We start from the raw sequence: 70809 nt of genomic DNA, 5'->3' as shown, positions 1-70809 counted from the left end.
CTGCGGGGTTAGAGCTCTGTCTCATGGGGGGTCCCAGACACAGCATCGTGGCCTGGGCATCCCTAGGGGCCCGGGCTGACTGCCGGCTCTGCCTCTGCCCACTGGCCCTTGCTGGCAGCAGCCAGGAAGCCCAGCTCTGTGAGGTGATGCCGAATTTTGCCCCAAAAGGCGAGAATAACTGCTTAAGAGACTCAGCCTAAATCAGATAAGCAGGAGGTATTTTATTACGACGCGTCGGAGAAATGACAAAATGGATTTCTGAATTATGTACAGCAAAAGCGGGTTTTTATACAACTTTAAACAAGGATTACATCATTTATTACATGCATATTCATAGGCAGGCGGAGTCTTCTGGGAATTCTTGGTCTTCCTCAGTTAAATTTTAAGCTTTTCCTAATTTGGTCTTCTTCCTGTTATCCTTGGCATGTTTTTCCATGACTTAGCTGAAGTAGCTGTTGTACTTGGCTTGATCCTAACGGGTTGGCAGGTCACTTTAACTTATTGGCTTCCACTTCTTCTTCTTCAAATATTCTAATTCCAAAGTCTCTTCTGTGAGTGTATTTTAGATTACCTATCCAAATATTGTGAGTGTATTTTACATTGCCTTATCTAAGTATCTGATGAGAGTTATCCCTGTATTTTAGGTTATTTATTAACTGCTGTAATTCCCTTAATATATTTTTGAGTGTCTTTTAATTCTTTTATTTTTCAGAAGCTATTAACCATTATAATGAATGGCTTCAGAGGACAGGCCCTGAGGGGCAGCAAGGCAGCAGGGCAGCAGGCTCAGGGGCTGACATGCCAGGGCTGAGAAAGGCAGCAGCCAGAGGGTTCTGGAACTCTCTGTTGCTCAGACACCTGGGCCAGGCGGTAGAGGGTGATGGGCTTGGGAGGCCTGAGGCCTCTGGGCAGGTGGGCCCCATACCTGTCACAGGACGGGGCAACACGCAGGAGCGTCACGACTGCGTCAGCTGGGTGTGCTTTGGTGAGTTTCAGCAGGGCCTTGTCCAGCCTGTGCTCGGCAGAATCGTTGGCCAGGAGCCATCGGTGAATGTACCTCACCATGGCAGGCACCTGCAGGAGGCACGGGGAGACTTGGAACGCTGCCAGAGAGAGCAATGTCCCCAGGCTCCCCAGAGAAATGCACTGCCATGGCCTCAAAGGCTCTGAGGGACCAGCAGGCGTGGCTGGGGAAGCCACGTAACTCATGGGGGAATTGAAGCCTGGCCCCAGGCTGCTTACTTGTTCTGGCCTGGCAACACCCTTCTCCAGGAGCAAATCCAGCAGGGCGGCACTGGTCTCATGCTTGAGGAGCTCGGAGTGAGCTCTGAGCCCAGTGCCCATGGTGCGGGTCTCCTCCTGCCGAATGCTCCGGATGAAGTTGCAAACGAGCTGTAGGAGAAGAGCAAGAAGCCGGGGATGTGCATGGAGTGCTGCACACACGGTGCTGGGCTGAGCAGGGACAGCAGGCCCAGCCCAGGTGCAGGTGGCTGCAGGTACCTGCGCTGTTCTGTGGAAGCGGCCACGGCTGGATTCCTGCTCTTGTGTGCGCTCTGCAGCTTCATCTGGCAAAGAGGGAGCACAGCCAGAGATGAGGGGCTGCGGGAGAGGCCGGAGAACACAGCCCAGGCCTGCGCTCCCCAGGCAGGCAGAGCCCTGGGATGCCCCAGGGGGATGGAGTGAGGCCGCTGTGGGGTGTCTGCGCGGCCCCTCTTCCCGCCTGTCCGTGGGCATTTTCCCAGGGGATGGCATGGCATGGCATGGCATGGCATGGCATGGCATGGGGCCAAGTTGGCTGCAGGCTCCAGCCCTGCAGCCCAGCTCTGCCACTCACCCTGCTGTGGTGGATGGAAGGGCACCACCTCTTCAGTCTCCTGTGCTGGGGCTGCTCCAGGTCCTTCTTCCTCCTCCTCCTCCTCCACCCAGGCCATCTTGGGAACTCTCGGGGGTCTCTGCTCCATGTCTGTGACAGGAGCTACTTGCAGGAGAGACGCCTTGGGAAAGCTCTGGGGCACCAAGTGCCACGCTCTGCCCTTGAGGGCAGCTGCAGAATAGAAGCCTCGGAAGGCCACGGGTCACCGAGTCCTGTGCTCTGGCCTCGAGCTCAGCTGCAGGAACAAGGCTGCAGAAAAGCTCCTGGTCAGACGGCAACGAGTGCGCTGTGTGGGGGCTCCTCACAGCACTGCTCTGTCCCGTTGTGCCCCGTTGCCTGTTCCCAGCACCCGGGCAAGCTTCTATTTCCCACGTGTCACAAAGGGACCTTGGTGACCGGGTTCCGTTCCATGGCACGGTGACCGTGCTGCAGCGTGCCACCCAGGGGCCTTGCACACACTGCCTTCTGCCCTGGGGCTGGCCCCGGGCCAGCCAAAGTGGCCCAGCTTGGAAGGAATCCCTGGCCCCAGGTGTCTAAGACAGCCTGACAGGATCTTTAGGAAGGGCTCAGACCATAAGCAAAGGCCGCCCTGCTCTGCGGGCTCAGGCCTATCCCCATATCTTTCCCTGAGAGCATTTGAATTTCTAAATGAGAATCATTTGAAGGGAGGGCATTTACATTTTCCATTTCAGAGAAGACTTCTGCCTTCCTTAGCAGACACCTGTCTCTTCAAACCAAGACAATTGTTTGTCATCTTGCAGATGCGCAGTTGCTGGGCAGCCCCGTTTTACTCCAGGGACCTGGAGAACCATTCCCAACAACTGGGAAAATCCTCGGTGGTCCATCCACCCATAGATGAGGTCTCCAAATTTGCCCCAAAAGTGAGTCCAGCTTTTATAGGCCAAAAAGAGCAAGTCCAATTGACTGGATGATAGTTTTAGCCCAGATAGCCCTTCAGCTGATGACACACTTCACAATCAGCAGGGGACACAGCTAGGCCAAAGCCCAGACCTCTGCTGGGAGGCTTTCCATTCAAACACCCTTCAAACAAGCCTCCATGCAAGTCAGTTGGGAAAGTTTCTTCAAATGATCCATTTCTGGCCCCTAACTACACAGGGTTATGTGAAAGATTCTAAAGCAGCCGCTCTGGAGTCAAAGAGGCAGCCCTAAGAGTCCTTGTCATCTATTTGTAGCTAAATCACACTTTGGGGGATTGGAAGGGGTTTGGAACAAGCTGGAGAGTGGACCTCTGAGTTTTTTAGATGATGCCATTGCTTTTTTTTCTCTTCTACATAGGCAGGAAGGTTGAGTTGGGCTCACATCTCCACTGCATGGCTCACAGGGCCGCAAGACTTGTAGTTACAAGAGCTTTGAAGGATTTCTTGGCCAAGAAGACACGGCCAACAAGGATATTTATGTTTTCGACCCAATCTTCAAGATTTCATCTTACGGACTCATGCTCTCGGGCTCTCTAGCTGCTCAGAGTGACCCTGAGATAAGTTAAAAAGTCTCTTGTCCCAGCCCGGTGGTTGAAGAAGGAGTCAGAGCTCTTAATTTCTCAGTCTCAAGGTTGTTTATTGTATCTTATCTATAAAATTCTTTCTCCTGTCCTGCCGACGTCTGCTCAGCAAGACAGTCTAAGGCACTCTGCCTCCCCTGGGGTGGTGTTATCTTTTTATACTAAAAACTACCTGTACAATATTTACAATCACTTTCCAATCTCTACCATCTATGTTAGACAGTGAGCTTCTACTCTAGACAATTCTCAAAGTGCCAACATCAACCAGAAGATGGAGGCCAAGAAGAAGAAGGAGAAAGGCTGGACATGCCCAGATTCCTCCATCTTGCCCCCTGAAGCCCCATTCTAAAAACCCTCAAAATCTATGTTTCCACTCTGGGATAAATTCACTATCATTCTACTTCATTTTTTGTGGCTGGTCATTCTTCATACAAGGTTGGTGATTGTTTTTTCCAAGTGCTAAATCAAAGGCACGGGGGTCTTGGGCTCTGTGCCAAGGTCTCTGAGCCCTCTGACAGGCTCTCGAGTCCTGCAGGGCAGCCAGAGGAATTTCCTGGGTCCCCACATCATGCTAACAGTGTAAGCTTCCTTAGCCAATCATGCTATGACACACAAACCTACAGCACTGCATCCTAATCTTCTTGTTTAGCATTGTAACTACTTTGATTTCTTCCTAGATCTTGAACTCGAAAACTCTAAACTTTCCTCCACTTCAACTTTTCTCCCCGTGTCGCTGCTATAAACTAGAAGTCCGCATTCTCGCTTCTAGCACCTAAGTTTGGGAGCCCCTTCCTAGGTCTCAGATCAAATCCTGTGTTTAATTCTAAGCTTTGCTGACAAGACCAAAGGTCTGAGATTTCTCTGCATTTGGGTTTCCAACAACACTGATGCTGTTAGTTGCAGAGTGCCCAGGATGCGTCTTGCAAGTCAACTGTGGCAGGAACAAGGCGGCTGCTTGTGGCCTCTGACAGCCCATTGCCCGGGGCTTGCCAGCGCCCCAGCCCCTCAGGGGCTGCCCCAGCCCGGCCAAGCCGCCCGGCAGCAGTGCCGCAGCCCCACAGCAGCTCCAGAGCAGCCCCATCCAGAGGCACCTGGGAGCCCTGAGCAAGGCAGCCAGCAGCACATGGGCAGGAGGACACGGCTGGCGCTTCCTGCCTGGCACAGGGCTTGTTACCACAGGGCATGCGCAATTCGCCCACGTTTGTTAGCTTTATGTTGATGCTACTTTACAGCCACTACATCGCAAATGGCCAGCAACTATAATATATCATTATATGGACGATATTTTTTTTGCACAGCAACAACCATTTTCCTCTTTGCAGATTGACAGCATTAGAGATACTCATGCAGCATATTCGCTTGTTTTTGCTACAGAGAAAATTCAGACCACAAAGCCATGGAAATATTTGGGGTGGACTTTAACTGATCAGATAGTAATACCTCAAAAACTGGAATTACAATTAGATATTAAGACTCTGCATGATGCGCAGAAGTTGCTGGGAGACTTACAGTGGTTGAAGCCCATTGTGGGAATACCAAATCATTTTTTAGAATCCTTACGGCCTTTGTTAAAGGGCGTTGACCCCACTACTCCTGTATACCTGACAAAGGAGCACCATCTTGCCTTGCAGCAAATTAGTAACTGTGTACAACAAGGGTATTTGTCTCGTCGACAACTCGATCACCCCATTGACCTTACCATCTGGAATAGCCCTTGCCATTTGCTTGGTGCTCTCTCTCAACAACAAAAGAAAACGGGGGAGATGCGGGTGTTGGAATGGTTGTCACCACCACTACAGCATAAGGAAACAATATTTTCAAAAATCGAACAATTGGCTGCGTTAATCAAAAAGGGGTGTCTCAGAATTACTGAAGTGGATGGTCGAGAACCCGCTACCATTAGATTGCCTATGGAAAAAGAAACCCTGGACTGGTACTTGATTAATTCAAAGGATCTACAGGAAGCATTATTGACATCATCTGCTAAAGTAGAGACCAGGAAATTAGTGCCCAGAGTTTTGCAATGGATGACAGAGTGGAACTGGATTACCCGACCGTTGAGAGAAGAACACCCCATAGAAGGAGCTATTACAGCTTTTACAGATGCAGGAAAGAAATCAAGGTGTGCTGCTGTCACCTGGCAAGAAAAAGGACAATGGAAGCATCAGCTCCTCACAGCAGACCCTGCAGATAGCTTACAAACTTTGGAATTGTTAGCAGTAGTATGGGCAGTATCCAACTTACAGGAGCCTTTAAATGTGGTCACAGACTCTATGTATGTCGCAGGAGTAGTCAGACGAATAGAGGAAGCAGCAATTAAGGAAGTGAATAATAAACGATTGTATGAGTTACTGGTACAATTAAGAAAAGCTTTACGGGAGAGAAATGCAGCGTATTCTGTGATTCATATTAGGACCCATAAATGGTCTGAAGGTTTAGGAGAAGGGAATGAACGTGCAGACAAATTGGTTACCTTACCCATTGATAACTCTTGTCCTGTTGATAAGCATACATTGGCAAGAGAAGCACATAGTAGATATCATCAAAATGCAAAAGGATTAATTAGCAAGGCACTTTGAGCTGAGTTTGTCAGAAGCTAAGGCCATTGTTAGAGCATGTCCAACATGTAGTTATCATAATGGTGGAATAGGTTTAGGCGTCGGAGTTAATCCTCAAGGTATAGAAATAAATGAGAAATGGCAAATGGATGTTACGCATGTAGCTAGATTTGGTAGAGACAAGTATGTGCATGTCACTATAGATATATATCGTCATTACATATGGGCTGCGGCTCAGGCAGGAGAGAAAGCTATACATGTTATCAGGCACCTGTTAAGTTGTTTCGCTGTCATGGGAGTCCCAAAGAGTATCAAAACGGTTAATGGTCCAGCTTATGTAAGTGCTAGGGTCCAGAAATTTTTGAATCAGTGGTCCGTTAAGCATGTGACAGGTATTCCATACTCCCCTACTGGACAGGCAATAGTGGAAAGAGCAAACGGCACCCTTAAGCAGTATATTGAAAAGCATCAAGATTTAAGAGACCCACAAGCATGTTTGGCTAAGGTTCTGTATGTGATCAACCATTTATGTATTTTTGGGGAAGACGATACCCCCCCTGCAATTAAACATCACCCGAGGTCAAGTCAGGAAACTACTAAGGAAACGGAGGTCTGGGTTAAGTATAAGAACCCGAGTACAGGATTATGGGAAAAACCTGCAAAAGTGTTATACTGGGGTCGGTGGTATCTTTGTGTTTCCTCACCTACAGGGCCTTTGTGGGTGCCTGCTAAGTGGACTAAACCTGTTTTTGATGCAGCATCTGGTGATCAACCTCACAGAGGAGGACAAGGAGCGACTGGGGAAAAAACTGCCTCTAGTCCTACGACCGCTACTGCTACAGCTGAAGGGATACTCGAAAGCGGTGGACAGAGCACTGACACATCACTACCGGACAGCTCAGGAGCTGATTGGTTTTATTGACTCATTATCAACCTTTCGTTTAACAGGTCCAGCAAATGAAAATTGCTTTGACTGTCACAATCCACATTGTGCTGCTTGGATAGCCCTACGTTGTGGGGGTTGTGGTAGAACTTTTTGGATAGAACAATCGTTATTATTGGGTTTGTGGTGTAATACTTGCCGGCACGAGTACACGTGGGGTGAAAACTGGCAGGATGAATTAAGGAGACAAACGGGGCAAAATGCATATGCAGCTTTAAATCTTTATGAGTCTCCTGAACAGAAAATTCTTGCTTATTACCGATGGGACTTACAATGTATTGTGAATAGAATCAAGGTTCAAAGTAAATCACGCTTAGTCTCTGCAAGGTGTAGAAAATTAGTACCCCTAACGCAGCGTTCAATTATAGGACCCATCAGGGGGGATCCCAAAAGAGCATTAGACTGCTGCATTAAAAAGTTGCAAAAATTGAGTTTGCAAGTGACAGGACCAGTGAAATTAGGAGCAGCAAAACTGAAGACAGATAAGAAAAAGAAGGCAAGAAAGGGAGCGACCTCATCTGAGTAATGCTATTAGTGATTGCTAATTAGTTTTCTATGATTAGGGCAATTGCACATATATGGGACCCTGCCTGGTGGGAGGGTGTAGTTGATGAAGAAGACAAAGAACAGCGATTAGGAAATAAGATACGCCTTGCGTTAAAGAAAGAGCTTGAATTGTTAGCCTAATATAGTAAGAAAGGTGAAGAGGCTTTGCAATCACCACCATTGAACTGGTTGGATTGGGTTATAGAGATGAGATTTAATACTGATCCTTTCTTATGTTCACTTCCTTGCTATGTTTGTAAAAAGGATAATGACAAGTGCTATGCATGGGTAGCTTTGCATTGTGCAGATTGCAATAAGGTTTATTGGTACTCACAAAGGGCAATAGGATATTTATGGTGTAGACCTTGTTTTGGGAAGTGGATTCGAGACTCTTCCTGGTATAGAGCTCTTGAGCAAAGTACTGGCCTACCAGGAAGGTCAGGATTACAACTTTATGAGAGTGCAGAACAAGTAGCTATAGCATATATTAGGTGGAAGTTGCAGCAAGTACTTAGAGAATTTGAAATTACTACAGCCTCAGGCATCATAGCAGCTTGCTGTAAAGCTAATTTGCCTTTAAACCTACCTGACGCTATACCTGTGAGCAAGGATGCTGATTTGGAATTAGATCAGTGTATTCAAAGACTGACTCAGGACCCCATTAGCCGTTCTAGCAAACCAGGGAAAAGACAGCGAAGAAAGGAAAAACAGGGAAAGAAGAGAGAAAAATGAGGTTTGTTTATATTATTCTGCTCAATGCGGTAACATGTGAAGCAGTAGGAATAACACATTTTAGTCAGCCAAGAGAAAATCTATGGGTAACACTTGCTAATCAAATTAACCAATCATCGCTTTGTCTTAGTCTTGGAGGGGTTAATAACCCATTTCGAACATGCCTGGTGGGACTTCCGGTGTGGTCTCCTGGAGAATTTTGCAGTTTAATAAATAATTGAACCTTATGCATGCATAACATGTCAAACATTAAATTGCCAGCACAACAAGGGTATACTGCAAGTCAGAGTGATGGCTATCGTGAATGCTTACTAATCCAATCACTTAACACTTCTTTGCATTCTCCTCCTGAGGAATTGGATCTTTTTGGAAGTACAAACGCCAGTATGTCTAACACTACAGCTGGCGGATGGTTTAGCTCCAAACCCTTGGGTGCCTAGAATTTAAATCAACCTAAAGAAACATGGGCCACCCTAGATTCATCCCTGAATTTGAGTAAATTCTCTCCACAGCATTACAGTCAATGTAACGACACAAATATCACGGCACCAATGAAATTACCCACAGGAATATTTTTGATTTGTGGAGACAGGGCGTGGAATGGTATACCAGCAAAACCACAGGGTGGACCCTCTTATTTGGGAAAATTGTCATTGTTTCACCCTAATGTGTCCTTGCTAATGCAGCTGAGTCAAAATTCAAACAGGAAGAGACGTAGCATACATGACTTAGACTGCAGCCAGATAGGAGATCCACAGTTTTGGGGTACATTCAAAGAAGTGGTAGTTTCAACTATCTTGCCAGGAGGATCTGCCAATAAAGCTATGAATTTAGCAAAGCAATTAGGGTGCTGGGCAAAGGATGAGCTAAACAAGACATCACAAATTCTAGACATGCTAACCGCAGATGTGCAGAGTGTTAACCATGCTGTTTTGCAGAATAAAGTTGCTGTAGATTTTTTGCTCTTAGCACAAGGGCATGGATGTGAAGAGTTTGAGGGAATGTGTTGCATGAATTTGTCTGATCATTCGGTGTCCATTCCCACTAAGATAAAAGAACTGCAACAGGGACTTCACAATCTCAAGGAAGAAGAAGGTTTAGGAATTGACGAATGGCTTAAAAGCTTAGGACTTGGGCCATGGCTGAGGAACCTTGTGACATATGCTATAGGACTACTGGGTGTAATTTTACTGTTTTTGCTTATTTTGCCTTGTGTCTTTAATTGTATTCAAAACATGGTCAGCCGTATGATAGCAAAAACCTGGCACACTAGTCTTCTTGCTCAAGAAGAAAACGGGGGAAATGTGGAGAGTTTTGTTAACAGTTGGTTAGCTGAGAAAGGCCATGCTGACATAATGTCGGTGGTTAAGCTTGAAGTCAGCAGTCAGTGACCAATGACAGGCAAGGACATGATGCCCTTGCCGCAACATGAGGATGGGGAAGAGAGATTCTTGCTGAAAATATGCAGAAAGTATCAAAAGAATAACCACAAAGATGCAGAAGTAGGCATAGTTGATGATATGTAACTAACCAATCCTGAGCTCAGCTTTTGCAATATGTATGAAGCTTATTATGAACTGTATTTAACCCACTGTATCGATCAATAAATCGGACCTGTGATGAACCAATTGGTGTCCGGGTCTCCTTCCATCAACAACTACCAATCTAAATAACTGTACAACTGCATCAATAGAAATATACAGCTATACATCTGGATATATATGTAAATATAGCAGATATAGAAATAGATCAATATACATCTAAAACTACAAAACCAGACATATATGCCGATACAAATACCAGTATACCTATTTAAAAAAAGATATACCAAAAACTACATCAATACAAATAGATACCTCTACAACTGTATACTTATGGAAATCTAAACACAGATATTAAAACATACATAAAGAACTAGATACATATACACACAAATATGTAACTGCAAACCTCTATGTATGTATATGCGTCCATATATATATACATATAACATTCATAAATATATATTAATAACTATATTATAATATAATATGTATGGAAATAGGCTTGTACAAATAGCAGGCTACATATGCACAATTCCGTATAATTATGCCTGTTCACATGCAAGTCCGTGTATCTTTAAACAGAGCTCCAAGCAGAGGGATCCCAGCTGCCCCATCTTCAAAGCCTCTCCCTCGGGCTCCTCCTCCCGTACAGAGCAGCTCTCCTGGACAGCGACAGCAGATGGGGCATCCGGCAAACAAAGGGAACACTGAGTGAGTATGGGGACGTTTCTCTTGGCAGCAGCTGCACTTCCATCAGGGAAGAGGAAATGTCAGAGCCTCCCCAAGAGGGTCGGAAAGAGAAAGCAGCCGAGCGGCCCAGACTGTGGTGAGCGCAGCCGCGGCGGGACTGTCCCGCAGCCCCGGCAGCCCGGCAGAGCCGGCACAGCTCCCGATCCCTGCTGGCACAGCTGCCTTGCCCAAGGACAGCCCCTGTGCCAGCCGGGGCAGTTGCGCTGAGGAGTCCCAGAACGGGCAGGGCCCGCTGCTGCCCCGCCGGGCAGTGCCCACGGCCACAGCCCACGGCAGCCTCAGCCCCAGCCTGCCTCCCCGGGCCTGTGGCCTCAGCCGGGCTCTCTGCAGGCTGGCAGCAGCAGGTCCCCGTTCACTGCTCTTGCTGCTGGCCTTCAGCTCCTCCCTGCTGCCTCCCGTCAGTCTCTGGCTGTCCTCTGCAGCTGTGGCAAAAGTGGAGGCTCTGGAATTGCTTCCGAGGCTTGGCAGAGCTGCAGTCCCAGAGCCCTCTGCGCTCCCTGCTGGCCCCGTCCACCCGCTCAGCCCCGCCGTGCTCTGGGTGAAGCCCCAGCCCCTCTCAGTTTCTTCAGCCCCTCACAGTCCTCTCACCCCCCTCAGTCCCTTCTGAGCCATCCCGTCACCTGAGACCCGCCACCCCATCAGCCTGTGCCACTTCCGTGTAACCTCAGTGCCACCATGGCCCTCGGCTGCCCCACAGCCCTCAGCCCCAGCAGCAGCTCAGGGTCACCGTCCCTTCGACGCCACCGCCCCCTCAGCCTCCTCAGCCCCCTCAGTCTCACCGTCCTTCAGCAGTTCCTCAGGGGACAGTGCCTGTGGCCAGCTGCAGCTCCCACCGCTCCAGGGACAGCCGGGGCTGGAAGTGCTGCTCCACCCGGCCCGGCCACCAGCTCAGACCCAGCACAGGGACAGGGGACACAGGGGGCACCGGGGGAAAAGCAAGAGGTGAAATGGCAGCCGAGGAGGGAAAGAGGTAAAAATGCAGCCTAGGCTTATACAGCTCGATCTATGCATCTAAACTTCCACATACCTCTAACTAAATAACTATGCATATTTCTAGATCTATATCTAAGCATCTAAATTTAGGTATCTAAATGTAGGCATCTAAATGTAGACCTCTAAATGTAACTCCATTAATGTATAAATGTAAATCTCAAAATCTAGAAATGTAACTAATTCTATCCCATCTATAACAACATAGATCAATTTTACTATATAGATGTATATATATGCACATATAAACACACCTCTGTAAATCTATAAATACAACTATATGGATATAGAATTAGAATTGTGGAAATCTATAAATCTATGTGTACACGAAGGGATTCCAGTTGTCTCATGCTCACAGGGCTCTCCCTCTGATCCTTCTTCCCATGCAGGGCAGCCCTCCTGGCAAGGCAGATCAGCTGGAAGTCTGCGAAGCAAAGGGAACACTGGGTCAATATTGGCCTTTGTGCATCATTTGTCCTTTTGGAAGTAACTGTCCTTCTATCAAAGTCTGTAAAAGATGGGCCGAAAGGCAAAATCTCACTTGGCAATTTGAAGCCTGCTTTTCAAAGAGCCAGACTCCTTCCAAGAGTTTATAACTTCTGAAGTTTTGAAGTATCCCAATACACTGAAAGCCCTCGCAGTGCAGAGGGCCCCCATGAGAGCTTGAAACACAGACAGTGCCAGCTGCCACAAAGAAGCCCAGCCTGGTTCTTTCTCTGTGCTGACAGAGAGATCTCAGTCATCCCTGAAATGGCTGAAGCTGAAGGTGCTGGGAGCTGAGTTATGAACTAGCACTGTTCCCTGCCATCTGCAACCTGCCCTCTGCAGTGAGCCACAGCTCCTCCAAAACAACCACTAGCTCTGGGATGAACAGCTCTGTGACAAATGACCAGGTAATATTGATTTGGAATTTAGGTATTAGCTTATGGACGTTGTTAGTGATTATAAGTATTTAGAAATAACATCAGTTAGAACTCTTTTAGCTGCTTGTAATAGAACAGAATCCATCAGTTTAAGCTTGCACTGTGTTGCTCATAGAAACATTAGTGTAATGAATATATCATCTATGGATCACTTATGGAAACAATTGTGTGATGAATGGATTGTGTTACAGAGTGTAGCAAAACATAAGGGGAAAAAAGGCTTGTGTGTAACTAAAAACAGTGTAAGGCTGTCCACTGACCAACCTGTCCAAGTGATAAAATAACCCTGACACAAACCAGAGCACCAGAGGACAATTAGAGAATACCATGTGAAATTTAGGGAGAACATATTAATGCCTTATCAGAGGATGTGAAACAGCAGGAAAGAGAATCAAGAAGAAGTAAAATATGTTGACCTGACAAACAGGATGTCATGCAGTAAACCTGAGTGTGCAGAAGTCAAACAAAGGAGTTGCCAAAACATCGGAAGATTCCCAAGAATGCTTGAATACTTCATGAAACACATGAATATGCTTGCATCTCAGCAACGTAACACCATAAAGATAACACTGTGGCTACACACCAGGTGTTGTTTGGGTGTTAGCCCCGAGCACCACAGTGCTGCAAATATTGTCTTTTTTTATCCTATTAGTATTAAACTTTTAAAAATTCTAAGAAGTGAGTTCTGTTTTTCACAGCTGCGAAGGAAAGAGCTCCCTAACAGGACTGCAGGCAGCACCAGCTTTGCTCAAGGATGCAGACCCAAAGTGCTCTCTCTCTACTTTAGTTCTCACTAATTTAAAGGGGTAATTTCAGTTTTTCCTTGAGCTCCTGGATTTGTGACTAATGATTTCCTTGGCCTCAGAGCTTCTCCTGCTTGTATTTTTAATGTATCTCACTACAGCTATCAGCAGAGTGGCATTACATTGATTTAATGCTTGGAGACAAAAAGCTCAGATTTCTACACTGATCTTTTTCTGGGCTTTTCCTCTCTTGCTTCAAGAGTCACTCAGCGTTGCCTCCAGAGCACTGACATCCTGCAGCAAACTTATCCACGGACATCAGCACAAAACTGGGACACCTGGCTTGGTGACACAACTGCCACAAGGTCAGGTTTATTCCCTGCTCTCTTGCCCCAGCACAGGACTCAGTGTCAGAGCCTCTGGAGAAGCGTGGAGGGCAGGGCTCAGGCAGGTTGTGCCCATGCAGGATTTGAACTCAAGGCAGCAGGAAGCACCAAGCCTGCAGACAGGAACTCAACCCTTCTCATCTCCCTTCCTGCCAGAGGCAGGCTCAGAGCAGCCATCTCACCCCTCTCTAAACCAGTGGAGCCTCTGTCCTTACCAAGCTCCTTGGGCTCCTGGAAATTGTTCCTGCAGCTCTCCGTGCTAGGCAAAGCTCCCTCTGCTGCAGCTCTGTCCACAGGCTCCCCTCCTAAAGACTCAGGGGCAACATTAATATTCCCCTTGAAAGAGAAACAGAAATGAAGAAACCCTTCTCACCACCTACAAAAAACACCTGGTCCACCAACTCCATGGCTCAGACACTTAATCCCTTCTTCCTAACAACAACTCGGGGCCCCAAAGCCATTCAACAGTCAGAAAAATTGACTTCTCAAACACAGTCCAAAAGCTGTCAGAGCTGACAGTGTTGAACATGGGGCTGACACTGAACACGTGGAATGGCTGCTAAGGAGGAGTCCTGCCAGCTCCTGGCACAGGGATGTGCTCCTTCCTCCACAGCCCTGAGCACAGCAGTCTCGTCCAGGCTGCAGCTTGGGAGGGACAGCATGGGAACACACATCTCTTCCCACAGAGATGCCCAAGAGCAACAGGAATGAGCTCTGCAACATGGACAGCAAGACTGGCCAGTTTGCCCAGCTGAGGATTTCCCAGATGGAAACTGGACTGCAGGCAGTAGCTTACTGAGAGGACAAGAAAGCTGCAGCTGCAGCCCAGCCCCAGCCAGGGCTCTGGGAGCGCCTACACACACGGCAGGGCTCACACAGCAGCAGCAGCTGCAGCCCAGCCCTTGCTTTGCCTTGGCCTTCCCACCCAAAAGAGGCACAGCCCACATCTGCTGCAGCTGCAACAGATGCACCTCTGGCATGCCCCTCCCCGCATGGGACATTTGGCCTTCAGTGCCACTTCTCCAAACACTCTTCTCTTCTTTGCCATCAAACAAAGCCTCTTAGAACCTACAAAGCTTCCAATTCCTCACCACAAATGCTCCTGCATCAGGGGTTCTTCCCATGAAAAGGAGCACCCAAACCTGGCCAACACAAGCTCACACCTTTTCATCCTTAGTCCAGGATGACATTTTCATTCCCTCTTCTTTAGGAAGTCATGCTTTACCAGGCAAAACCTGCCTCGTCCATTCACAGCTGAACTCCAGAAGCCTTTCCTTCTCAGCCATGCAACAGCATTCACAAGTTCTCAGTCCAGCCCCTTTCTTCCCAGTCCAATGCAGTTGCCCAAGCAGAGGGAGAAAACATCTCCAGTGTCTCAAGCACCATGTCCAGATCCGGCGGTGGCAATTCCTCTTTCCCAGGAGTATTCCACAGCCAGCTGTGGCTGTCCATGCTGCAGAACCTGCACTGGCAGCTGGAGTGCTGGGGGCTGAAGTGTCTGGCCTGGCTGCAAGAATCCAAACACATTGGTCAGGCTCCACAATGTGTCTTTGGGACGCAGAGCTCTAGTGCTGCCTTGGATCAAACATCACAGGAAGCTCACAGCAACCTCCATTCCAGAAATGTGTTCAGACTTCCAAGGGGATTGAAGGAGTGAGTTCTTCCTCTTAAAAATATTTATTCAAATTGACATGTACATAGATTAAAGCATGGACTGGAAATCTGATATAGACACACACAGAGACACAGACACACACAAACACCCTATAATCACAGTTTTTTGCATCTTCCCAGCAGCTTTGGGATTTGGCTACATTTGGTTTCTCATCACAAAAGACCACAGAAAATGGATTCACCCAGGAAGAGCCCAGATCTGTAGACATGCATGCTAAACTTGTACTTTGAGTTTATTCTAGAAACAGCCTTGAGGGTGAGGCCATATTCTTCAGCTGCAGCTGTTGTGGGGCACACGGAGCTCATTTCAATGGCATGGCTTGATTTGCAGGGCAGGCAGTCTTAAACATCTGCAATGTCCCATCAGAGTCCCAGTTTGGCTTCATTCAAAGAAAGAGGAGAGTGCACCTAACACTGGCCACTTGTTAGGCAATATCTTTCACAGTGCCCTTGTACCCTTACAGAGAGTCAGTCTACAAAATGCCCAGAACACCCTCCAAATCTGTAGCGAGGACAGGAAAATGAGGCAGAGAATCTTTCTGTTTTCAAGGTCCCCCTTCCTAGATGACTTGACACTTTCTACCTGCTTCTCACTTTAGATCTACCCATGATAGAGCACTGCAGGAAAACTCTTGAAAAGGGTCATTAACCAGGAGCTGCTTGGAAAGCAAGGGTAGAAGCTCTTTCCCTCCCTAATGGGCTGCGGGCTGGCAACTGCTGCTCTGAAGATGTGCAGCTGCTCCTCTCTCTCGAGGCCATGGAAGGGTTGTGATGGTCTATGGGTACCGGAGGAACGATGAGCTCAGGTTGGCATTTAAGCTCCATGGGAACAAGCAGAATGAAGAGCTCACAGTGGAGATGAAATTTGCCTGTTCTTGGCTCCTCTGGTGAAATGCCAAGAAGTCCAGATGAAGCAAACACCTTCTCCCAAGAAGCTAGGAAAACCTCAGAATCCTGAGCACCTGCACTTAGCCTGGAATGGCGTGGAGGCAGCTCTAAATGCTCAGGTGAGGCAGCACTGAGGTCCTAGTATGAGAGCTGTGTAGCAGTGAGGGAAGGAAAAGGGAAGCAAAGGGAAGGCTGGGTCACTATTGGTCTTTGGGTGTGCTTCCCTTGACGGCAACTGTACTTCTGTCAGGGAAAACAAAAGCTCCCTGAATTGTTAAAACTGAAAATCACGGACAAAGACTCTCTAACTAGTCAAAGTTAGAAAGTGGTATGTTCATTACGCTGACGGCTGGCACAGGGGAGGGTCATTCCTGAAATGTGTGACCGCTGGCCGGGCTCGGCTCGGCACGGCACAGCCCAGCAGGTTCCAGCAGGACAGGGAAGGGCAAGGCCAGCAGGGAAGGGCAGGGCAGGGCACTGGGAGCAGTGACAGGCTCTGTCCCCACGCTGCATCCCATGCCTGGGTAACCATCGGGGACAGAGAGGAAGGACATTGCTCTGGCTTGGCTGGGGAAAGGATGAAAAGCGGGACTTGGAAAACATTAATGTGGACTCCTTTTTAGCGGACTAGCTGGTTTTATCTCAGCATGTCCTCCTGGCAGAGTTGGCGCATTTCTCGTGATTTGGAGTCAGCTACAGCAGCAGGAAGGGGCAGCAATTTTGTCAGCATGGATATCAAAGTCAAAGTGCTGCCCTGTGGATGGATGTTGCTTTCTTCAAAGCATTTCTGGCCTAGAGTTGTAGTGAACTCACACTGGTGTCTTCCCAAACAGCGTTGCTATTTTCTTTCCTCAGGAATCACCTTTTCCTTTTCTTCCCCCCATCTGGGGAGATCTCCAATGCAAATGCCTCCTGCAGCCAACTCCTGTCACTGTAGACTGACAAAGGAGATCTTGCAATGGAGAGAGACTCCCTAGAGCTGCTGTGGAAAGCTGAAGGGGGAAACTTTGTCCGTTAGTCTTGAAGTCGTGTTGGGGAGCTGCTTGTGCTCTGGGGGACGGACACCAATGATGTTTATCCAAGCCTTGCCGTTCATTCCAGAGTTTCTTGACACACCACAGAGACTTTGGGGTTGTCATATTGGCAAACCAATTTCAGTCTGGGCACTTCTTGAAATGCTTCAATTATCCTTTTTTTCACTTTTCTGCAGAAATATTGTCATCATCTATTCCTTCCAGAGAATCTCTTCCTACTTTTTGGAGAATTCCTTTTTCTGCCCTCCCAGATCAGCCCAATTCCCAGGGCTCCTTCCCAAAGTGAGGTGTAGCCCGTGGCCTCCACTCTCCAGCCGGAACAGAAAGAAAGCACAGAGTTTGCTGTTGTGGAAGAGGAGCTTCTCGTTCCTGCCTGCTTTCCCTTTGGGACAGGTTGGTGTGTGCTCATTTGATAAAGGCAGGTTTAAACTCTGAAGCAGTTGTGTTTCGAACTGCTCCCTTCTCGAGCTCTTCTGTGGGTATCATTGGACAAAAGGCCTCTTGGTGGGAGCTCCCTGTGGCAGCTTAAGGAAGGAGGTTGATATTTCAGGGTTGTGACTGCTGAAAGCAGCTGGTTTTTAGAGGTGTCCAGAATTAGGAGTGGCTCCTTTTCTCACCTGCCTGCAGAAAAGGAAGTTGCAAAGTGGGAATTTCATTTGTGGAGATGGCCACCAGGGGTGTTTACCAAGAGATGGGCTGGCAGAGAGGCAGGTCTCCTGCTAAACTGGCTGTGTGTTTGTTTTGATGGTGGGGAGGGTCAGAGATGCAGACATAGACACCAGCTGAAGGAACAGTGTAATTTACTGTAATGCAAAAGTGCAAAAAAGATTCAGAAAAGGATAAGCTAAGCAATGAACCTCAGCATTATTACAAAAGGGTGTCTCTGGTTATTAAGGAAGATACATCGCCAGGTACCCCAATGCTTTTCCCTTCATCCAGTGCTGCACATCAGCTGGGGGAAGCTGTCCCAGCCAAGCCCTGCAGAGCCACGGCCGGGAACCGGGAAATCCTGTGGTGCCTCCACCTTTGCTGGCCATGAGGCTCCCAAGTGCACTGTGAGAGTAGCCCGGCTCTGATAGTGCTGGACGAGCAATGTGCCAGAGCTTCTGCTGGGGGCACAGCTGGTTTCATTCTCCTCTTGGTTTTCTCCTCGAGCCTGCCCAGGGCTCAAGAAGCAACCAAGGCCAGGTGTGGCCGTGTCCGTTTTCCTCATGCAGAAAGATGCAGACGTATTTCACCAGTGAATGGCTGCAACAATATTTTTGACAGTAATACTTGGTTAAGGAGCAGATACATAGAACATTGGGTTGGAAAGATCATCTAGAGGGCAGCTTTGGCTCAGGTCCTGTTGTTGAGGCTTCAGTCAGGGTCTGTTGTTCAGGCCTTAGTCCTTTGGTATTTTGTGGTGCAAATCAAAGCTGTGCAGAGCTGGAAACAAACAAGTCTGTCTTTAGCACATTTGAGACAGGGAACAGGATTAGCCCTTCAAGGCCAGGCTAGGGCCAAGAGCAGAAGGCCAGAACCCTGCTTTTGCCCAGAGGCAGCCCTGCAGAGCAAGCAGCCACTCCTGCCCAGGGGCTGAGGTGCCCGAAGCTGCCTCCCCGCTGTGCAGCTCTGCAGAGCCCGTGGGGCGCAGGGTCCTGGGCAGCCAGGGCAGCCTGGCTGCCTTGGAGCACAAGGAGTGGCCCAGAGAGAAGCTGCTGCCCTTTGCTTTGGAACTGTTCCTCAGAGTCTTGTCAATAATCCACAGTGTCTGATGTGTTTTCTTTTCCTCTCCCAACTTTACCAGAGCTTTTTGAGAAAATTGACTGAAGTAGCTTCTGCTGCTGCTGGTGGTGCTTTTGCCTGCAGGTGAGGGCAGGAGATTTGAACCAAGGATGGAGCCCATTGTTAACACCCCAGCTTTGCCAAGTCAAGAAAACCATTCACAATTGGGCAGCCAGTGCTGGGCAATTTTCCTAGATTTTGGAAAGCTCCCACCTTAAGAAATCCAAGAGATTTTCCTCCATGAGGATACCAGCAGTACCATGATGCCAATGTTTTCCACCCCGTTGTCTGTGTCTTTGGTTCTTTTGAGACTTCCTCAGTTCCCAGCAGGAATGAAATTACCTGTGATCATGTGATTTGAGAGCTCTGTGTTGTTTGTTGCCCCATGAGTGTTCATGACAAGCTGGACACCCCAGTCGTGCCTCTGTTGAGTTAAATTCATCCCAATTCTGTGCAAACAGCAGCCCCGAGATGCTGAGAAGAGCAAGCACAGTGGGTGGGTGTGCATGCACATGCCTGGGGGCTGACTGCTGTGCGGGCAGAAGGTTTTGCACTGTTGTAATTCTTCACTCTCCCAAGCTGGAGGAAGAAACCAAATCTATATGAAATGAAAATATATAAATCTATATGAAATGAAAAAATATCAAAATGAATGAAATAATACCTATTAATTTCTCATAGATGTAATTTAACATCTATATACTATTGCCGGCTGGGGGTCTCTGTACGAATCACGAACGGGACGGGACTGCTGAGGAGCGCGCCTTGAGCTGTTTGTTTTCCAGCATCAGTCTCATGACTTGGGTATGACTATGGGAAGATACCAGCAGCTCACATCTGTGGCAGCAGGCAAAGAACTTAATGGTACAGCTTCCTTGAAAAGTTTTTTGACCAATCACACAAAGCAGAAGCATATTGACAGTAGTTCTATCCAACCACTATACGCACACGTACCTTTTGTTAAAACAGTGCTTGCTTCTTTTGAATAAAATACCTGCTTGTAAGCCTTAAAACACAATGCACTGAGCTCCATTATTAAGCTGAGAAGTTCCTAATATCTTGCTAGAGATACTTTTTTGAAGGTTAGGGAGTTGTCCTAACCAAGCATTAATACACAGACCATTGTTCTTTTTGTCCTTACTTTTCTACTTCTTCTATAACTTTTCTGCTGACAAATCTTATGGCTGCTGCTCAGCTCTAATTGCAGGTCTGCTGTTTCTGAGGTCTGCCTTTTGCAGCTTTCCCAAAACTCTCTGATTTGAAGGATTCCCACAATTCCCCCTCACGGTACAACTAAAAAGAAACCTTTGTATCCGTGTAGTTTACTTACTAGCTTGCATTTCATAGCTTTACTATAGTATACCTGCTTATTACTTGCTTAAAGCATCCTTTTTGCTCACATTAAGCCTTGCTATATTCCAACACAGCAATTTTAATGCTGTAAAAGTCCAGTCAGTTCAAAGGGCAAAAGTCATGTCTGATAACAATTACAAGTCATTGTTCCAAAAAAGTCTCGTCTGTTCCAAGGTCTTATTCAAAACCTTCCTCCATGTCTATACCTTCCTTCACCATCTGTGTGAGATTTCAAGAACTCCCTGTGAAACCATTTCCTACCTCTCTCTCTTGTGTGAGAGGAACTTCTTTGATAGTTTTGCCCATCATTTGTCACACACACACCAATGTATGCAAGGTATTACTACTAGTACCACTACCAAAACACCCAATCCATAGAGACCTATGCTACAAGGTCCCCTTAGCCAAGATGCAAAGCTCCATCCTTGGAACAAATCATCTAACCATGACCCACCATCTTCTTTAATTGGAGCTGTCAAATCTTTCAGCTTTTGTATGCTTTTGAGGATGGATTCAGAGTGATCAGACAGGTTCATGCAACGCAGTCCTTCAAATTCCTCACAACCATGTCCTTGTGCCAGTAAAAGAAAATCAAGTGCTGCTCTGTTCCGTAAGGTTGCATGTCTGACAACACTAACATCAGTCATCATGTCACTAATTGCAATGCAAGTAGCACTGTCTTCTTTCTTCAGCCAACACCCCAATCGCTATAATGGTTTCAGTGCCTCACCCGAGGCAAGTGGATGCAGAAATAAATTTGATGTAACTCATTTTGCAGGGCCCTAGGGTCTGAAATTGCTATAACACTTTTCTTTGTAATGATGGACAAATCTTTTTTCTCTGTGTTTTCTCTTGATGGCTTTTTTAACGATAGGTGCTTTCACAGTGAGTTGTCTGATGCTACATGGGCCACCTTTAATTTTTGAGGAATTCAGGCTCTACCTCCACAAATGAGCCAATATTCTGTTACTAATTGTTGTGGGGACTCATCTAGGTCATCTGCTTGTCAGCAGTTTCACCCTTAGGGGACACTGGGGTAGTACAATTGCACCACAAACTTGAGTATCTGTCCACAGGATGATGGGGAGTAACATTTAACTGTGGATCTCCCTGGTACTGAAAGGCAGCACAGAATTCCATTAGAAATGAACCAAGAATTCCAATTCTTGAGGTTCAGAAGGTGCTTTAAAGAGATCAGGGGCTCAATGATGCCAGCTGCTTATGGGATTGGTCTCGTTGGCAGCCTCACACCAATATTTGTCACGATTGGGTATTGGCCATTCCTTGGCTGGCACTGGCACACCGACCAAACAGGTCACAAAGGGTTTGTCTGGGCTCAAATTGGTCAAACATATGGTGTCTGAGCCTGGTGACTTGGCTAAAGCAAGGTAAACGTTCATTTTTGGTTGATCTACAGGCATATATGCACTGCAAAAGCAAGCAAGCAAAACCAACAAATGCCAGTATATCATTTGATCAAGCTCCATGTTCCTGTGCAGCTGCTTTTTGGCAAAAGCTTCCCCATCTCTTTCAGTTCTCAAGCAATCTTTTAGCACTTGTTCAGGGACTGGCCAACTATAGGGCACTAAACTGTCCCTCTGAACTCCAATTTTTACAAATGTGGATATCTTAGAATTCTTTTGAACAAAATGGGCACCATGCTTTTGCTGAAAGAGCTCTATGATACAAACAATTTTCACAGTCCAAGAATCAACAATCAAACTCAAGATTTGTAGCTTTCACAGGTTGAACAGGGAACGTCTGGCATGAACCATAGTTTCTCGGTGCGGCTCACGTCTGCGTGCTCAGTTCCCTGCTGGTGGAATTGTCGGTGCGCTCTTGTGTATGAGACGGTTTCATGTCCTTCGCAGGGACCCACTTAGGTCTGGCACCTGTGCAAATAAATACAAGCATACCCTTTGCCCCAAGTGATTAGTGCAAATGGTCCTTCAATTTGTCCTAACTCAAGGTTTCTGATCAAAATTTTCTTACAATTTTGCCTGTGCGCTGTTTGAAAAGTGCCTAAAAATTGGAGGATTATGTCCTGCAAATGAGCTATTCAAAGCATAAAGACATCTAAAGCTATGCTCAACACCTTATCAGAGGTGTTGCTTGGATCCCCCTTTTGTTGACCTAGAAAGGGTTTTAGAGTGTGGTGCGTCCTTTCAACAATTGCCTGACCTGTGTGGGAATAGGGAATTCCAAAAGTGTGGCAAACACTCCAGTCCATCAGAAATGTTGCCAATTTTTGAGCTCTGCATGTGGGGCCATTTGTCAGTTTTTGCCTCGTGGGGGATCAGTTTGGCGAGCTCTGGACTCCAGTGACACTGACAAGGACAAAAGCAAAAGACGAGAGGCGGTCTTTCTTCTCGGGACCAAAGTCCCACTGCTTTAATGGAGAACAACTCCAGGAGAGAAAGGGGAGAAAGGGAGCATCTAGGAGAGGAAAAAGGATGTCCAGGAGAGGAAAGAGAGCGTCCACCTGGTGGCAGGAGATTTTTAACCCTGGAGGAGGGGGGGTGGTAGAAAGGAACTACCATAGGTCAACATACGTAAATCATCACACTGTAGTTTTCTGCATAAATTGCTGCACTTGTTGCAAACAAAATCCTAAAATCTCCCCAAATACAACCATTCAGTCCCAAATGCTCACAATGAGGGAGAAAAACCACTCAACCCCCCTGTATACCCAGGCACCCGGTGTCACAGGGAGTACCAACCCCTGCAACTACAAAGTCCATACACACAAGCTCACCGGGAAAGGAGTATCTCTTTATGAGGGGACAGAGTGCTCGCTTTTCTCAACACAACACACACCATAAATCACAACAGCATCCACCCACATCATCTTCCTCAAACATTCACACACTGAAAACACAACCACAATTACAACACACAGGAAAAATTGCAGCAATAAAACAGGATTTGCTCAATTCACCCCCAGAATTGCTAGCAGGTCCTTATTGACACAGCAAATCCTTTCTGCTGGTGGCCAGACCCAAACCCAAACTGTACAGGCGTACGTTGTGCACAGGACATCTCTGTGTGACTTAGGAACAGCCCTTCCCCTGCGTTCGCCGTACGGGTTACTTTATACAGAGTTAAACATTCCCTTTCTCCACAGTCCCAGCAGTCTTGTCTGTCCTCCATGAGGGACAGCCAAGAGCGGAGGTGCCTCCAGGAAAGGAATGTCCTGGCAGTGCCCAGAGACGTCCACAGCGCGGCTGTTCTCGCTGGAGCAGAGAAGCGTTCCTGGCGCGGTCACCAAATGAGGTGTGGAATAGAACTCACCACAGCTGAAGTTAGAAGGTGGTGTGTTTATTACAGCACCAGGCACAGGAGGAGTTGTCTCCTAAAGACATGTGTGAAGAATCACTGCCTCTCTACTTATCTAAAATATCTTACACATTCATATAATTCCCAAAAAACCCAACACATATTCATTAGGTAACACTGCCTACCCTCCTTTGTATTAAAATGTATTATAATTGAGTCCAAAGTTCCTTCACATTTCTGCAGTCTTTCACTTCAAATGGGTTGGTGGGTTTTAAGGTTGGGAATGGTGTCCTTCTGATGAAGGCCAAGACGTCTTCCTCAATTTGACCTCTTTCCTTATGACCTGTTGGCAGGCTTTTGCACTTCTTGGCTATAGCTGAAGTTTCGGGGCCCAGGTGCAGGCTCTGGTCCTCTTCTTTGTCACAAAGAAATCCGCATCCCATCCTGCTTCTTTAAACATAGTAAAGACAGGCAAGGGATATATTACCCTAGCCTTAACTACCTTACCTGCAAAACATTAACTATCCCTTATTATTTCTACTCTTCTTGCTATACTCCTTCCCCCTAACTAAATCTTGCTGAAATTTTAACTCTTCCAGTTCTTTTAAATCCTTGATTCATTGGCCTCATCTCGCCAGCCATGTGTGAGCCAATGACGTAACTGGGAAATTCCACTCCTGAGCAGGAGATATAGGGCCTGGTTCTGAGCTGGAAGGGTGAGAAGGATGAGATGCACACCATTTTCATCCGGGGGATGTCCTGAAAGTGCACTGCCTACCTTCCCCTGCAGCCGAGCACCATGCTCCGCCTCCTTCTCCTGCTTCGCAGATTTTTAGGAATCCAGGGGTTGCTGTGTATTATTTGCTATTGCAACTAATAGAATGAATTTGCTTTGCAAGCCCTGTTTTGTCCTGGGCTCTTTTGTGCATGGGGCTCCTCCTGAACCTGTGACAAAGGCCAGCAGGGACCTACAGGACACTCCTATACTCATGTCAGGAAATTCTGAGAAGTGCTTTAAGTATCAATAAGTCAAAAGGTATCAATCAGTAAATCAAATAATTTGGCGGAATATTTAGCCTGTGAGTTTTAGCAAAGTATTGAAAATGTCTTAGATCCATGGGTACAAACAAGTAAGTGAGATTGCTGGATGTGCACGTATCAGGGAAGTGATTCCCCACACACCCAGTGCTGAGATCAAGTATTGCCTCTCTTCTAACCCTGAGCTGGCAGCAGGGATCAAGCCCTGCTTGGTAACATTCATTTTGAAGACTTCTGTTGAGCAGGTAAGAATGGCCCAAATTAAATCTTTTCCAGCTGTTTCCCTTTGGTTCACCTGTTTGAGGGTTAAAATTCTGTGCTGCAGGTGTCCTGGGTGTGTGCAGAGCAGAGCAGCCCCAGAAACCCCTTGGCTTGCCCACCAGTTGTCATGCCTTGCTGCCAGGTGTGCCCAGCTGTGGCAGGAGAAGGAGCCCGCAGCACAGTGGGCACCGTGCCCTGCCCAGCCGGGGCTCTCTGGCACAGAGCAGCAGCAGCGCCAGCACCGTTCAACCCGCTCCTGCCTTGGCTTCCCCTGGCACACAGAAGCCTCTGGAAATCAGCACCGCCAGCAGCGTTCCCAGCTTGGAGCAGCTGCTGCTGGCGGGCAGATGCTGCCGGTTCGACTGCTGCCAAAGGGCAAGAAAGGCAGAGATGTACATGCACCAGAGCTCTGGGCATGTCCAAGAAAGGTGCAAATATTTGGAGAGATTTGTTAGGAAGGATTTCAGTTGTGATGCCAACAGTGCCTTCTCTCCTGGTTCTGTGTGTTCTAGACAAGTAATGCAATGGTTGGCTCTGACAATTAAGAAGCAACTGTTATGTGGATGTTCAAATGTGTAGTGATGATATTGTTATATATCCTCCCATAGTCCTCTTTCTCCTCCCCTTTGTAATAGCCTTGGTAGTCAGGGCATTTGGGGAGGGCTGGCTTGTGACCAGCAGGCAGGGGGAAACAACATCTGTCCTGCAGTCAAGGTGCAAGAAAGTAATCTCCACCAATGGACAGCAGAGAAAAAGTTGACTGACAAAACTTTTGGAGGGGCTAAGGGTATAAAAGGCAGAGCATCCTCTTTGTAGATGAGCACATGTCTGCTAGTCATGGAGGCTCTCAATGCTGCAATCATTCCTTATTCATTCCTTTGTTAATGTTTAATATACCTTTAAAATGTTAAAAGTGAGAGTCATTTCTCACACTTGCAATGCTGTGGGCCATTGTCTTGGTCTGATTTCCTTTGCTTGGGTGCCATCTGAGTGCTCAGTTGGGGTACAGACTGTACGTGCTTGGGGCACTCCTGGAGTTCCTCTTGGATCCCTTGAAAGACAGGGTTTGGCCCATGAGGGGAATTTGTGCTGCTTTGTGACAGAGGAGAACTTCCCAGGCTCTTTTGTGTTTGCTGTAGGGAAGGTTGGGTATTGCTTTGCATAAACTCACAGGCCAACACAGAGCTGTTCCTTTGTGATGTCAGGGCATGGTTGCCACGTCGTCATAGTGACATCAGAAGGTTGCCTTGGTGCACAGAAGGCCTGAGTGTCAGAGCAGCCCTAGGCCTGCTCAGATCAGGAGAACCTTCCTGGTCAAAGCATGTGTCAGTAGGCAGCTGCCTACTGACAAGAGGCTTGTTTATTTAGCTTTTAGAAAAGTTGCAGAAATACCAATAATGAACCATCTCGCCACTGCAGCTTTTGCTGCATATGGCATTGCTTATTCCATTTATTATTTTACGAATTTCGCACGTAAGTAGGTGTTTCCCTTCCGTTTAGGTTATGGTGTAACCTGACCTGGGTTTTCTATGTCTTCCTTCTCTTACTTAGTGACTGAGTGTCTGATTTTGAAACAGAAAGAGCATTAGGGTGCCACTGCTTTGGTAAAGCTCCTGTCAAGGCATTCATCTAAAAAGGGAGTGTCTGTAGCCACAGGGGCAGCATTTGCAAGGGAACCTGCAGGGCTTCCATTCCCTCCACAGGAGAGTCTGTGGCAGCAGAGTCTGTCATTTCCTCAGTTTGCTGGGACAAGCAAGACACCTTGGAAAATGTAGACTGGCAGACCTTCTTGGAATGCCTTTTAAAATCTCTGCAGTTGTTCCCAGAATTCAGAGAAAGCTTCTTTCTTTTTAAATTTTGTCATGAAAGGATTTGACTAACTTGACCTTTTACTGAGTGCTAAAATAGTTGTTCCCTTGGAAAGCAAGTGCAAACTCTAAAGCAGTGAGTGTCTGCTCCTGAACCTCAGAGGTGCTGCTGTGCTCTTCCACAATAGAACTGACATAGCTCAGGGGGATTTTGGGGAACCTTTTCTGGGACACTGTTTCCTGAAAGTTAATCAGAATTAGTGCATGACACTGATTGAAAAAAGAAGGAGTACCTGAAAGAGAGGATTTCAGAAGCTGTCTTATGTGTTTGGTAGAACAGGAGCATTGAGTGTTAAAGATCAATTTGCATTTTCTAGATCAAATTTGTATTCATTTACTGGCTAAACTGGCTGCAGTGTAGGCACAAGCAAGAAGATTGTCCTGATCTCTTGCTAGCTGTGTGAATGAAATGTGTCTCCTGGAGGGATGTTGTGAAACGGGAAATCATCTCGGTTTGGGTTGACTTGCTCTGTGGGATTCAGCAGCCCAGGCAGTTTTATGAGAGCATCTGGTTAATTTTCCCTTCCAAATACAGGACACCTGAAGCGTGTATTCAGCAGTGCTGAAGATCCTGAGGTGAGTGAGAAAGGAACATTTCATGTTGCTGGTGTTTAAGAATTGTAGAGGAAGATGTGAGCTTGGCCAGTAGAAGTAGAGTGTAGAGGGCCAGCTAGGAAGGCCGAAAGAAAATACATATTAATACCTACAACAAAAATAACAAAGGCATGAGAGGATACTTTAAAATTTCCATCTCAGAGGATGGAAGAACGACAAATCCAGTTTTGCAGAGAGAACCTTGCTTGCTGACAGCAGATAGGGTGGAATATTTACTTAAGAGCAAATTCCTGTACAGTTGAATTAGACAATTTTAATTTAGACACAGTGCCTTACAATTCTATTCTTATCAAACTTTATGACACCTACTTAGAAGATGTCGTTGTAGAAAAGGAAGGACACCTTGCAATGGTGCCTGCTGTATCTGAAGTGAAATGGGCACCATTGTGTCTGGGGAGCTGCGTGGCCCAAAAGGACGCAGGGCTGGTGGTCTTGAGTAGCTGAAGATGAGGCAGCGTGTGGCCAGGTGGCCAAGAAGGCCAAGGGCATGGTGGCCTGTGTCAGCAGCAGTGGGGCAGCAGGAGCAGGCCAGTGAGCGTGGCCCTGTGCTGGGCAGCGCCGCGGCCACAGCTGGAGTGCTGTGTGCACTGTGGGCCCGTGGGAAGCAGAGAGTCATTGAGGGGCTGCAGCGTGTGCATAGAAGGACAGGGGAGCTAGGCAAGGGAGTGGAGCACAAGGCCAATGAGGAGGTGCTGAGGGAGCTTCAGCCTGGACAATGGGAGGCTCTTGAGGCACCTCCAGGCAGACTTCCATCAATCCCTGCATGACAGTGCTCAGCACAAGGGCTGTTTCAGTGCCAAACATGCCATCACTGCATCCAAGGGCTTTAGACACTGGAGTGGGTGACACTTCCATCTGGTGGTTTGTTGGCTCCTTGGTTTGCAAGCACGAGACAGGCTGTTCATTTTCCTGTTTATCCAGCAAGCAAAGATGCTTCTGCACAGCGTTTTCTGCTTTTTCCTGCCCTGGATGGGATTCTGATCCAGTTTTAGGTTTCCACATCTGCAGCAGCAGTAGCAAAGGCATTGCTGTTGCTTTCCTTGTTTACCATTTCAGTGCTTTCAAGAACTAAAAGCTCTGTTTTTCTGAGATAACCTTGCTTGCTGATAGCAGCCAGGCAGGAGAATCAACTTCATATCCATCTAGAGTGCTGTTGAATTGTCTCTTTTTAATTTGGTGGCTGTGACTTAGAACCCCTCTGTCGCTATGAAATGTTACGACTTTTTCCTTAGAAGATGTGGTGGTAGCTGTTAAAAGAAATGAGGTTCTACATGATAGGTACCGGGCTGTCCCTCATGCTTCTCTCTTGCCACAGATGACAGAAGCAAGAGCCGTCTCTCCCCTGGCTCCCGCTGCTCCTGAAGAAGAAGCCAAAGAGGAGCAAAATGAGGTGGATGACAACAACCCTCCAACGTTGTTCTCACCGCCCTATTCCAGACCTGTAAGTGCCAGTTGTGTGTGGTGCTGTCTTTAGTGCAAGGCAGAGCTGACAGTTTTGGAGCAGCCAGCACTTTGCTGTTGCAGGCTGAGGATGCTGGGCGCTGGAGTCCTGCCAGGAGCTAGGGATTTCCTCCAGGCAGCCACCGCACAACTTGGCCTTTGACCTGTCATGTTGAGGCCGCAAAGGGCTGGTGCCTCTGGGAGAGCATCTGGCTGCTTGGCTCAGGGAAGCTCTATGTCTTGGCTTCTGCAGTGCTATGGCCAAGAGCAAAGGAGGAGGTGCTGGAGGTGCCAGGGCTTGGTTTGTTTGTTTTCCCTTTTTGGCAAGGTGTGTTTGGCTTGTGAAAGTGGTCTGCACTTTCCTTGAGCAGTTCTTCACTGGTAGAGTCTAATTTGGGCACACTGTCTTTTGGCTTTTGATAAGCTGCAAAGGAGGATTGTGTTGTCCATGCAGCTGTGGGGGGCCATTCTTGTCCCATGTGGAAAAGGAACAAAGTGCGGATTTGCGACGCCGCCTTGTCAGGCCAAAAGCAGAAGCGGCCAGTTTCTGTTGGGGCATATTTTGGTTTAGTCCGCAGCTTTAGCAAGTGCCTTGGAGCCATGAGTGCGGGTTAAGCTGCAAGTCCTTGCCTGCTGTCTTGTGCTCCTCGGAAGAGGTAGACCATCTTGCAATGGTGCCTGCTGTATCTGAAGTGAAATGGGCACCATTGTGTCTGGGGAGCTGCGTGGCCCAAAAGGACGCAGGGCTGGTGGTCTTGAGTAGCTGAAGATGAGGCAGCGTGTGGCCAGGTGGCCAAGAAGGCCAAGGGCATGGTGGCCTGTGTCAGCAGCAGTGGGGCAGCAGGAGCAGGCCAGTGAGCGTGGCCCTGTGCTGGGCAGCACCGCGGCCACAGCTGGAGTGCTGTGTGCACTGTGGGCCCGTGGGAAGCAGAGAGTCATTGAGGGGCTGCAGCGTGTGCACAGAGGGACAGGGGAGCTGGGCAAGGGGGTGGAGCACAAGGCCCGTGAGGAGGTGCTGACGGAGCTTCAGCCTGGACAATGGGAGGCTCTTGAGGCACCTCCAGGCAGACTTCCATCAATCCCTGCATGACAGTGCTCAGCACAAGGGCTGTTTCAGTGCCAAACATGCCATCACTGCATCCAAGGGCTTTAGACTCTGCAGTGGGTGCCACTTCCATCTTGTGGTTTGTGAGTTTCCTAGGAGGAGAAGCCCTATTCATTTTCTCTTTTTCCAGCAAGTAGGGATGCTTCCGCAAAAACTTTCCTATCCCTATAGGCACTGGATGGGATTCTGAGCCCTTTTTACTTTTCCATATCTGCTAAGCAGTTGCAAAGACCTTGCTGGCTCTTTCCTACTTTTCCATTTCAGAGCTTTCAAGAACCAAAAGCTGCCTTTTGCAGAGATAAATTTTCCTGCAAATAGCCAGGGAGGAATATCGAAGTCATAGCCATGTGCTGTTTTTTTGAATGTGCCCATTTTAATCTGGTTGGAGTGACTTAGAATGCCATTGCTAACAAAGTTGATGATTTCTCCTTAGAAGAGGTGGCGGTGGGTATGAGGAGAAACAAGGTTATAGGCATCAGGTAACGTCGTGTCCTTATGATTCTCTCTTGCCACAGGTGAGGAAAGCAAGAGCCGTCTTCCCCCTGGCTCTCTCTGCTATTGAAGAAGAAGCCAGAGAAAAGGATAATGAGAAAGACGACCACTGCCTTTGTCCAGCCATGGTCAGACCACGGCCTGCTCATCATTTCAAGAGAGTAAGTGCCCGTTGTGGGGGGCGCTGTCTTTAGTGCAAGGCAGAGATGCAAGTTTCTGAGCAGCCAGCACTTGCTGTGTCTGGCCGAGAATGCTGAGTACCGCAGTCCTGCAGGACGTAGCCATTTCCTGCAGGGAGTGACAGCGAGAAATTGGCCTTTGACCTGTCCTGTTGGGGCAGTGCAGAGTTGGGGGCTTCAGCTGAGCTTCTGTCTGCTTGGTTCAGGGAAGCTCCATCTCTGGGCTTCTGCGATGTCATGGCCAAGGGCACACATGGTAGTGCTGGAGGTCAAAAGGCTTTGTTTGCTTCTTTTCCCTTTTTGGAAAGGTGTCTTTGGCTTGTGGGAGTGTTCTGCAGTTTTCTTGAGTCATTCTTCACTTGCAGAGACACTGTTGGCCCAGCTGTGTTTTGGATTTTGGGAAGGTTCAAACACCAGATGGGGAAACTTTCGGCTGATCTGTTTAGTGGTGAAGAATGAAGCTTTGGCAAGTGCATTGGAGCCAAGAGTGGGGGTGATGCTGCAAGTCCTTGACTGCTGTCTTGTGTTGCTCAGAACAGGAAGGCCAACCTGCAGTTGTTCCTGCTGTATCTGAAGTGAAATGGGCACCTTTGTGGCTGCGGAGCTGCATGGGCCTAAAGGACGCAGGCTTGCTGCCGGCCTTGAGTAGCTGCAGATGAGTCAGCGTGTGGCCAGGGGGCCAAGAAGGCCAAGGGCATGGTGGCCTGTGTCAGCAGCAGTGGGGCAGCAGGAGCAGGGCAGTGAGCGTGGCCCTGTGCTGGGCAGCGCCGCGGCCACAGCTGGAGTGCTGTGTGCAGTTGTGGGCCCCTGGGAAGCAGAGAGTCATGGAGGGGCTGCAGCGTGTGCACAGAAGGACAGGGGAGCTGGGCAAGGGGGTGGAGCACAAGGCCAGTGAGGAGGTGCTGAGGAAGCTTCAGCCTGGACAATGGGAGGCTCTTGAGGCACCTCCAGGCAGACTTCCATCAATCCCTGCATGACAGTGCTCAGCACAAGGGCTGTTTCAGTGCCAAACTTGCCATCACTGCATCCAAGGGCTTAAGATACTGGAGTGGTTGACACTTCCATCTTGTGATTTGTGGGTTTCCTAGGAGGAAAAGCCCTGTTCATTTTCTCTTTTTCCAGCAAGCAAGGATGCTGCTGCGCTATCTTTTCTGCCCTTATCAAGCTCTGGAAGGCATTTCGCACCCTTTTTTTACCTTGATGCAGATGGAGCATTTGTGTTTCCAAGCCTTCATGCATGGCCTTAAAGATCACTTTGGGTTTAACACTGTCTCTGTTTTTCAACAGCCCTGAGAATCACTGTGTGACGTGTTTGGAAATTTAGCAGGAGGTCAATGTCCTTGCATTCCATCTGCTCCTCAGAGATCACAGAAACTGGAAGGGGCTGGGCTGCATTTCTATTCCAGCCACTTTAGCACTGTCAGTGTGGTTGAGTCCAAGAGAACTTGCCCGAGCACAGATGCGCAAAGAGTGCAGTTCCCACTGCAATGCTCTGGGTCTGACTCCTTTCCATAAGGACCTACAATCTCCACATTCCCCAAGAATGTGCTTTTTTGAGGAACAGGAGAACAATTTCAGGATTGCTGCTGATCGGCACACTGGCTACCAGGTTTGATGTGTGCAGCAACAGAGAGGGCAGTAACTGGAGATTATAGTAGTGAGATCTATCTGTCTATCTTCCTACCTATCTATCTATGTAACATTTACATAACTGAATCTTCCTGGCTCTGGCCCAAGGCAGTTGGGGATGCAAAGATCACCAAAAGCATCCCTTCTGGAGAGGATTAGAGACATGTTCCCTCGACCAATTCTGAGCAGGCACAGATGTTTCCCCCTCCAGATATGATGGTTTTTCCATTCAGAATTGTTTTCCTCCTTAGGCTTTTTGTGTCCTGATGTCTCCTATTAATTCTTTCAATTTCTGCCTGTCCTAGAGAGGTGCAACAATTCCATGTTTAGGTGGTGTTTGGTGACTCTGGTCATACATGCCATGCATTACATGACACATGGTTTCCTTCACTGGCTTCCTCAGGGCTGTGTAAGTGCATTCGTTCATGGGACCTTAGGAGAGTGTCTTTTTCTGCTGGTCAGAATTCTCAGTTGACAGAAGAGGGACTTTGGTCTTCCTCCATGTACTGAGGTGGCCATAGAGGCTCTGTGACCTCCATCAGAGATCTTTGCATGCATCCTCATCTCCTGAATGACCAGGTTTTCTAGCAAGAGAGTGGATGTCAGAAAGGCAGAAATGCTGGTGCAGGCCTGAAGAGAACATGAACTCCAGGAGTGTCTCTCACAAGGGCTGAGCTCACCCAGGATGCCACCTGCAGAGCCAGGATGGAGCTGTGGGACATGGTGGGGTGTCAGTCACTACAGAAAGACAAACAGGACATGGCAGAAGCAGAGGGAGGCCCTCACCAGACCCTTGAGAAATGCCTCACCTTCCCTGTCAGCTGCCTGAGAGGCTGTTTAAGCTTCAATCCCAGATGGCCCCTGATTATAAGGCCAGGGTCACTTTGGAATCTGTGCCTCCTCTCGGGCAGAGAATGACCCAGCAGAGCAGCAGCACAGTGCTTTTGGAACGTGTGAGCCCAGCAGTCTTTGAGTCTTGACCCACAAAGGTCATGTGGGAAGTTGAAACCCATCTTCTCTTGCTTTCTGTGCAGGTGCTTCTAGAGAAAGAGCAGGAGCAGAGTGCTTCATCAGAGATGCCATGCCAGACTCAGGGAGAGCTGTTCCCAGCCCGAGAGCAGGAAGAGCAGCTCAGGCAGCAGGTGGAAGAGCCACAGGAGAATGGCCAGGTGAGCCTGACTGGCCAGGAGACAGAGGGAAGGGCAGGAAGAGGGGCATAAACCAGAGCTCTTGGGACTGGGGAGGCCAGGAGTCCCACAGGCACTGAAAGCACAGGGCCTTGGAATTTGCAGAGATCAGCCCTGGGACAGGAGGTTTGCAATGGAAGCAGATGTGGGGAGGGAAGCAGAAAGAAGTGGCTGAATAAATGTGATTTTGAGGCTGCAAGAGGAAAAAGCTGAGCTTGATGGCAGCTCCCAGTCACTTGCTCTGCATTTGTGTGCACAGAAGATCAAGGCAGAGCCACAAGCAGAGCTGCCCGAAGCTCAGAGTGCCATCATGGATGTGAAGAGAAAGAACAGGGAAGACATGGGAAGAATTCAAGAGGAGAATCTCCATCAGCACAGGAGCCATCAACAAAACCAGGTGAGTGAAAGAGTGGCAGCCACTCCACTCATGAAGTGTCCTTTCCCTTCTCCTTTACAGTCTATCAAAGGACACGTGCAGGCAGAGCTGCAGGACTCTGAGGCTAGCAACAGGGCAAGGGAGAAGAGGCTGGAGGAAGAAATGAAAATTGTCAGAGAGAAACTTAATCGCCTCCCTCAGGCTCTAGAATGAGTGAAAGTGGGATGCAGTCACTGCAGTCACCAAACTGGTGGTTTCTGCCCTTCTTGCCTTTCCACTCAGAGCAGCAGGGAGTGGGGCCATGCCTCTGAGTGCCATCTTGCTCTAGTGTGTATCACAGTCACTCTGAAGGACATTTCCTGGTGTGCTCAATCTCCACTGCTGCTCTGTTCTTCTGGCCTATTCCTGCTGTCCTTGTTCCTTCAAGTGTTTGTACAGTGGAACGTGGTGACCCAGATGGAGGACTGAAACAAGCTGTCTGTATCCCTTGTCAATCTCTTCTTTGCCTTTCCTCACAGTCAATGACTCCTGGCTGACAGGGACAAGCTGTAGTGTCTGACTGCTTTGTTCTGTTTGACTTGAGGTGCGAGTGTTGACATCTCACCGGGCAGCCTGCAAAGAATTCCAGCCAATGTCTGGCAATGAAGGGCCCCAAGTTTGGAGTGAGGCACAGGAACAGTGCCCACCAGAAGTGCTCCAGGTCCAGCACATCATGGGCTCTGATCCTGCTGCCGCAGCAGCATCATCCCAAGGAAGCCTTTCTGTCGAAGCTCGGAGCTCAAGCTCGGGCAGTTACTTCATCTCCCTGAAAGAGGAGACTGAGAAGAAGCACCTGGAGATGCTGGGTACGTCTGGGGTGTTTCTTGTCTGAGGGACAGTGTGTTGTGGGCAGGTGTCAGCAGAGCTGTACCAAATGCTCCTCCTGAGTTTGGTGTCACAGGGCCATTTAGGACTCCCCAGAGGAAGTGCTGTGCTCCGAGGCAGCGAGAGAGAGCTCTGGGTGTTCCTGCTGCCTCTGAGGGCACCTTGGACTGGCTTGGGTTTGCCTGAGCTTCTCTCTCTGCTAAAGGTTGAAGCAGGGGATGTTCTGGGATCAACAGAAGGCTGTGACCTTGCAAATGATCTAGACAAGTCTTGTGTGCTAGTGCCAAACTGAACAGAATTTTTACTTTCCTAAATTCTCCTTAGACTCCTGACTTCGAACCAGTAATCAGAGCAAAAAACTTCACAGAAATGGACTGGTTTTGGAGTTTTGTCTTTTTGGTTGGGGACTTTTTTTTTTGGGAGTGGGGCCATGTTTTTGTGTTGTTTATTTTTTGTGGAGGCCTTTTTTTTTTTTCTGTGGCGGGTTTTTTTTGTGTTTTGGGTTTTTTCGGTTTATGGTTTGTGGGGCTTTTTTAGTGGAGTTGGTTTTTCTCCATCCTGAAAACACCCTTCTGCCCCATGTCTTACTGATGGCATTTTTATGACTGCTACTGTTACCACTACTACATCTGCAGTTTATTTTGACAAGAATGCTATCTTTTTGTCAATAAGAACTATTTTGGAAGGACAACAGGTTACAGGACAAATAGAGAGCAAGAGATGTTTTCCATGTGCCCCCAAAGAAAAAAGCGATACTTTTGTAGCAACCTTTATTTAATCTTCTAGTTTTATGCTTATCAAGATGAGTCCAAGAGACGCATCCAAGTGGCATGATCAGATAAAACTGTACTACAGGCATTTCTCAGGAGAGAGCCTCCAGCCCAGCCATGGTATATTCCTCAGATCCATGGCACTTTTCCATACCCGATTCCCACTCTTTCCCATGACTGTTAGAATCCTACCCATTGGCCCAAGCCCTGCTCAGATCAGTCTCCAGGAAAACACATCAAGTCCTTTGTGATTCTGCAGCACACCCCAATGAATCTGCTTCTTGCCTGTAACAGCTGCCAGTGCTGTGCTCTCAGATAAGACCTGGTGGGGCTGAGACCAGAGCCCAGTGGATTCTGTGTCTGCCATCACCTGTTGGGACAAAAAGGGCACTTTTTGCCCACACACACCCTCGGTGTGGCTGATCTCAAAGCCCATCCTGTCGTGTCCTCAATGGGGGCAACAGCTTGTAAGAGGCTCAGGCTTGCTGTGGCTTCTTCCCACTGCTTGCCAGTGCTCGTGCTTGGGCTTTGCCAGCCTTGATGTGCTAGCTGCCCTGCCCCTGAGGGCTGGAGGGACTGCAGAGGCTGCAGCCTTCCTTAGCTGGGAGAGGGGCATCTTTGAGCTCAGCCTGCTCATAAACAGGTCAGGCTCCTGATGCTGAAAGCCCCTTTGGGATCAGTTACAGCATGAGCTGCTCTGGTTTACAAATGGAAATAAATTCCTTTGGCCAACTGCTGAAAGGGTGGGGAAGATATCCTTCTCTCCTGGGAATGCATCTCCCCATGCTTTGTTTCCTGTCAAGAGAACTCTTCAAAGGACTGTACAAAATCAGTCTCTGTGCCAGCCATCTGCACTGCAGGGCTGCCTGTCCTGTTGCTGTTGTGGTTGTGGTTGTTGTTACCCAGCTGACCACAAAGGGCTCAGAGCCCCAGACAGTGGGGCTGCCTTTTGTATCTCCTGGAAGCTGGGATCTCTGCTTTAAAGTCACCATCCCGCATTTTGTTTCCCTCAGAGAGAATGGTGAACCAGGAAAATCCCTTTAGGATATACACCGAAATGGAACACATTGGCAGCGGGTGAGTCCAACCACAGTTACTCCTGCACAGCCATGGCCCAGGTGTTTTTCTGGTGGAATGTCTATCCAGTGTGAAGTCAGGCCAGCTGCAAACATGTTCACACACTGGGGATAAGATGACCCCATCTCTCAGTGCTGCTCAGAATTTGTGAGTGTGCTCAGAAGGCATTGTCAGTGACATCTCCGTGCTGCCAAGGTCTTGCCTGCATCAAGGAACAGGACGTGGAAGATCTCCTTGTGTCTCAAGTGTGGGACAGCTCTGTGTTAATTTCCTTAGCATTTTTGTATGTCTCCAAATCATACTGCCCCATTAATGAGAGAAGAAGAAACTTGCTTGCCTGAAAGAGCAACCTAGCCTCTATCAAAGCTGTGTGAGATAACAGTTCCCAAGAACATTTCTTTCCCCTGCTTTGCAGAAGGAAATACTCTGTGGTCAGGATAGGAACCACACAGTTTAGAAAGTGAAACCCAAGAGGAATGACTAAACTCCCTTTAGAAGTTGAATCCCAGTGCTTCAGAAACAGGCCCAGTGCCCATGCACTTGAGAGGAAAATGCATCATCTGCCTTCCGGCAGAGCCCTCCTGCCTCCCGCAGGTTTTTGACACTTCCAGCAGACATCTCCTGTGTGGGCTGGCTTTCACTCTAGGAGCTAAACAGCTTCTCCGTTCTCTGCTTCTGTTTTGTTTCTAGGGGTTTTGGACAAGTGGTCAGAGCACTCAACAATGCCACAGGAGGAGAGGTAAATGTCAACAAGCCCCACAGACTCTGCTGCACATGAGGGCTTTCCCCTCTGGTGTGAGCTGTGGCTGGAGCTCTGGGCAGAGCTGTGCTGAAAAGGCTCAAGAAGCACAGACTGGTGCCAGCCTGCACAATACATTTGGGACTTTGTCCTCCTCAGCTGCCAGAAGGAAGGCACGGAGGCAGCGGTTCCTTTCACAGAAGGACGTGCTCACTCACTCTCCATTGCTAAAACAAAGGTGGTGCCTTAGAGCACCTCACTGCTCTTTGGGGCTACAGCTTCAGAGTCCTGAATTCTTATTTCTGACTGTCAGCAAATCCATCTGAAAGCTACTGGTAGTTCCTTAGCCACCTGCAGTGCTTCACTTGGGAACTGCACGTAGGGAGAGATCTGCAAGGTGTCCCTAAAAGCCCTAAGCCCTGCCCATAGCCCAAGATGTATGCACAGAGTATTAGGGCATGGATTACTTCTTCTGAATCCCAAACAAAGCAGCAGAGAGTGTGGTCAGAGGTTTGTGGGTGATAGCTGAGACACCACTGTTACCAAGTGGACAAGGCAAAACGTCAGTGGCCCCACATGTCCTGTAACTGTCCCCCAAGGGAGCAGAGAAATGGGCTGTTGGAATGTCAGTTCCTAATTACTACAGTGCCTAATCACAAGGCAGTTTGGCACAGCTCAGCTGTGTCATTGCAAAATCACTTGCTCCATGTGCGTTGTCGTCTCGTGCCACCAACTTCTCGAGTTACTGATTTTTAATGTCATTTTAGGTGGCCATAAAGAAAATACATCTTCAAGGACTGAGAACGAAGGAACTAACTGTTAATGAAATCATGATCATGAAGAAGTGTAGGAGTCCCAGTGTTGTGAATTATTTAGACAGGTGAGAGGTCATGGTCTTATCCCATCAATGGGCATTTACATACAGCAAACATGAGAGGTTAAAAATCCACTTTGGTCAGTGGCAGAAAGTAGAGCTGTTAATTTTTATTTATTCATATTTCTTTACTCATCTCCAATGGATGTGAGGAGAGTGCATCTTGTCTGCATGAGTTTTCCCTGCCACTTGTCATTTGAAAATTATTCCAAAATTATTGAAACCTGGGTCAGCTGTATCTTACTAAGTCAACACCCTCAGACTACATTGCCTCCACATTTTTTCGGGATTGATTTTTTAAAGTTTCTTAAATGCTGATGAACCATCCTAAAGTGGATTTCTCTTAGATCGTTGCCCTCTTTGTCATTGCTGGGCATGCCAGGAAGACTTGGTGCTTATTTCCAGAAACACCATGCCTGACAGGTTTTTACCTGGGCTGTTACTAAACTGCATTTTTCACCTGCTGGCCATCTAAGACATCTCTAAGACATCTCCTTTTTCACTGCTGTGCCTTTCTCCTCCAGACTTCACAGACTGCAGATTGTCTATTCCTTTGATTCTGTCCTAGTCACAAAGGCACCTGGAAACAAGAAACTCGGAAGCAAAACATCAAGGTAGCCATGCATGTTTATTTCCCCGGCCTTGTTTCCTTCTTTCAGCTACCTTCTGGGTGAGGAACTCTGGCTGGTAATGGAGTACATGGATGGAGGCACCCTGAGTGATGTCATCCGCAAGACCTTCCTGTCTGAAGACCACATTGCAGCCATCAGTCGGGAGGTCAGCAATCCCATCTGTGCTTCTGAGGCCTTGGGCAGGATTGTCTGGGAACAGGGGCTCAGAACAGGAGTGATTTCATGTGCCAAGCTTTGTTTCTGTCTGGCTGGTATGCTATGGGCAAGTAAAAGCATCTCAAGTGAAAGGCCTGCCAGTGGCCCTGCACTCACTGTACTCAGTAGCCAGTACTCTTATCTCCTACTGTTGTACTCTCGCTCCGCCTCTTGTATTTGCTGTTCCCCATCTTGCCTCGCTAAACTTTTTTCTGTCCTCACTGCATTCCTTGCCTGTTAAAGCAAAGGTGCTGGTGGCAGGATTTGAAACAAACAGCAAAGAAAAAAGTTAGACTCGATTCTCTCAGTCCTTAGCTAAGAAGGATAGAAGTGCAGCCAAAATGCTCTTTGCTTCTGAGCACATCCACTGCAGCAGGAGTCATCCTGGCTGGTTTGCAGGGGAAAGTCTAAAAGAGCAGGTGCTGTTGCTCTTTCCAAAGCTGACATGCCTTTCCTCAGAAAGGTCCTGCTCGGCAAGTGTTGGAGCAGCAAGCTCTTCCTCTCAGTGGCACTGTGTTCTGCCATTACTCCCCATTCCCCTGGAGCGGGAATCTTTTAGATTCTTTGTTTCTTTCTCGTGTGATGAAATCACATCACTCATTTTTGCCCTCCTCTTTCTCTTTCCTCTCTCAGTGCCTGCAAGGACTGGATTTTCTTCATTCAAACAATGTGATCCATCGAGATGTGAAGAGTGACAACATCCTTCTCAGAACCGATGGCTCTGTCAAGCTGAGTCAGTAGATTCTTGGTCAGGTGCAGCGTTCCAGGGATGTGGGTGTGGGGCTGCTTGGAGTGACAGCCAGCTCCCCAAAAATGGTGCTGGTGGCAGCGCAGGGACACCCACTGTGAGCTGAGGGCGCAGTTGCCACGTGCACAGAGATAGGACAAGGAACAAGAAGTCAAGAGTAGTGTTATCCTGTGTGTGTCCAGGAAGAGGGAGGGAGCTACAAGTCTAAAGTTTCCAAAGAACAAAAGCCACTGCTGGAGGCAGTGTAAAAAATCAGGGGATTTTTTAAGTTGCCATTTCCAGGAGATTCAACAGCACATTTTCAAACCTCTACTGGGGAATTCTTTTGCTTGCTTTTCCTAATTGCACAGAATTAAAATAAAACCAGTATTTTTCTTTCTCCTCAGCTGATTTTGGCCTCTCTACTCAGCTCAACTCTGAGCAGAGCAGACCGTGCTTGGTAGCCGGGACTCCTTGGTGGATGGCACCTGAAGTGGCGACAGGTCAACCATATGGCCCCAAAGTGGACATATGGTCTTTTGGAATTGTGGGGATTGAAATGTTAGAAAAAGAACCTCCTTACTGGGACCAAAGTCATGCCTCGGTAAGCAGCAAATACTCACTGATCCCACTGTCTTTCTCACCTGTCCCATGCCCTGCATGCCATTGGGCAAAATCCCATTGCCATCTGCTGGAACTACTTCCACCAAGGTCTCCTCTAAAAATGTTCCTGCAACACATCAGCATCTGCTGTAGATTTGGATACATCAGTGGTCGAACTCAAGCCTTACCACATGCAAACAAACTCCATTCTCAGGAAACACTTTCCTTTGGCTTATAAGTGGTTCCAGTTCTTTTGTCTGTGGAGATGGCCCCAGAAAAAGGAAACAAGCATCTTAGAACTTCTGTTATCTTTCCATAAATGAAGGAAGGAAACCCAAACCCAACAAAGTTTCTAAAACTGTAGTCTTTAGAGAGGAACCTAACCCAGTGTGCAGTTTCTTCTCACTGGGAAACATGCCTGCAACCTGGGCATGAGTGTGTAAAGGCCACTGAGTCTCTTCTGCTTCTTGTGCAGTGCTGCTGTACTGCATTTAGTGACCATGTTTTTTCACAGCCCAAGGCACGTTCTCTGTGTCACCAAGCCAGAGCCTGGTGATGTGGAGAGCCTGCCAAAACCTCCCGTTTGTTTCCTGGCACTTTCTGAGATGGGCCTACCACTAATGCATTGACTTGAGTAGCCAAATGAGCAGAGGGTGACCATAGGGATGGCACCTCTCCTTCTTCTGACCATGACAATTTTGTCTTTTGCTGCAAAATGGGAAGCTGCAATTTTCAGACTGCTGAGAGACAGAGCTGCAGGTGGCACCTGTGTGCCCAAGCAAGCATTTCCATCCCAATACACCGCAGCAGGCATCTTAATGTGGCTGTGTTGAAGATGAGTTTGTAAATCTTTATTTCCTTACCTGGGGATTACCTGATGGATTTTCTTTCTTTTCTTCCAATTCCCATTGTTTTCAAGAACAGCACAAAAAGCTTGATGAGTTTTGTTCTAAGGCACGTGTGCTTAAAGGACCAACAAGCAGTGCAGAGATGCCTTTCATGAACTAACCCTTGAAATTAGTTAGTATAGCACAGTCCCTCTTCCATAAAGCCTCTAAAACTGGTATGAATCCTCAGAGAAGTAAACATGCTTTTGCTGATGTAGTTCCCACTAACTAGGTCAGTCAATGAAATCAGCTGCCAAGGCAAGATCTGTGGGATGGTGGAAAAGCTGTGGCCGCATCAGGGTTTGGATTTTTGGTTGGGAAAGGAAAGTCATCTCTGGGTCTCTGTCAGGGCAGTAACTGCCACTGAGGAACAGAGGCTAAACAAAGGGATCTGGGAGAGCCTTAGAGATGTGAAAGCAGCAGGTGGAGCCTCATGGGTTTTTTTCTCCAGGCTCGACGCCTGATAGCCAAAGTAGGGACCCCAAAACTGCAGCATCCCAAGCTCCTCTCAGCTTTGCTGCGTGACTTCCTGAGCTGCTGCCTGCAGAGAGATGAGGAGCAGCGCTGGTCTGCCAAGGAGCTCCTGCAGGTAAAATGTGAAGGGGCTGCAGGTGAAACAGGCTCTGAGGGATGGGCTCCTCCTCCACTCAAGTCCAAGACATCAGATGAGCCCTCTTCTTCCTCACTTCCACTCTTGGGGCTCTTCAAATGAAAATGGTGAGGAATCCTAGACTGGGCTGGGCTGGCAGGGCCCTGTAAAGGTCCTCTGGTCCAAGTGTCCTGCAATGAGCAGGGACATCTTGAAAGAGATCAGGTAGCTCAGAGCCCTTTCCCACCTGACTTGAAATGGTTGCAGGGACGGAACACCTACAAGCTCTTGGGGCAACCTGTGCCAGGGTGGCACCATGCTCCGAGTAAACAAGTTCTTCCTTAGACCTACTCTGACTTGATCCCCATTTTGTTTAAAAATATTCACCCACATCCTATTGTAATTGGCCTAGTTAAAAAAGATGTCCCCCACGTTCTTCAAAGCCACTCTGAAGTCTTGGAAAGTGGCAATAAAGTCTCCCTGGGGCCTGTTCTTCACAAAGCTGAATAACTCCACCTCTCTCTACATTTCCTGAGAGGAGAGGTGCTCTGTTTTCTGTTTCTGTCACGCTCTTAGTTTTTTAATTTGGTGCTGTGTTCAGTTTTACCTAATGTCAAAAGAATTGAAGTAGAGCAATGCAGGGTACAGAGACATGAAATGGAGGTGCAGGAACCCAAGGAAGCCAGTCCCAGCTGAGCAGAGATTTGGCTGTGGGCAGGAGGGGCTGTGGGGGTTCACTCTGAGCCTCTGAGGGGCCCTGGTTTGTGCCCCCCAGCCCACCCTTAGAGGTTTCTGCAACAAACAGAGACAGCCAGGAGGGACTTGTCCCAGCCCCATCTGCTGCCTGGCACCCTCAAGCAGACGGGAACTGTGCCAGGGTTGCTGCCAGGTTGTGTGGCAGAGTGGGAACTGCAGGGCCCAGTGCCCCTGGGCTGGCCCTGCTGGGAAGGAAGGTGCCGACCAGCACACAAGGGGCAGGGCATGGAAAGGTAGACACTGCTCTGTCTCCCTGCGGAAATCAGCACAGTGCCTGTCTTACAAAGAGAGGGACCAATGAGAGGCTTTGGAGTTTCCTGAAAAGAAGAAACTCCAAGGACAGAAAGCACCATTTCTAGAGCACTGGCAGGGCTAAAATCTCAGCAAGATGAAGACACCTGTATAAATGGGTGAGTGAGATTCTGGGCCAGGTTTGCCTGTGATGGCAAAATCCTGCACATCAAGATGGAGGTGTAGACGGTCCCATTGTTCCTCTTCCTGCATCCTTCTAGGGGCAGGAGCAATCCTGTGAAGCACTGAGCTTGGAAAGTCATGGTTCATTGTATTTTGTTGATTTGGTTTTTTTCCCTTTGGGCAGCATCCATTTGTAAGATATGCTGAGCCTGCGTCCAGCCTGGTGCCACTGATTGTTGCAGTGAAGAAGAAGGAGACAAAAATGTGACAATCACATCAGGACCATTTATTTATTCCTTAACAGGTTTAGAGTAGGATTGTAGGTTAGGACTAGGATTAGGATTAGATTAAGGATTAGGATAAGGATAAGGATAAGGATAAGGATAAGGATAAGGATAAGGATAAGCATAAGGATAAGGATAAGCATAAGGATAAGGATAAGCATAGGCATAACGATAAACATAAGGATAAACATATGGATAAGGATAAGGATAAGGACAAGGATAAGGATAAGGATAAAGATAAGGATAAGGATAAGGATAAGGATAAGGATAAGGATAAGGATAAGGACAAGGACAAAGATAAGGATAAGGATAAGGATAAGGATAAGGATAAGGATAAGGATAAGGATAAGGATAAGGATAAGGATAAGGATAAGGATTAGGGTTAAGGTAAGGGTTAGGGTTAGAGTAGGATTGTCTAATAGGACTGCAGAATAGGATTGAAAATCAATAAAGTTTCTGAAACCACAACTCACCTTGAAGATCCCCTTCCTTCTCACTCTGCGAATGAACTCCAGAATTCCATCTGAATTGTCTGTTGTTTCTTAAAGGAGGAAAGTGAAACGGTGTCTTTGGTATGGTGTCAAAGTGGGGAAGGATCTTCTTCAGTCATCCTCTCCAGACCAGACTGCCTTTGGAATATGGCCCACTGGTCAGTTTTTGGCCATCTTTGGTACTTCTATTTGAGGCAGAAAGGACAATGGCATTTGCAGGCAAAAGCAAAGGAAGAATGGGGCAGCCCAAACATCTTATGCAGATGCAGGCCTTCAGCTGTGACTGGAGAGCATTGGGGCTCCTGCCACTTAGACTTGGATCCCTAAATGCAATAATCTCTTTGGCTGGAGGAAAGCCTTGCTCAAGTGAGAAAGCAGAAAGATCAGAGAGGGTGCTCGGGAAGGTCTCCTGTGGTGCAGAGCTGTCAGCGCCTGTGAGGTGAGAGCGGGCCCGGCCTTGCCCGGGCTGGAGCCCCAGCTGAGCCGCGGCCGAGACAGGGTGGAAAGAGGCCCTTGGAGCTGCAAGAGGCAGCAGCCGGGCCCTGGGTGCCTCTTCCTGGGAGCAGGCGAATCCTCTGCCCTCAGAGCCCAGGTGGCAGCTGGCTGCTGCCAAGGGGAAGCGCAGCCGTGCTGGGCACAGCCCAGCCTGGAGGCATTGGCCATCTGCAGTGTGCCCAGGAGCAGAGAAAGGCCAAGGGCAGCCGCGGGCCGCTGGGCTGGCGGAGGATTCCTCCTCTTCTGCTGGCTGCCCTGCAACTGCTGGCAAAGGCCAGCAGTGTGTGCAGCACTCTGGGCACCAGGGCAGGGAGCCGGGCTGCTCGGCAGGCTGGAGCACAGGGCAGCTCCTTCAGGCCCGGCACTTGTGCCAGGGGAAGCGAGACCAGCGTGAGGCAGGGACAGCTTGGCAGGGCCCATCTGCAGGAGCCAGCGCCTCACGCAGCTCTGGGAGGAAGCGCCTGCAACCCTGCAGTTCTGCACTGAGCCAGAGCAAAGGTGTGACATGCAGAGTGTTTGGCAGAAATATGCAGGCCCACCAGGCCAGCCTGCTTTGTGCTCTCTGGCGCACAGCAAGGGCTGTGCAATGCAGCTCTGAGCTCCTGGGAGAGAGGCACATCAGGGATTTGCCTGAGGCTTGTGCTTGAGGAGTGAACTGATTTGGCAGGGGGCAGAAGGGTTTCAGTAGGCAATTTGTGTTTTCTTCATTAATTTCTGAAAGAAAGTCATAATGTGCTGCACACAGGTAGGGTTATTAGAAAAGAAAGACCTTATAAAATCAGGCCTTCCTATTGCTATGTTTGCTCAGTTATCCCATCATAAAAAAACCCCAAACAATATTAAAAGTAGTAGCAATTTTAATTTATTATTTAAAATTAAAAAAATTAAAAATTGGTTATATTATATTTGATTAAAATAAGGGAGAATTTGGTTCCAATAATAGCACATAAGCAAAAGATAACCACGGGGTGTGGAGTGCAGGGCTCTGGGACCCTTGCCAAATCACGTACGAGCTTGCCAAGTGAAGATTCTTCCTTATATGCCATCTGTCAATGCCATCTCCTCCCATTTTCGATTCAGCACACTTCTACCTCCGCCCTCATTATCATCTTTACCACGCATGTGCCACCACTCAGTTTGGTGGTCGCACAAGTCTTTGGGGGTCATCTGAGGAAGATTTTGTAGTCTTCCTCTTTGTCCTTTAATTCAGCTTTGCGTTACACATGCCCACCAAGCCAATACAATGTAAGCCAAAACTAACAAAATTACTGCATTTAGGCATCAAGGCAATAAATCCCTTATAATTAGCATTTTCTTGGGACACAACCAGAGTGTCCCTTCTTTGTTAGTTTTTAGCAACCATTATCTCTTGCTTTCCTCCTGTTCCTGAACATCTGCGGGGAGGGGGGGGAAGGTAGAGCCCCGCCTCTCCCTTTTTCTTTGGCATTACAACTTTTTACTGTTTTAATATTTCTAAATATTAATTACTGTATCAATATTGATTCTTGTTTCAATTTTTATCAGCATGAATCATACCTATTTACCACACTGTGGTAAATTCCTAACTGTCCTGTTGCATCTTCTACATGCAGCCAGCTAACTTCCCATGGGAATAGTCATGAGTGCAGTTAGCACAACAAGCTATTGTGCTGAGAAAACTGTTTGCATCTGTAATAAACAAGAAACCTGTCCATGAGCGTGCACGAAAAAAAGTGTAATCACCTGAGTAAGAGTGAGTCTTAGAAAGTGTGAGTCTTAGCATGTACACACTAATACACCTTCTAAGCAATAAATTGTGTGGCAAGGAAACTACCAGCCAGTTGGAGTTGAACACGAGGTCTGTGAAAACAGTATAAAAATGAGTTATTTGACTAAAGAATTGGCTTTCCCTGCATGAAGAAACTGAGTCCTGGCTGCTTTATTGACACAGCAATGTGGCTTCACTCAGCAAGAGCACTTGCAGGGTGTATTGCTGAAACACTTGTGTTTGATTCCCAGAATAGGATGGAGAGGCATTAAGTCCAACAAACAGGGCATAGTCTTTTCAATTCCTTTAGCTTTAACAGGAGTGCTGAACCACGTATTCCCCCACTGCAGTGCTTACTGTGTGCAAGTGGCTATCTTGGCCTTGAGAATAAGGAGAGTGGTCCTGCTAAGAAGGTAGCTGGAATGCATTCAGGGGGAAGAAAATGTTTTTAGGAGGCTCTTGACCACCAAAGGAGAATTTGAGGAATGGGAATATTTCCCAAAGGACTGTGTCAGGAACTGGAGTTGTGTCCCAGGCCCTGCCATATTTGATCCATGTTTGAGCAGGTTGACAAGACAATGAAGAAAAGTGTCTTGTTTAAGAGCTGGGACCTTGAGCCTTGAAAGAGAAACAATGGATTGGTCAATGGGTGGGCAGTCAAGCTTTGAAAGGAGAGCAATGCACAATAGAGCCCTTGGTGGCAGGGAGTCATGGAGTCATCCTGAGCCATCATCTCACACGCCAGGCATGTGTGAGCTGATGCTGTAACTGGGGAAATTCCGCTCCTGAGCAGGAGATACAAGACCTAATTCTGGGCTGGAGATTTGAGAAGGACGAGATGCATAGCGTTTTGATCAAGGGGATGTCCTGCAAGTGCACTGCCTACCTGCCCCTGCTGCTGAGCACCAAGCTCCAACTCCTTCTCCAGTTGATTTTTGGGAATCCAGAGGTCAGTATGTATTATATGCTATTGCAAGTAATGGAATGAATTTGCTTTGCAAGCCCAGTTTTGTCCTGGGTTATTTTGTGCATGGGTCACCTGAACCTGTGACAATGACCAGCAGGGATCTACAGGGCACTCCTACTCTGATGTCAATAAATTCTGAGAAGTGACTGAAATATGTCAATAAATTGGAGGTAATGTTTAGCCTGTGAGTTTCAGCAAAGTATTGAATATGTCTTAGTTCCATGGATACAAACTACTAGGTGAGATTGCTGGGTGTGCTTGACTTAGGGAAGTTACTCCCTGTGCACCCAGCAATGAAATCAAGTAATGCCTCCTTTCTAACCCTGAGCTGGCAGCAGGGATCAGGCCCTGCTTGGTCACTTTCATTTTGACAACTTCTGTTAGCAGGGAAGAAAGGTCCAAATGAAACCTTCTCCAGCTGTTTTCCTCTGGTTGATCTTTTTAGGCACCAAAGCTCTGTGCCACGGGGGGCCTGGGTGTGTGCAGAGCAATGCAGCCCCCACAAAGCCCTTGGTTTCCCCACAAGTTGCCAGGTTGACTGCTTCCAAAGGGCAAGAAAGGCAGAGATGTACATCCACAGGAGTCCTGGCCATGTCCAATAAAGGTGCAAATATGTGGGGAGATTTGTTAGCAATGATTTCAGCTGTTATGCCAACCCAGTGCCTTCTTTCTTGCTTCTGTGCATTATAGGTGAGTAATGTAATAGTTGGCTCTCACAATTAAGAGATAGATATTATGTGGATAGATATTCTGTTCAAATGTAAAGTGCTGCTATTGTAATATGTCCTCTCATAGTCCTCTTTCTTTTCCCCCTTGTAATAGCCTTGGTAGTCAGGGCAGTTGGGGAGGGCTGGTTTGTGACCAGCAGGCGGGGTGTAACAACACCTGACCTCCAATCAAGATGCAAGAAAGTAATCTCCACCACTGAACGGCAGAGAAAGAGTTGACTGAAAAAACATTGGGAGGGGTTAAGGGTATGAAAAGCAGAGCATCCCTTTTGTAGATGAGCATGTGGCTGCTAATCATGGAGACTTTCCAGTGCTCCAATCTTTCCTTATACAGCCTTTTCTTAAGGTTTAATAAACCTTTAAAAAGTTAAAAGGAGGGTAATTTCTCAGATGGGCAATGCTTTGGGCCATTTTCTTGGTCTCGTTTCCTTTGCTTGGGTGCCATCTGAGTGCTCAGTTGGGGTACAGGCTGTAGGTGCTTTGTGCACTCCTGGAGTTCCTGTTGGATCCCTTGAAAGACAGGGTTTGGCCCGCAAGGGGAATTTCTGCTGCTTTGTGACAGAGGAGAAGTTCCCAGGCTATTTTGTGTTTCCTGTAGGGAAGGTTGGTTATTGCTTGGCATAAATTTACAGACCAACATGGAGCGTTTGCTTTGTGATGTCAGGGCATGTTTGCCACCTTGTCGTAGCAACATCAGAAGGTTACCCTGGTGCATGGAAGGCCTGAGTGTCAGAGCAGTCCTAGCACTTGCTCAGTTCAGGAGAATCCTCCTGATTGAGGAAATTGTCAGTGGGCTGTTGCACACTGACAGGAGCCTTGCTTTTTCCAGTGTGTGAGCACAGCCTGCAAACTTGCAGGACAGTGTTAAAATGATTGAGGGAATTGCTCCTTTGCTTTTCACTGCCTATGGAATTACCTATGGTGCCTATTTTGTAGCATATTTCACACGTAAGTAGATGTTTCCCCTCTGCTTAGGTTAGGGTGTATCCTAACCCGGCTTTTGTATGTCTTCCTTCTCTTTCTTAGTGACTGAGTTTCTGGTTTTGAAACAGAAAGAGCATTAGGATACCACTGTTTTGGTAAAGCTCCTGTCAAGGCGTTCATCTTAAAAATGGATGTCTGCAGCCACAGGGGCAGCATTTGCAGGGGAACCTGCAGGGCTTCCGATGGCTCCATGGGAGAGTCTGTGGCAGCAGAGTCTGTCATTTCCTCAGTTTGCTGGGACAAGCAAGACATCTTTGAAAATGCAGACTGGCAGACCTTCAGGAAAGGCTGAATAGTTGGACTAGGACTACTGTTGTAATGTAGCTTAGGATTTTGCGCTCTGCTAGTGTAAGGAAGGCTACTGCGATTAAGTTTGGGAGGGCATAGGAGCGAGCTATGATGAGGTTAATAATGAGGGTGGTTTGGGTTAAGCTAGGAAGAGGATCGGAACCTCTGAGTTAAAGGACTGAAGTCTTTTGCATTTTCCGAGCTCTGCCACGCTAGCTGGTCCTTTTCTTGGACGTGGTGGGGTGTAATAGCCTTTTGTAATTTAGTTGTTTTCATTACTTAAGGCGAAGGCTTGCTTGTGGTATTGGCCTCACTTTTCCTATCCTTTCGTACTGGGAAGAGTTCATCATAGATAGAAACCGACCTGGATTGCGCCAGAACTCAGATCACGTAGGACTGTTAATCGTTGAACAAACAAACCCTTAGTAGCAGCTGCACCACTACGATGTCCTGATCAAGGTCGTAAACCTCCTCGTCAATACAGACTCTCGGAGGACATTGCGCTGTTATCCCCGGGGTAGCTTGGTCCATCGATCAATTGTATTGGGTCTGGATGCTATTAGCATGTTGAGGGGTTGCTCTTAGTCTAGAGGTGTGGTCTAATTTTTGGAGGTTTTGTTTTGCTCCAAGGTCGCCCCAACCGAAAAACGCAGACCAGAAGCCAGTAGGTGAGTATGTGTTTTAAGGTGGTTGCTGGTTTTGAAGTTCCACAGGGTCTTCTTGTCTTACAGGTTTATCCCTGCTTTTGTACAGGGAGATCAATTTCACTGATTGCTGGTAAGAGACAGTTAAGACCTCGTTTAGCCATTCATACTAGTCTCGATTTGTGGGACAATTGATTCCACTACCTTTGCACGGTAAGGATACCGCGGCCGTTGAACGTGAGTCACCGGGCAGGCATCACCTTCAAAACTTGTTTTGCATTTGCTGAAGGCTATGCTTTTGGTAAACAGTTGGGCCTTGACGGGTTTGCCTAGTTCCTTTTACAGGTTTTAATCTTTCTTAATGGACACTCCTCTGTCAGGTTAACAAGATACTTAATACTGTGCTTGTTTGATTTGACGTATATTGGTGGTTTGTTCATAATGTACAGATGTAAGCTTGCGTCATAGAGGGAGGACCCTGGTTACTCATTCTAGCATTATTTCTCCTATTTGAATATAGGTTAGCCTGTTAATGGGGAGGGAGTCATAAGGTTCTTATATTTTTGTAATGTAGAGCTTTAACGCACTCTTTGTTGATGGCTGCTTGAGGGCCCACAATGCAGTTGGAAAACCCAATATTTATCTGCTCAGAGAGATTGTATTCTTTTTTAAAGGAGCTGTACCTCCTTTAAATGGCCCTTAATTCGCTTCATTAGGGTTTGTAGGTTTTCCTTGGAGAAGAATTAAGAGTGAACTTAGATTCGTTTCACAGGCAACTAGCTATCACCCAGCTCAACTGGCTTTTCACCTCTACTGACAAGTCATCCCACTCTTTTGCCACAGAGACGGGTTCGCTCAATAATAGCTGCTCGTAAGTAGCTCGCTTGGGTTTCGGGGTAGCAAACTTAAATTCATTTTGCATTATTTTTCTTGCTAGACCATGATGCAAAAGGTACAAGGGTTGATCTTTGCTCTTTATAGCTTAGTTTTTATTATTATTTCATCTTTCCCTTACGGTACGTGGTCTCTATCGCGCCAATGGTGTCTTTTCTATCACCTATACTGGGAATAGTGAATGCTTTAGTTGGGTGCGGGGGAGTAGCTTTGTTATTCCAGATCATGTCGATTGGGCTAGAGTTTGGCATCAAGACAATCTGGTGTTAGCAGACATTTTTCAGGTTTAAGTTCAATGCTTTTGCTGAAGCTACGTCTTGGTAGCCTAAGTGCACCTTCTGGTACACTGACCTTGTTACAACTTACATCATCTTTGGCTAAATAGCTTATTAGTTCATTGGGGGGGGGGGGGGGGGGCGCCTGCGAGGAGGGTGACGGGCGGTATGTAGGTGCCCCAGGGCCAGCTTAAAGAGGGCTCCATTGTCCCACTCTACTGCTAAATCCACCTTCCAGGGGTTATTTCATACCCCTTTGCCGCTATGTTCTAACTTAGAAAATGTAGCCCATTGCTACCATTCCATAGGCTATACCTTGACCTGTCTTGTTAGCGTGGTGGGGCTATTGAACTCACTGTTGAGCTTTCAGGGGAGGTGGGCTGGTGACAGCAGTATATAGGCTGTTTTGGCAAGGAATGGTCAGACATATCGTGGATCATTGATTACAGAACAGGCTCCTCTAGGTGGCTTTGGGGCACCGCCAAGTCCTTAGAGTTTTACGCCTTGGTGCTTAAAGCATCAGGCGGATGCTTTAGTAGGTGTAAGCATCAAGATTTAGGGCCAGGCATAGTGGGGTATCTAATCCCAGTTTGGGCCCTGGCTTTCGTGGAGTTCAATTAATCTTTGTTCTAAGATCTTCTTTGATGGGGAGGCCTTTTTGGCATCTTGGGCTTGTGACAACTCAGTTGCTTTTTAACCTTTGCTACTTGGATAGCATGTGACCACTCTTTATGCCGTTATAAAGTTAATTTGGGTCTCCTGTATGACTGCAGTGGCTGGCACAGGATTTACCAACCCTGGATATGCTATGGCTAAGTCAAGTTTACACTCATTGCATAATATTAACTACTGCTGATTACCCGTGGGGGTGAGGCAATTGCAAGGTATCTTGGGCTACGGTTGTGGTGAGCCTGATGCCCGCTCCTATCTCCCTGATTGAGGTGTTCAGGGCATCTACACTGGAGCACGGATACTTGCATGTATATACCTAGCAAAAACTAACAGTAAGGTTAGGACTAAGTCTTTTGTCCTTGGGTGCGTGTGGCAGCCATCTTGACATCTTCAGTGTCATGCTTTCTATAAGCTACAAGGACGTGAAATTTGGTGGGTAGCTGGTTGATGGTTTGTCATCATGGCTTGTGGTTTGTTTTGGTTTTTGGAGAGGGGCTAGCTTTGGGATTAATATTATGTTTGTTTGGGGGTGGTTAGGGGAGTGATGATGGTGGCTGGTTATTATTTTTGACAGTAGGGAATATAGAGGAAAGTTAATTGAAAGTGTATTGATGGTAAGTAGTTTGGACAATGTAGGGATATGTGGCTTAGTTATTTGAAAAAAAAAAGTCTAGATAAAAAAACAGATGCATAAAACGGAATTTAAATGTTAATTCCTAGTGAATGATAAAATAATTACTATGTCTGGCAACCATTACACTATCTGTTGTCTAGAGGTAGGTAGCGCGCCCTCCATGAATGGGGTCAAAGTGCATCAGTGCCAAGTTTGCGACAACCTTATCCATTAGATCATGACATTCTGGGTGTTAGGGGATTCATATGCTCGGCGGTCATGTCATGGACATGTCAAGAGGAAGATAACACCTGCTCTGCACTTGAGGGGCTTATTGAAGAGACGCTAAAAGAAAACAAGTGCAAGAGGTCGGGATGCCGAGGTAATGAAGTTAGGGAGGAGTATTCAACCGACCACTTATATCTGTGAAGGGCAAGGAGGAAGGAATGAAGCAAGTTATGATCCTGAAGTTACAACCAATAGCGCAAAAGAGCAAGTATAGGAGAGGTATGTGCTTGAGGGCAATAAACTAAAGCACATATGATGTTGATAGCTCAGTTCTCGTGAGAAACGCGATCAAAAGATAACCATGTCTGGCTTGGGAGTGCTTGAAGGCTTTTGGCTGAGAATATTACCTAGGAGGTGGGCGAATCCTGTAGACTAGGGGAATTCAAAGGTGTACTGGGACATTCCTCGTTCTCTAGGTTGGGTGTTGCGTACATTAGGTAAGATCCTGGGTCTTTGGGTGACACTTGCGGCTTGGACTTGGGTAGAAATACTTGGGTTGTATGGTACCTGAAGCAAGAATGTGCCTGGTAGGTAGGCTGGACGAATACCATCCGTTTGGGTTTTTGGTGGAAGAGCTTGACGTGTAATGTGGATTATCCTACATTTCATGAGCTGTCTGATGGGGCAGAGAGTGTGATGCATTATTATACATACCCTGAAAGCAAGAAGAAAACGTGCTGGGTAGGGGGGGAAGGGGGGGGGGTAAGGGGATGGGGGAGGGAATGAAGGATGTATTTAGGTGTTCTTATAGTTAAATTTTGTAACGACTGCTTTTCAGGCCGTAAATCTCAGAGAGAGGCCAAGTGGGAATTTATGATAGAATCTGTTTTGTTTTTCGGGCTGAGTTTTGTTCTAGGGGGGTTGGCGGTTGCATTAACCTGTCTCCTTACTATGGGGTGTTGGGGCTGGTCGTAGCAGCGGTTGCAGGGTGCAGCTGACTAGTGAGTTTGGGGGTCCCTTTTGTTTCTTTGGTACTTGTTATGGTTTATTTAGGGGGAATGTTGGTAGTGTTTGTGTATTCAGTGTCGCTGGCAGCGGATCCTTATCCGGAGGCTTGGGGTAGCTGGGGTGTTGTTGGTTATAGTTTTGGGATGGGGTTGGTTGTCATGGTGGAGCTTGTTATAGGGGGTGTGTTGGGGTTGTTGATGGACGAGGGGATGGTGAATAGTGGGGATTTGTTGTCGGTCCGGTTGGATTGCAGTGGGGTAGCTGTGTTGTATTCAGAGGGGGTGGGATTGCTTTTGATTGGGGGGTGAAGGTTGTTGTTGACTTTGTTTAGGATGTTGGAGCTTGTGCAGGGGTTGTCTCGGGGGGCGATTCGAGCTCTTTAGCAGTAGGGTCAGGAAGTAGTTTAGTGAAAAATGCCAGGTTTGGGAATTGGAGCAGAGGGTTTGAGTCCTTTCTTCCTGAGGTGTGTGGTGGGGTAACTCTAAAGAAGGGGTTTAGTCTTCAATCTTTGGCTTACAAGACCAATGTTTTTATAAACTATTAGAGTTAATTAAAGTTTAAGTAGCTTGTTTTCTAGGGCGGCCGCAAGGGGGAACAGAACTAGAATGATTGTGAAGTATGTGAATGAGGCTAGTTGGCCGTTGATGATGAAGGGGTGATGAGTTCTTTCGATGGGCAAAGCTTTTTGGGTTGTTTACTGATGTCCTATACGCTTTGGATGTTTTCGTGTGGGAGTGCATGAATTCCATTTTTCATTTCGTCTACAGTCAGGGATGTGTTTTGCCTCCTGTATACCAAGCATTTAGAAAGCTCTTCCCAGTTTTGAAATGGAGAGCAGCTGTTTTTCCATGGATTTCTAACTGCTATGGGCAGGCCCCATTTCCACCATCCCCAGCAGGAGAAGACCCGGTGGGAGATGAGATTCTGCTTCCCAGCCCCCCCCGCTTCGCGGCGGGGCGGGGTGAAACTTCACCACGCAAAGAAGTTTTTTTTACTCTTTCTGCCTGTGCAGATGAAACCTTCTCTTCCCCTGCCTTCTCTCTCTCCGGGGGGATGGGAGTGGGTGGTCCCACTAAAGGCGGCACCATTGGTGCCACCCCTGGAAGCCCAGCAGGCCCTTCCCCAGCCGGCCTCTCGGATCCCGCCCCGCTCAGAGATGGGGGCAGCACCAGTCCCAAAGGCTTCCCCACCCCTGCCAGAGTCTGTGTCTAAGAATGCAGAAGCAGCACTTCCTATGCCTGCGCTGTTGCTAGGCGACGACAATGCGTCTCCAGCTTCTGGCTCAGCGGAGGAGTTCTCTTCAGCCCCTTCAGCCCCTCCGCCGTTTCCATCGGCCTCCTCACCGCCTCAAGCCGAGACAGTCCCTGTTCAGGATGGTGTTGAAGACGGCGCCGAACCCGCAGAAACCTCGGAGCAGCCCGCGGCTGCTCTTACATCCAGCGTGATTCCCTCCCCGGTTCCGGCTTCCCCGCCGCCTGCACAGGCTGCCCCAGCAGTTCTGCCTCTGTCGGAGACACTGTCCTCCGTGTCGGTGTCAGAGACTGCCCTGGAACCAGCGGCTTGTTTGAGCTCGGACCATCCCGGTCCAGCTGCCTCTGTAGCAGCGGCCCCGGTGGCTGGTCTCTCCTTCCGTGGAGCGGGGAGTGCTCGCCAGCTGACTGTGGGGACAGTCCAGCTGCCTGCTTTTAAGATCAGCATTCTTGGAGGGTTGGGGGGTGGTTTTTCGGGGATTGTCCCATGGAGGCTGCCATCTCTGCTGCCTCTCTTGCGCCCTAGTGGCGGGGGGCAGGTGCATCCTGAGAGCTCTGCCTCTGGTCCCCAGCCCGGAGGGGGTGGGGATGAAGCCATGGGGCGGATGAGAGACAAACCCAATGTATTTGCATTGTTTGCATTGCAGGGGAAGAGGACACAGATGGAGGAGACCATAGCTGGTTTGCTGTGGGGAACAAACATCTCCAGACCCCAGATGGGATTTCTGGGGAAGGCTTCTATTTCCCTGCTGCTGGCATGCCTCAGTGGTGTTGGGGAAAGGAAGCGTGTCACCACCCGTGCTGCCATTGTACTGGCAGCAGGGTGCAGGCCTGAGGGAATGCAGAGCCTGCTTCATGGGTTTGGCCTGAGCCGTTTGGCTCAGGAAGTTTTTTGGCCAGGGCCATCACTTGGCCTCTTGGTGTTTCTGGGAGTTGTGGTTTCTCCTACTGGTCCTGGCCCCCCCTTTGTGGGCCAGTTTTGGGGTTCCTGGTCCATCATGGGCCAGGGCCCCCAGGGCTTTTCCTTCTCTGGCACTGCTCTTCTGCTGTTCTTTTCCTTTTTGATAAAAAAAAAAAAATTAAAATTAAATAAAAAAGATTGAAAATAGCAGGCAGCAGCTCTGAAGCACTGAAGCATTGAAGGGCCAGAAAAGGACATTCTAAAAGTTGTTCAAATTGTTTGAAATTGTTGTAAGACTGTCAATGGTTTGTGATAACTGTTGATGGGACTTTTGCAGAAGTCTGTTTCAGGACCAAAAAGGACTCTCAGATATTCCAAGAGAGGCAACTTCAGCTCATAGACTGTTCCTGAAACTCAGGTGCTTGGACTTGAATTCTCTTTGCATTGTTTTTTGCATTTTCTTAGATTGCAGGATTGTTTTAGTGATTTGTTAGTATTGTATATTTTACAGGTGAAGAAATTTCCTGTACATTTCACATCAGCATTTTTCTTTTTAATTTATACAATTTAGAAAGGTGAGATGTTGCAGACATTTTTTCATAGAAATCCTCTCTTTGGGATTTTTCCTCTTCTGGGAAGCTGAGGCCCCAGAAAGAGAATGCAAACAATGATTATCAGCTGCTGTGAAATGCAATAGGATGCACCTGTGATTGGTTCATGTTCCATGTGTACAATTGGGGGCCAATCACGGGAACAGGCTCGGGGAGAGATTCCCTGGACACAGAACTTTGTGGTTCATTCTTTCTATTCTATTCTTAGCTTAGCAGCTCTGCAACTTCTCTCCTTATTCTTTTTAGTATAGTTATAATGTATTATATATCATATATCAATAAATCCAGCCTTCTGATCATCAAACAAGATTCTCATCCTTCTCTCACCCTGGAGACTTTTGTCAGGTGGCTGTAATAGTTGTGTTTGGGAATTAAACAAGAGGTCAATGCCCTTGCATTCCAGCTGTTCCTCAGAGATCACAGGAGCTGGAAGGGGCTGGGCTGCATTTCCGTTTCCAGCCACTTTAGTTCCACCAGTGTGGTCGAGTCCAAGAGAAGAACTTGCCCGAGAACAGATGCACAAAGAGTGCAGTTCCCAGTGCAATGCTCTGGGTCTGATCCCTTTCCGTAAGGACCTACACGCTCCAGATTCCCCAAGCGTGTGCTTTTTTGAAGCAACAGGAGAGCAATCTCAGGATTGTAGTTTAGCATGGCACTGGCTACCAAGTTCTGATATCTGTAGCAACAGAGAGGACAGTAAAGAGAGATTTAAGTAATGAAATCTGTCTGTCTATCTATCTATCTATCTGTCTGTCTGTCTGTCTGTCATCTGTCTGTCTATGTAACATTTATGTAATTGAATCTTCCTGGCTCTGGTCCAAGGCAGTTGGAAGTTGCAAAGCTCACCTAAAGCATCCCTTTCTGGAGAGGATTAGAGACACGTTCCCTCCACCAATTATGAGCAGGCAGAGATCTTTTCCCCTCCAGATATGATGATTTTTCCCTCAGAGTTGTTTTACTTTTCTGGCCTCTTGTGCCCTGAAGTCTCCAATTAATTCTCTAAATTTCTGCCTGTCTTAGAGAGGTGCAACAATTCCATGTTTAGGTGGTGTTTATTGTTGACTCTGGTCATACATGCATTATGTGACACATGGTTTCCTTCACTGGCATCCCCAGGGCTGTGTAAGTGCATTCGTTCATGGGGCCTTAGGAGAGTCTCTTTCCCTCAGCAGCAGCAGCAGCAGCAGCAAGGAGCGGGTGGCAGGGTCAGGACGAGGAGGAGGTGCCTGCCCTGGCCCTTTGCTCCTGGGCCCCAGGCCAGGAGGGCTCTGGCTGCAGCAGGGTGCTCTTCAGGCAGCCCCTGGCAGCCTCTGCACGGAACACGGCACGCTGGCCTATCCTGCTTGTGCCACTTTTCTTCAGCAGTACCCTAGCTCCTCTTCACAAGGAAAAAACCCCAACAATGTAAAAAGAGCTAATTCAAGTACACTTCTATCTGCCTTTGTATTGTAGTTCAGGGCATGTATTTTTTTTGTCTAGAATTTAATGATTTTTATGAAAACATGCATTCATATCTGCACAATTTTGTTAGTTTTTATTATTCATATACCAAAACACACCTTCTTAAACTCTTGATTTATTGCAGTTGGTAATTTTGAGGTAGTATATTTTAAAATGTCACAAAACAACACCCTTTGGGTAGTTTTTCTCACTCTTAAAAAAAACCTCATACGCCATTTTAGTCTCTGTCTCTCCAAGTTGGTTCATACTGGCCTATTTTAAATCAGGGCTACAATACTTTTGTAGGATTGAGAGAGGTCCAATGAAATGCACACCAGTGATTCCTCTTGTGCAATGTCATGGCCCTGCCATAAAGCCTCTTTTCACTTTTTTTTTCTCTCATTAGCTCAACTGCAAACACACGTTTAGTTGCAAACTTGCACAATGTGAGCAAAATCAAAATGATGTGAGGGGCCTTTGGGAGGTCCTTGCTGATCTTTCTGCTTCTTCAGCTGTGCAAGGCTCTGATCCAGGCAAAGACACTGCACTTAGTGCTACACAACCATTTGACTGGAACTCTGCTGATTTCTAGGGACAGCTGGAGGCCTCTATCTCCCCAGGATGTTTTGGCTCAGCCAAGCTTTGCTGGGTTTTGGCTGCAAATACCATTGCCCTTGCTTTCTTATATCCACAAGTACCATGGCTGGGCAAAAACTGCCACGTGGGCCATCTTCCAAAGGCACTTTGGTCTGGAGTTTGTGAATGAACGAGAGCCTCATCCACTGCCAAACCACATGAAAAAAAAATAATGAAAAAGAACTTCCCATCTTTAACCAACAACGGACAATTCAGAAGTGGATCTAGAGCTTCTTTATGAAATGAAAAGGAAGGCCATCTTGCAATGGAGTTGTGCTTTCTGGAGTTTTTCTTCTGACTCCCAGTCACAGCTGGCACTGGAAAAAGTCATGTCTCTGCAAGCGTCAGCATCTTCTGTCTGCCATCAGTTGTTTTGCTGCAACAATCAGAACAGGCATCAGGCTGGAGAGAGGCTCAGCTGATGCTAGCAACAGGAGCTGCCCCAAGGAGAAAAAAGAAGTGAACTTTTACCTCCCAAACCTATCTCCACAGAGGCTCAAGCAGGATTTCTCTGGTTCCCAGAAATACAAAGAAACACGGCTGAGAAGACCCTCTGCAGCTATGTGTTCATGCACAAGACTTTGTGTGGTAGCTAGGGAAGAGGCGCTGCGGAAGATGACGGGATGTGACGGAAAGGCAGGACCCTCGGTTTCCCGTAGATAAGACCCCCTGGTACTCATAGATAAGAAACTAACAATAGGAATGTAACTCCACTAACAAGGAGAGTGCTGTCACAGCAACTTTCTATCCCTTACCCAGCAACTTTCCACTCCTTACCCAGTACTTTTCCATTCCCTACTAACTATAGATAAGAAAGACAAACCCCTTTTTGACGTAGAGACCCCCAAGACTATAAGACCCCAGAAGAAGAAGTAATAAACGCCATTTGACCGTCCACCACATTGGTGTCTGCGTGTGTCATTGGCCCGAACAGCCCTAGAGAGAGAGGGCTGTCGAGCTGTACCTCAGAACCAGGTCGCCCGCCTTGGAATAGAAGGCAACATTCTGGTGCCGAAACCTGGGACAGTGGCTTGCGCCCGGCGAACGGGGACACTCCTGGAACGAGGACGGCGGCTGCGGCAGCAGGTCTGACCGCAGCGGGGAGGACGCTCCCGGACCAGCTTGGACGATGGAAGCCATAGCGAAGGTCATAACAGAGATGCATGCGCAATGGGGTATAGAATGTAAACTTAGGGACTTAACTCTCGCATTGTCGAGATTGATTAAGCTTGGGGCTATTGAAAGCCCCGTGGACGTCCTACATTCGGACGTATGGGATAGTTGTACAAAAGCCCTGGCGGAGGACACTATGTCCTTGGGCTCAGGGAAAGCCTTAAAATCGTGGGGCAGAGTTGTTCAGGCTCTGCAAAAAGCTCGACAAGAGCAAGAGACCTGGAAAGCCGCTTGAACTTGTTTATTAGCCGTGCCGCAGTTGGAGGTGGGCGCAGCGACACAAACCGCGGAGGTGCCTGATCCGGACAGGCACGCGGAGGCGCGAACGCCAGATCCCCCTCAGAGAGCGGACTCACCATCGGAGGGGGGGGAGCACACGCGGGCGTTCTGGCAGGGGCTTGCGGAGGAGGCGCGGAACGCGGCCAGAATGTCGGACCCCATAGAGACCGATAAAAAAGCTCCCCCACCATATGCGTTTGAAAATGGCGCCGGACCGCATGGTCAGGGCGGAAAGGAGGAGGAGGGGGGCGGAAACGCAGTCAGCCCGCGGAACAACGCATGCGCGGGTGAGCGGGGAGACGGGGCGGCCCCCGCGGAGGCGCGTAAGACCAATCAGAGCGCTTTATTCAAATTAAGTCCTTGTAGGGCAAGGACCTCCCCCAGCAGGAGGCGGGGGGACCCCAGGGGGAGGGAACGGCCCGACCCCCGTAAGAAGGGGCGGGGTCGGAGCCCGAGGAAAAGGCAGAGCAGCCCGGAAGCGTTTCTTTACTCGACTTCCGGCTCGGACTCGGATTCGAGCTCAGAGCCCGAGACAGGGTCGGAGGATTCCGGCTCAGATTCTAGCTTTAACGGAGAGAGAGCAGTGGCGTGTAAGGTTACTAGCCACAGCGCTCCTGCATGGGTGAAGGAGTTACCAGAGAAAAACCGAACCCCGCTTACAAACTGGCGGAAAATAAAAATGGCTTGTGCGGAATGGGCTCCGTCCGCCACTCTGGTGTTCCCGGTTCGTGTGGGGGGTGCAGGCGGAAACCAAAGGATTTATTCACCGGTCAATCCGAAAGATGTGCAGGCAATTGTTAAAGCGATCGCGGATAAGGGAATTAATTCTGCCATGGTTAGCACACTTATTGACGGCCTTTTTGGTGGGGACGATATGCTTCCCTTTGATATTAAGCAGACGTGTAGAATGATATTTGATGGTGCGGGGATGATCGTTTTTAAACAAGAATGGGAGGATAATTGCCTCAAACAGCTAGCCTCGATAACAGGGGCAGACCACCCACTGCACGGCTCCAGTATACAGAGGCTAATGGGCACAGACCCCACTATGATCACCCCCCAGCAACAGGCTGAGGGCTTGCGGGCCCATGAGGTCATGACAACAACCCGTGCTGCCCGAGAAGCTATCCGTGATGCTTCTAAAGTGGTAGCTAAACCATCCCCGTGGTCTCTCATAAAACAGGGTGAGAGTGAGAGCTTCACTCAGTTTGTGGACAAACTTCAGGCTGCATTAGATTCCTCTGCATTACCCCCAGAGGCGAAGGGTCCCGTGATGGCAGAGTGCCTACGCCAGCAATGTAACTCAGCCACCAAAGACATTTTAAGGTCGCTACCGCTGGGGTCCAGTATAGCTGCAATGATCAGACACGTTGCAAAGGAGGAACATCTAGTTCCCATTCAAGCAGCAGTTCAAACTGCAATAACTAGTGTGATGGCGTGCCTTAAGTGTGGCCAGGCAGGCCACGTGGCAGCAAACTGCCCTCAACCAAAGCGCCCATCAGCAGATGCTCCACCACGCCAAGGGGGAGGTAGAGGACCGTGCTGGGTGTGTGGAAGGAAGGGGCATTTAGCTAAGGAATGCAGATCCAGGTTTCAGGGAAACGGGAGAGGGAGGGGGCAGCCAGGCCGTATTCAGCCCCCTCCCACCTGGAATATGCAGCGGCCCAGCTACAGCAACCCCCAGTGGGGCAGGGGACCCTCGTACCCTATGCCCCCACAGGGAGCGGTCAACTTTGCATCCCCTCCAGCAATACAATGGCAGAGTTCTGCAGCACCCTCAATACCTTCACACCCCCCACCGCCACAAGCCGCGCCGGTGTCACAGGAACAGCAGGGGACACCCCAGAGCGGGATCCCTGGGTGGCCTTGGTCATGAAAATAGGGAAGGAACCCCTAATGGTGTGGGGGACATGCCGCCTTCACGGCAGCCAGGACCCCCACGTCATAGGGTTTCAGTTCTGGGCGGACACGGGATCAGACTGCACGGTTTTTCCCCAAGCGCATTGGCCCGGACATTGGCAATTCAAAGAAGTCCCTCCAGTGAATGGAGTGGGGGGGCAGTCCCGGGCATGGAAAAGCACCCAGCTGGTGGCTATAACACTTCACACGAAAAAGGGACCAGAAAAGACAGTAGCAATCTACCCCTACATTTTGCAAAATTCTCCACCCCTGTTGGGAAGGGACGTTCTTTCCCTGCTCGGATTTCGGATTACAAATTTATCCTGAGGGCCACTGCCGTACACCCTCCGCTGCCAATCAAATTGACTTGGAAATCATCAGACCCTGTATGGGTTGAGCAGTGGCCCCTGACAGAGCCTCGAATGGCAGCCTTGCTGGAACTGGTCGACCGCGAACTGCAAAAGGGTCACATAGAACCCTCCACCAGCCCATGGAACACCCCTGTATTCGTGATCCCCAAAAGGTCCGGACAAGGCTATCGTCTCATCCACGACCTGAGAGAGGTGAACAAGACGATCCGACCCTTGGGTCCAGTCCAGACACTGCTACCCGCGAACTCAGCCATCCCCACAGGGCAGCCGTGCGCAGTACTGGACATCAAGGACTGCTTCTTTTCAATACCCCTGCACCCTGAGGACAGAGAACGATTCGCCTTTTCCGTGGCGTTTCGGAACGGCGAGCGGCCCAACCTTCGCTTCCAATGGAGAGTGCTCCCACAAGGTCTGGTCGACAGCCCGACCATATGCCAGATCACCGTGGACAAAGCACTGACGCCCGTCCGACACTCCAATCCCACCGCAACCATCATCCAGTATATGGACGACATCCTGGTTGCAGCACCATCGGCAAGCCAAGTAGATGACCTGGTGACCACAATCACAGAGACCCTTCAGGCCAACGGCTTCGAGATCGCGAGCGCAAAGATCAAGAGAGGACCCTGCGTGACCTTCCTGGGAGTAGGAATCACAAGCTCCTACGTGACACCCCCCAAGATGAAGATCAACCGAGAAGTCGAGACGCTCCACGACGTGCAACGCCTGGTGGGATCCCTGCAGTGGCTTCGCAACATCATCCTGATCCCCCCCGAGGTCATGGACCCTCTGTATGACCTCCTGAAAGGGAAGAACCCCTGGGATCCCAAGGAGCTGACGCCACAAGCAACGAGCTCCCTCGACTTCATCGAAAACCAGATGGACACTGGCATCCTTGCCAGGTGGAACCCAGCCGTGCCACTGGACTTGTACGTCCACTTTACATCGAAGGGGGGAGTGGGGGCACTGGCCCAAGGACCTTCTGAAAAGGCCCGACCGATCCAATGGGTGGTCCTCGGAAGACCTGCTCGTGCATTTTCCCCGGGAATCGAATGCATCGCCAGCCTCATCATGAAAGGCAGGAGACTCGCCTTGAGACACCTAGGGACAGAACCGACAAGCATCCACCTTCCGTTCCGCAAGCAGCCGACCTCAGAGTCAGCCACAATATCGGAGTACCTGGCCCTTGCTCTTTCCGGCTTCGGAGGAGAAATCTCCTACTCTTCCAAGCCACCCTGGACGAAGCTGCTGACCGTAGTCGACATGGACATGCCACCGAAGGTCAAGGACAGACCGCAGCCGGGACCAACGGTTTTCACAGACGCTTCCTCCACGACTTCAACCACAGCAGCAGTGTGGCAGGCAGGAGAGCAATGGCACTGCGTCAAAGCGTGTGACCCCACACTGTCAGTGCAACAGCTGGAGGCAGCAGCAGTGGTTTTGGCGTGCAGACTCTTCCAAGACGAACACCTCAACATCATAACAGACTCTATATTCGTGGCAAGGCTTTGCCTAGCCATGGCAGGACCAGGAGTATCGACATCAGCAGCAGCCCTAATGCTGGAAGAAGCGCTTTCCTCGCGACAGGGCACCGTGTCAGTCATCCACATCAACAGCCATGACCCAGTCAAAGGTTACTTCCAGACCGGCAACGACAAAGCGGACGCCGCAGCGAAAGGCGTCTGGACGTTGCAAAGAGCTCGTCAACTGCATGAGTCGCTCCACATCGGAGTCAAAGCACTGGCGAAGAGATGCGGAATCTCGACGGCGGACGCGAAACACGTGGTAGCCACCTGCCCTTATTGCCAGAAGTCACCCCTTTGGACCTACGGAGTCAACCCGAGAGGACTAAAGCCCTCAGAAATCTGGCAGTCGGACTTCACCTGGTGCGAACTGATGAGGCCCCGAGCATGGCTTGCAGTGACAGTAGACACTTACAGCGGGACGATCATAGCCACACAGCACCCCAAAACTAACTCCAAAAACACAATTCAGCACTGGCTGACAGCCATGGCTTGGCTTGGTATCCCCAAGCAGATCAAAACGGACAACGGTTCCAATTTCACCTCCAAACAAATACAGGAATTCGCCGCGAAATGGGGCATCACGTTAGTGCAAGGCATCCCATACAACAGTACCGGGCAGGCCATAGTTGAGAGAGCAAACCAGACCCTGAAAACCAAGATAGAAGTGTTGGCGAAAGCAGAGGGCTTTGCCAATGCCATTCCCCCAGGAGATCAGGCACGTATGCTGGCGACCGCTTTGCTGGCACTGAATCAGTTCCCTAGGGGAGACGAAACAAACAGTCCCGTCCAAAAACACTGGGCCACTCGAGCGCTAGAAGAGGGCCCACAGGTGGTAATCAGAAACAAGTTAGGCGAGTGGGAACGGGGCTGGAGGTTGATGCTCACGGGGAGAGGGTATGCGGCTGTCAAAAAGGACGGCAAAATCAGGTGGTGTCCACTTAAGTCGATTAAACCGGACCTTCATAGCGAGCAGAATGAGACTGACGAGAATTGCGAGTCTTTGTTTACAGGACCTGCTCGTGGGACGTGCTCGTGACGCGTACATTCCGGTTCCAGACGAAAGCGACAGACCACCAAGCCGTCAGGCAGCACCCGAGAGACCCGCACGGGTGACACCCAAGCACCAAGGGTGTTTCTGTGTGATTTTGCTGTTGGGGCTTGTCGCCAGAGGGCAAGCCAGCCCAGACCACTACCCCCATCGGCCATTCAGGTGGGTCATGCGACACCTTAGTAGTGGCAAAGCACTCAGAGAAATCACCACTCCAAACACCCCATCCTTCGTGCTTCGCATCACCAACCTGTTTCCAGGACAGCCAAGGGTAAACCCCTATGCCACACACGTCACACACTCGTACTTATCCTACTGGTGCCCAGCTTCAAACCCTGGGAAAAGCTACTGCAATTACCCAGGGTGGGGATATTGTGGGCACTGGGGCTGCGAAACCATAGTTACAGATGCCAGACTGTCGGGGCCTGGGTGGGACCCACAAGAGCCAGACAAATTTTTACAATTCACCTGGGCACCCATTGGCTGCAAAATACCATTCTTCTCCCACAGAAACTTCCATCGAAACCAACATAAAGTCCCAAGTTTTCGGGCGTGCACTGATTACAACATGACGGTCTTGCAGCCAGATCACCCTAGTTGGGCCACAGGCAGAACGTGGACAGTGGTCCTTCAAGGGTCAAAAGAGAGGGTGAACGTGCAAATTATCAGGCTCCAGCCGTCAGCACCCCGAGCAGTCGGACCCAACAAAATGATTAAAAGTGTGCCGAAAGGGAGAAACACAACCTACCCCAAAACCTTACCCACAGGGGTCAGCAATGTCCCGACCGGTCAAGCAGAAACCTTTCAGATGAGCCGCTTAACCGAGTCAGACGCAGACCCAATCCTTCGTATGTTAGAAGCTACCTTTGTATCCCTGAACGAATCCAACCCTAACCTAACCGAGTTCTGCTGGCTTTGTTACGATGTCAAACCCCCCTTTTACGAGGGAGTCGCTTTAGACACTCCCTTCAGTTATTCCTCAGCCGACGCCCCTCACCAGTGCAGATGGGACACCCCTCGCAAAGGAATCACCCTGAGTCAAGTCACAGGCCGAGGCAGATGCTTTGGCAATTCAACCCTAGCTAGGCGGGGAGGTAACATCTGCACCAAAATTGGCAGGCCGAACAGGAAAAACAATAAGTGGGCAATCCCATCCGCATCGGGGATGTGGGTTTGCCAGCGATCCGGAGTGAGCCCTTGTGTGTTTCTTCCCAAATTCAATGACTCTATCGACTTCTGTGTCCAAGTTCTGATTGTTCCTAGGGTTTTGTACCACTCAGACGAAGAAATGTACCACCTTCTTGAGGGACCCAGCCGGATCCACAAAAGAGAAATAATGACAGGTATAACTATCGCAATGCTGCTCGGCCTGGGAGCAGCCGGAACGGCCACAGGAGTCTCAGCCCTAGCGACACAGCACCAAGGACTGTCACAGCTGCAGGCAACGATTGACGAGGACCTGCAGAGGATCGAGAAATCCATCTCCTATCTAGAGAAGTCGGTCTCCTCACTCTCAGAAGTGGTCTTGCAGAACAGGCGAGGTCTGGACCTCCTGTTCATGCAGCAAGGGGGCCTGTGTGCCGCCTTGAGAGAGGAGTGCTGTTTCTATGCAGACCACACGGGAGTCGTGAGAGACTCCATGACAGAACTCCGGAACAGACTGGCTCAGAGGCAGAGAGACAGGGAAGCCCAACAGAGCTGGTACGAGTCCTGGTTCAATCAATCACCTTGGCTAACCACTTTAATTTCTGCCCTGATAGGTCCATTGGCGATGCTGTTTCTAACAGTCACCTTCGGACCATGCCTGCTGAACAAGTTGGTCTCGTTCGTTCAGAGCCGCCTGGAACGGGCCAACATCCTGTTCATAGGGCGACGACAATTGCTGTGAATTCAACCAGGGAATTCACCCAAGGAACACTGCCAGTCACAAGACTTTCCAAACTTGTCTGGCAAAAGCTTACTCAGGTTTCCCAAAATCCCTTTCCCTTGTTAAGTTACAACCTCATACCTCAGTTCACTACCTATGTGCATGACTACCTCATTCATTTGTGAAAAGGGGGGGGGGAGATGTGGTAGCTAGGGAAGAGGCGCTGCGGAAGATGACGGGATGTGACGGAAAGGCAGGACCCTCGGTTTCCCGTAGATAAGACCCCCTGGTACTCATAGATAAGAAACTAACAATAGGAATGTAACTCCACTAACAAGGAGAGTGCTGTCACAGCAACTTTCTATCCCTTACCCAGCAACTTTCCACTCCTTACCCAGTACTTTTCCATTCCCTACTAACTATAGATAAGAAAGACAAACCCCTTTTTGACGTAGAGACCCCCAAGACTATAAGACCCCAGAAGAAGAAGTAATAAACGCCATTTGACCGTCCACCACATTGGTGTCTGCGTGTGTCATTGGCCCGAACAGCCCTAGAGAGAGAGGGCTGTCGAGCTGTACCTCAGAACCAGGTCGCCCGCCTTGGAATAGAAGGCAACAACTTTGCTGATGCCATTTGGGTTTGGCCTTTTCTTCTTTTCTATCTTTTCTGTATTCCTTGCACCTCAATTTAGAGCTCTGTAGGCTACTCTATTTGTGACTATTTTTCTGTAGAAGCGAAGGGAGACAACCCATCCTCTGATCAGCATCAAACTCCAATTTATTGATCCAACATGCACATTTTATAACCGTGTTAATTAAGTTCATACATATTGCAAAACCCGAGCTCATCATTGGTTACAGATTAAACACCAACCCCTCCTTTTGTTTTCAATACCTGTGGTTTATTATTGAGACCAAGACTTGTTTTTTCCCATCTTGTTATGAACGGTTCTCAAGGCCTCCATGTTTGTCACTTTTGCTTTCCCATACCAGCCAAGGAAAGAATATTTACTTGTTACTAAAAAACAACCTGAGAACTTCTGCTGTTTACAGAAACGTGCCTGAGAATTTTGTCGTTTACAGGAACAGGCTTTGAGAATTTACAGCTTACAGCTGCCTTTTACTTTTCAATCAGCTGTATATGATTATGGCATGTCTGAACAAAACTGTATAAGCCATGCCTGAGCAAAATTCTCCAACATTTTTCCCAGTCCTTTTCCATGGCCTTTGCCTAAGCAGAAAGACAAACTTCCAGAGCTCCAAGCACCAGGGGGTAGATAACCAGTGTTATCTTGGTTCTTCCTGGGACAGACCCCTCTGGGGAGCTGGTGGACTCACCATCCCTGCAAGCCTTTAAAAGAAGACTGGATGTGGCACTTGGTGCCGTGCTTTAGTTGAAGTGTTAGGCCATGGGCTGGACTCGATCTTGAAAGTGTCTGTCTTCCAAGCCAGTGATTCTGTGACTGAGGCAGCTTTTCCTGCAGCACTGGAAAGGGCTGCGGGGGCCCTTGGCCAGGGACGGGGATCAGGGCTCAGGGAAAAGAAGTGAAGGGCTCAAGACAAAGGCTGAGAGGGCAGAGCTGCCACAGGGCGGCCCTGAGCGAGCCTTATGTCCTCCTCCTCAACCTGCGCCCTCCGCGCTGCCCTTTGCAGCGCCGGCAGCTCCTCTCGCTTCAGGGCTCCGGGGTGTGATGAGGGCCGGGCCCCTCATCACCGGGAAGCGCCGGAGCCTCGGAGGTGAGCGCCTGCTGCTGTGGCTAGCAGGGGAGAGCTGCGGCTGCGGCCCTGGGCACGGCGAGCTGCCACTATGGCCGGCTCCTGCCTCTGCTCCGGCCTCTGCTCCTGCCCTGTGTAATGGGTTAAAACTTTAAGTTTGTTCATCAAAAGCTGACAAAGTTATTCCACTAAGACTGTTGCACCACATCCGTTTGTTTGCCTAGTAAATCTCCAGACCTAATAAGTAAGGCGAAACCAAAGACAATGGGTTTCACAACATTTGTTTATCTGTTTAGTGAACTGTGGACATGGGTGGCGGGCCTGCTATGATTGATAGAACAGTATTAGCTTATTTGCTCAGTAAACTTAAAATTCCAGGAACTCAGTAGATTAAGCTTAAAGTTCCAGGAATCAGACCTACCATACCAAATAAGGAAAACTACTGGCCTTCATCTTCAGACCAGCGGGAGGCGGACTACGACCACCTAGCAACAGGAGAAGCATGTGCAGAGTACTACCCTGAAGGCCACATCAACCAAAAATAGGACTGTATATAAACCCCGCAAAACACCAGAAGCGGGGGGCCGTTAGTGGAGAGGTGACTCCCCGGCCACACCCAGCTCTCCCGGGTGGGTGCAAGCCTTTTGTTGGTTTCACCTTTGCCTATTATCACTTGCTCTATCAATTAATAAATTACATTTCATTTGGACTCACTAGTCGGTGATTGATTCCCCACCGCAACCTATAACACCCTGTGCGCACAGACACGGCCGAGGGCTGCCCGGCAGCTCCCTGCCGCTCCGCAGCAGGCCTGGCTGGGCTGCTGCTCTCTGCGGCCTCTGCCCGCCGCTGCTGGCCCCGCCGCGCTCCCACCTGCCTCTGCCGCAGCCGGGCCCACATGGGAGGCAACACATTGCGGCCAGCTCAGAAAAGCCCCGCCCGCAAACCGCCCACCACGGCCTCGGCCTCAGGCCACAGGCTGCCGGCGTTCTCGCAGCTGCGAGCTGGCCTGGGCCGCCTGCCGGCCTTGGCTGCAGCTCCCGCCTGTGTCTCCATGGCCATGGCTGCTCGGCACATCAGGCTGAGCACAGCCAGCGCCAGCAGCAGCTCCTCACTGGCCCAGGCTCCGGGTGCAGAGGGAACTTAGCAGGAATCAGACACAAACCAGCAGGGGACTGAGGAGCCCCTCTGGTGGCAGAGAGCAGCCTCGGGCTCTGCTCACTGCTGCTGCCATTTTCTATTGAACCATCTCCAAGGACTTCTGTTGTGCTCTGTATTTCTAAGTGGTTTCCCCCTTGGTTTTTTTTTTTTTTTGCTTGTCTCCTGCACCTTTAGTTCTCCAAATTTTCCTACCGTGTCCAGAACTGGCTCTAAAATATCAGCAAAGCAGCTAGAAACAACAATGGATGGTATCCTGTGGCTCAGGAATTCATATGCCAGAGCCCTGCCTGTGCATTATGCTTTGTCAGGACCTCCTTTTTCTGTGCAAAAACTAGTGAGCAGTGGAGTTTTTTTTGCCTAAAAGCTCCTGAGAAGCAAATGTTGTGCTAGGTTTCTCATGAGTGCATCCGTTAAGTTCATTACTGGCAAACAGAAAATAAGGCCAGGGTAGCAGAGCAGCTGGGAGCTGGTCACTCCCTGCAAAGGGCTGGTGTATGATGTGAGAATACCATGTTCCAGTATGGGTGAGCAGGGTAAATGTGCTCAAGGTGCTGCAGGTGAGGTTTGGGCTCACTTAGAGGGCAGTCAGGGGTGGTGAGCACTGGAAGATCCAGCTGCAGTCCCCATCCGCGTCCCTTTCAGTGCTGGCTTTAGTGTGTCTGCAGCCTGGATCCAGAGCGCCCTGGGGGGCTCCTGAGGCTGCCTTTGCACTCAGGGTGAGGATGCCCAGGAGCCCCTGAGGCTGGCAGTGGAGACCAGGGCTGGGGCTTGCAAAGTGCATCCATGATTAACATTACAGGTCCTGAAGGAAAGACAGTAATGGTGCATCCTTTTGTTGTTCAGAAGCCTCTCACCATCTGGGGGAGAGATGTCCTGTCCCAATGGGGAGCGAAACTGGAAGAGGGAAGTGGGCCTGTGATGGAAACCACGTCAAAACCTGCCACTTGAAAGCTGACCTGGAAAACTGATCATCCTATATGGATTGATCAATGGCCTTTAACAGGGAAAAATTTAAATATCCTTTAAAAATTGGTAAAGGAGCAATTACAACAAGGTAACATCACCCCCACAAATAGTCCCTGGAACTCACTGGTTTTCATCATTCACAAGAAGACATCGGACTCCTGGAAGTTGCTTCATGACCTGAAGAAGATCAATTAAGTGATTGAAGACATGGGACCTCTTCAACCTGGACTCCCTTCTTTATCAATGATCCCAAAACACTGGCCTGTTGTTGTCATTGATTTAAAGGACTGTTTATTCCACAATCCACTTCATCCTGATGATGCTCCAAGATTTGCCTTTTCAGTTCCCATCATCAGTCTAAGAGAACCCATGCAGAGATATCACTGGAAATCATTGCCCCAAAAAATGAAGAACTTGCCTATAATTTGTCAGTATTCTGTTACCCAAGCTTTGTCTCCAGTTCGACAGAAGTATCCAAGATCCATGATTCTGCACTCCATAGACGATTTGCTCACGGCAGCTCCAACGCAGGCAGAGATGGAGAAAACCCATGGTAGTGTTGTTACTGAAATCCAAAATGCTGGACTTGCAATATCTGCTGCATAAATCCAAGAGATTCCACCCTGGAATTATCTTGGATGGAAGATGACTGAGAAAACAATAACACCACAGAAGATACAGCTCCGGAGCAGTGTCAGCAAGTTGCAAGGCTTACAAGAGCTTTTGGGAGAAATCAGTTGGGTCAGACGTGTTTTGGGAATCATCAATGATGAACTGGGTTCACTTTTCGATTTACTGAGAGGAAGTTGCAACATCAACTCTCCAAGAA

The 70809-nt window shown here is 48.6% G+C and overlaps 1 protein-coding gene across 1 annotated transcript; it reads left to right on the top strand.

Moving 5' to 3' along the window:
* The first annotated feature begins 34401 nt into the window (after positions 1-34401).
* Positions 34402-50319, top strand: LOC132087214 (serine/threonine-protein kinase PAK 3-like). Its single transcript, XM_059493228.1, has 12 exons — positions 34402-34534; positions 36337-36400; positions 37091-37139; positions 37907-38019; positions 38673-38790; positions 39474-39573; positions 39975-40171; positions 41509-41646; positions 43001-43057; positions 43649-43672; positions 46627-46782; positions 50170-50319. Exons 1-12 carry the CDS (start codon positions 34402-34404, stop codon positions 50317-50319), a joined length of 1299 nt encoding a protein of 432 aa, XP_059349211.1.
* Positions 50320-70809: the final 20490 nt, after the last annotated feature.

Source organism: Ammospiza nelsoni, unplaced genomic scaffold (genome assembly GCF_027579445.1).
Source record: "Ammospiza nelsoni isolate bAmmNel1 unplaced genomic scaffold, bAmmNel1.pri scaffold_55, whole genome shotgun sequence".
NCBI classification, from domain to species: Eukaryota; Metazoa; Chordata; class Aves; order Passeriformes; family Passerellidae; genus Ammospiza; species Ammospiza nelsoni.
This window is presented reverse-complemented; position numbering and strand designations above follow the sequence as displayed.

Excerpts from the sequence above, each read along its gene's own strand:
- LOC132087214 (XM_059493228.1), top strand. The coding sequence starts at position 34,402 with ATGGGCTCTGATCCTGCTGCCGCAGCAGCATCATCCCAAGGAAGCCTT. Across the intron at positions 40,172-41,508 it reads GGGACCAAAGTCATGCCTCG|GCTCGACGCCTGATAGCCAA; the intron begins GTAAGCAGCAAA and ends TTTTTTCTCCAG. Across the intron at positions 41,647-43,000 it reads CTGCCAAGGAGCTCCTGCAG|CATCCATTTGTAAGATATGC; the intron begins GTAAAATGTGAA and ends CCCTTTGGGCAG.